The 72,089-nt window shown below is 45.0% G+C and overlaps 1 long non-coding RNA gene across 1 annotated transcript; it reads left to right on the top strand.

The window, feature by feature from the left end:
* The first annotated feature begins 28,107 nt into the window (after positions 1-28,107).
* On the top strand, positions 28,108-49,273 carry LOC139766821 (uncharacterized). The gene is made up of 3 exons (XR_011716954.1): positions 28,108-28,236; positions 28,387-28,516; positions 46,826-49,273. It is a non-coding gene; the product is annotated as an uncharacterized lncRNA (long non-coding RNA).
* The last annotated feature ends 22,816 nt before the right edge of the window (positions 49,274-72,089 follow it).

A 72,089-nucleotide genomic window follows, 5' to 3' on the forward strand; every position in this document is an offset into this window, starting at 1 on the left:
TATGGTGCTCTGTGGTAGATGGCTCCGGTTCTGGGATTGTGCTCTGTGGTAGGCCGCTGTGGCACCGGTATGGCGCTCTGTGGCAGGCCGCTGTGGTACCGGTATGGTGCTCTGTGGTAGATGGCTCCGGTTCTGGGATTGTGCTCTGTGGTAGGCCGCTGTGGTACCGGTATGGTGCTCTGTGGTAGATGGCTCCGGTTCTGGGATTGTGCTCTGTGGTAGGCCGCTGTGGTACTTGGATGCCTGACGTAATGCTGGACGTGGTGTGGTGGTGGAGCGTCACACCCAACCTTGCTGCGCCCTCCCGTTTACCTGTGGCGTCACCAGTAGCCTTGTGACTTGTCTAACAGTACCTGTGGCGTCACCAGCAGCCTTGTGATGTGTGTCTAACAGTACCTGTGGCGTCACCAGCAGCCTTGTGACGTGTGTCTAACAGTACCTGTGGCGTCACCAGCAGCCTTGTGACGTGTGTCTAACAGTACCTGTGGCGTCACCAGCAGCCTTGTGACGTGTGTCTAACAGTACCTGTGGCGTCACCAGCAGCCTTGTGACGTGTGTCTAACAGTACCTGTGGCGTCACCAGCAGCCTTGTGACGTGTGTCTAACAGTACCTGTAGCGTCACCAGCAGCCTTGTGACTTGTCTACCAGTACCTGTGGCGTCACCAGCAGCCTTGTGACGTGTGTCTAACAGTACCTGTGGCGTCACCAGCAGCCTTGTGACGTGTGTCTAACAGTACCTGTGGCGTCACCAGCAGCCTTGTGACGTGTGTCTAACAGTACCTGTGGCGTCACCAGCAGCCTTGTGACGTGTGTCTAACAGTATCTGTAACGTCACCAGCAGCCTTGTGACGTGTTTAACAGTACCTGTGGCGTCACCAGCAGCCTTGTGACGTGTGTCTAACAGTACCTGTGGCGTCACCAGCAGCCTTGTGACGTGTGTCTAACTACCTGTGGCGTCACCAGCAGCCTTGTGACGTGTGTCTAACAGTACCTGTGGCGTCACCAGCAGCCATGTGACGTGTGTCTAACAGTACCTGTGGCGTCACCAGCAGCCTTGTGACGTGTGTCTAACAGTACCTGTGGCGTCACCAGCAGCCTTGTGACGTGTGTCTAACAGTACCTGTGGCGTCACCAGCAGCCTTGTGACTTGTCTACCAGTACCTGTGGCGTCACCAGCAGCCTTGTGACGTGTGTCTAACAGTACCTGTGGCGTCACCAGCAGCCTTGTGACGTGTGTCTAACAGTACCTGTGGCGTCACCAGCAGCCTTGTGACGTGTGTCTAACAGTACCTGTGGCGTCACCAGCAGCCTTGTGACGTGTGTCTAACAGTATCTGTAACATCACCAGCAGCATTGTGACGTGTCTAACAGTACCTGTGGCGTCACCAGCAGCCTTGTGACGTGTCTAACAGTACCTGTGGCGTCACCAGCAGCCTTGTGACGTGTGTCTAACAGTACCTGTGGCGTCACCAGCAGCCTTGTGACGTGTGTCTAACAGTACCTGTGGCGTCACCAGCAGCCTTGTGACGTGTGTCTAACAGTACCTGTAGCGTCACCAGCAGCCTTGTGACTTGTCTACCAGTACCTGTGGCGTCACCAGCAGCCTTGTGACGTGTGTCTAACAGTACCTGTGGCGTCACCAGCAGCCTTGTGACGTGTGTCTAACAGTACCTGTGGCGTCACCAGCAGCCTTGTGACGTGTGTCTAACAGTACCTGTGGCGTCACCAGCAGCCTTGTGACGTGTGTCTAACAGTACCTGTGGCGTCACCAGCAGCCTTGTGACGTGTCTAACAGTACCTGTGGCGTCACCAGCAGCCTTGTGACGTGTGTCTAACAGTACCTGTGGCGTCACCAGCAGCCTTGTGACGTGTGTCTAACAGTACCTGTAGCGTCACCAGCAGCCTTGTGACGTGTTTAACAGTACCTGTGGCGTCACCAGCAGCCTTGTGACGTGTTTAACAGTACCTGTGGCGTCACCAGCAGCCTTGTGACGTGTGTCTAACAGTACCTGTGGCGTCACCAGCAGCCTTGTGACGTGTGTCTAACAGTACCTGTAGCGTCACCAGCAGCCTTGTGACGTGTGTCTAACAGTACCTGTGGCGTCACCAGCAGCCTTGTGACGTGTCTAACAGTACCTGTGACGTACCATGCAAGTTCCTCCGTCCCTCGTCTTGCACCGTCACACTGATCGCTCCGTGGTCAGCAGCTCGACACGTGTTGTCAGGGGCACGACGAGTGTTGTCAGGGGCATGATGGGTGTTGTCAGGGGCACGACGAGTGTTGTCAGGGTCATGATGGGTGTTGTCAGGGGCACGACGAGTGTTGTCAGGGGCACGACGGGTGTTGTCAGGGGCACGACGAGTGTTGTCAGGGTCATGATGGGTGTTGTCAGTGGCACGACGAGTATTTTCAGGGACACGACGGGTGTTGTCAGGGGCACGACGAGTGTTGTCAGGGGCATGACGAGTGTTGTCAGGGGCATGATGGGTGTTGTCAGGGGCACGACGAGTGTTGTCAGGGGCACGATGAGTGTTGTCAGGGTCATGATGGGTGTTGTCAGGGGCACGACGAGTGTTGTCAGGGACACGACGAGTGTTGTCAGGGGCATGATGAGTGTTGTCAGGGGCACGACGAGTGTTGTCAGGGGCACGATGGGTGTTGTCAGTGGCACGACGAGTGTTGTCAGGGGCACGACGAGTGTTGTCAGGGGCACGATGAGTGTTGTCAGGGTCATGATGGGTGTTGTCAGGGGCACGACGAGTGTTGTCAGGGGCACGATGGGTGTTGTCAGGGGCACGACGAGTGTTGTCAGGGGCACGATGAGTGTTGTCAGGGGCACGACGAGTGTTGTCAGGGTCATGATGGGTGTTGTCAGGGGCACGACGAGTATTTTCAGGGACACGACGGGTGTTGTCAGGGGCACGACGAGTGTTGTCAGGGGCATGATGGGTGTTGGGCACGACGAGTGTTGTCAGGGGCATGATGGGTGTTGTCAGGGGCACGACGAGTGTTGTCAGGGGCATGATGGGTGTTGTCAGGGGCACGACGAGTGTTGTCAGGGTCATGATGGGTGTTGTCAGGGGCACGACGAGTGTTGTCAGAGTCATGATGGGTGTTGTCAGTGGCACGACGAGTATTTTCAGGGACACGACGGGTGTTGTCAGGGGCACGACGAGTGTTGTCAGGGGCATGACGAGTGTTGTCAGGGGCACGATGGGTGTTGTCAGGGGCACGACGAGTGTTGTCAGGGTCATGATGGGTGTTGTCAGGGGCACGACGAGTATTTTCAGGGACACGACGGGTGTTGTCAGGGGCACGACGAGTGTTGTCAGGGGCACGATGAGTGTTGTCAGGGGCACGATGAGTGTTGTCAGGGTCATGATGGGTGTTGTCATGGCACGACGAGTGTTGTCAGGGGCTTACTACAGACGTTTCATATGCCCTGGTTCAATCCATTGACAGAACGTCGACCCCGATATACCACATCGTTCCAGTTCACTCTATTCCTTGCACGCCTTTCACCCTCCTGTATGTTCAGTTCCCGACCGCTCAGAATCTTTTTCAATTCATCCTTCCACCTCCAATTTGGTCTCCCGCTTCTCCTCGTTCCCTCCACCTCTGACACATATATCCTCTTTGTCAATCTTTCCTCACTCATTCTCTCCATGCGACCAAACCATTTCAACACACCCACTTCTGCTCTCTTACCACACTCTTTTTATTACCACACATCTCTCTTACCTTTTCATTATTTACTCCATCAAACCACCTCACATCACATATTGTCCTCAAACATCTCATTTCCAACACATCCATCCACCTCCGCACAACTCTTATCTATAGACCATGCCTTGCAACCATATAACATTGTTGGAACCACTATTCCTTCAAACATACCCATTTTTGCTTTCCGAGACAACGTTCTCTCCTTCCACACATTCTGCAACGCTCCCTGATCCTTCGCCCCCTCCCCCACCATGTGACTCACTTCCGCTTCCATGGTTCCATCCGCTGCCAAATCCGCTCCCGGATATCTAAAACACTTCACTTCCTCCAGTTTTTCTCCATTCAAACTTACCTCCCAATTAACTTCTCCCTCAACCCTACTAAACCTGATAACCTTGCTCTTACTCACATTTACTCAGCTTAATTCTTTCACACACTTTACCAAACTCAGTCACCAACTTCTGCAGTTTCTCACCCGAATAGCCACCAGAGCTGTATCATCGGCGAATAACAACTGGCTCACTTTCTAAGCCCTCTCATTTACAACCGACTGCATACTTGCCCCTCTCCAAAACTCTTGCATTTACCTCCCTAACAACCCCATCCATAAACAAATTAAACAACTATGATAACATCACGCACCCCTGCCGCAGACCGAAATTTACTTAGAACCAATTACTCTCCTCTCTTCCTACTCGTACACATGCTTTACATTCTTGGTAAAAACTTTTCACTTCTTCTAGCAACTTGCCTCCCACACCATATATTCTTAATACCTTCCACACAGCATCTCTATCAACTCTATCATATGCCTTCTCCAGATCCATAAATGCTACATACAAATCCATTTGCTTTTCTAAGTATTTCTCACATACATTCTTCAAAGCAAACACCTGATCCACACATCCTCTACCACTTCTGAAACCACACTGCTCTTCCCCAATCTGATACTCTGTACATGCCTTCACCCTCTCAATCAATACCCTCCCATATAATTTACCAGGAATACTCAACAAACTTATACCTCTGTAATTTGAGCACTCACTCTTATCCCCTTTGCCTTTGTACAATGGCACTATGCATGCATTCCGCCAGTCCTCAGGCACTTCACCATGAGTCAAACATACAATGAATATCCTTAATAGCCAATCAACAAAACAGTCACCCCCTTCTTTTATGAATTTCACTCCAATACCATCCAAAACCGCCGCCTTGTCAGCTTTCATCTTTCGCAAAGCTTTCACTACCTCTTCTCTGTTTATCAAACCATTCTCCCTGACCCTCTCACTTCGCACATCACCTCGACCAAAACGCCCTATATCTGCCACTCAATCATCAAACACATACAACAAACCTTCAAAATACTCACTCCATCTCCTTCTCACTTCATCACTAATTGCTATTATCTCCTCATTAGCCCCCTTCACCGATGTTCCCATTTGTTCTCTTGTCTTACGCACTTTATTTACCTCCTTCCAAAACATCTTTTTATTCTCCCTAAAATTTAATGATACTCTCTCACCCCAACTCTCATTTGCCCTCTTTTTCACCTCTTGCACCTTTCTCTTGGCCTCCTACCTCTTTCTTTTATACATCTCCCAGCCATTTGCACTATTTGCCTGCAAACATTATCCATACGCCTTTCTCTTCTCTTTCACTAACCATCTTACTTCTTCATCCCACCACTCACTACCCTTTCTAATCTGCCCACCTCCCACCTTCCTCACGTCACAAGCGTCTTTTGCGCAAGCCATCACTGCTTTCATAAATATATCCCATTCCTCCCCCACTCCCCTTACGTCATTTGCTCTCACCTTTTTCATTCTGCACTCAGTCTCTCCTGGTACTTCCTCACACAAGTCTACTTCCCAAGCTCACTTACTCTCACCACTCTCTTCACTCCATCACTGTCTTCTTTTCTGAAAACCTCTACAAATCTTCACCTTCACAAGATAGTGATCAGACATCCCTCCAGCTGCCCTTCTCAGCACATTAACATCCAAAAGTCTCTCTTTCGCACGCCTATCAATTAACACGTAATCCAATAACGCTCTCTGGCCATCTCTCCTACTTACATACGTATACTTATGTATATCTCCCTTTTTAAACCAGGTATTCCCAACCACCAGTCCTTTTTCAGCACACAAATGTACAAGCTCTTCACCATTTCTATTTACAACACTGAACACCCCATGTACACCAATTATACCCTCAACTGCCACATTACTCACCTTTGCATTCAAATCACCCATCACTATAACCCGGTCTCGTGCATCAAAACTACTAACACACTCACTCAGCTGCTCAAACAACTCTTGCCTCTCATTATCTTTCTTCTCATGACCAGGTGTATAAGCACCAATAATCATCCATCTCTCTCCATCCACTTTCAGTTTCATCCTTGGTTATATGCGAGTATATATGAGTGTTTCTAGTAACTGATAATCACTGATTATATGTGAGGTTATATGAGTGTGTGTACCAGCTGATAATCCTTTGTTATATGTGATGATGAGTGTATGTACCAACTGATAATCTTTGGTTTTATGTGTTGATATATGAGTGTTTGTAGTAACCGATAATCCTTGGTTATATGTGAGTATATATGAGTGTTTATAGTAAGTGATAATAATCCTTGGTGTATGGTGGAAGAGGACCTGTGATATTATTGTGGGGGTGTCTGAAGGTGGGGTGTGTACGGCTTCAGTAGATGAAACATCACAGTACATTCTGTACACCCTAAACCCTGGCTGGCCTCCCTCCCTGTGTACTGCAGAAACCCTCTCCCTACACCCCCTAGGGCGAACATTCTCAACACATCCGTTGTGTCCTTACAAAAAATAAATATATACATATAAATATAGTGCCCCTCTCACCATGCCAGCGGCGCGTGCGTTCAAGCCAGGATCTGAGTGTCGTGTCTACCTTCCCTATTGTCTGGGGTTTTTGTGATGGGGAGGGAGTGGTGTTGGGGAGGGGGCCAGCACGAAAGGGAATGAATTTCAAAAAGATTAAATTTTAGGCTTAGCGCATGTCAGGTTTGCATCTGTAATGACCCGGTGTTGGGGGGGCGTTCTGGACCCCCAGCTGACACAGGGGGGTGAACACAACCACATTGTGCAAACTCCACACTTCTGCCACGGAGAGGAGACAACACCACACTGTGTGGAGTTGGGTGTCCACCATCACGGGTTGGAAGACAACACCACACTGTGTGGAGTTGGGTGTCCACCATCACGGGTTGGAAGACAACACCACACTGTGTGGAGTTGGGTGTCCACCATCAAGGGTTGGAAGACAACACCACACTGTGTGGAGTTGGGTGTCCACCATCACGGGTTGGAAGACAACACCACACTGTGTGGAAGCCACCCATCCTGCTGGCACAATACAGTAAACTTAAGAGAAAGTTTAAGTGTCAATTTGTCAACATGAAATATACATACCAGAGTAGTACACGCTCTTACACCACACTAAGGTGCTAAAGTCTTAATGACTGAGATTAGTCCTGTATTTACATCCAACAGGGACTCATACGTGAACAGTGAGGTGGAGATGGCCGGGTACAGAACGGTTTGCTGAATTTAAGGCAGCCATTTGGCTGAAACTACATAAACCTCACTCTACATCAAGAGTAAGAAGTCGCACAATACACACGTGACTCAGACGAAAACTGTTGTAATAGACAGCGAGCGTAGCAGACCTTGACATAGATATAGAAGGAGAGGACCAACGGAATGGACTTTGAAAGCGGAGTTAGGCAACTTCAATCACAGACACAAGCACAGACGAAGACTCGGGCGCTGATTTAGGTATAGAAGGAGAGGTGGAAGGTGGAAGCCAGTTAAACAGCAATAACAGACGAAATCAGTGAAAGAGGCAAGGAGGGACAAAGACCTGGGTATGGAAGGAGGTAGAAAGTGTAGACCAACAAGCCCTCTCTGGCCTGGCCACAGAGAGAGCAAGATACGATGTAGAAAATAAACAGCTCGGGGGCTGGACAAAGCGAGTAGAAGCATCGCAAAGAAAAAGGTGCATGTACGGCAAGACTGGCATATCGTACTGGAGAAAATGTAAATGTAAACACCCTATAAAATGTTTGAACTAGCTGAAGAATAAGATAGGTGGATGTGCGGAAGGGTGACGATTCTACCGTGCACAATTGTGCACACAATCACGGGATATTAAGCGTTACTTGAACGAGTACTGTGAGAACCAGCACATATCAGGGACAGTGACACATCTCTTGTGCTCATCAAAATACAAATCCTATTTTAGTGAGAGAGAGACAGAGCCAAAAACAGGCAAGGAAGAACTACCACAGGAGGAAATGACACTGGATTCCCTCTTCAAAACGGTGAGGGAACTGAAAGCACTCCACCAAATTCAAAAGAACAGGGCATATTGACCCCAGAACAATACAAAGCCGAGCCATGTAACGTCCTTCATGTATACGAACATACAAGGACTGAAATCCATTTATAAGTGGCTCGCTAAACAAATGAAATGCACTCTTTGCGGCCTTCACTGATAGACACACCAAAGACCATATGAATATTGAAGTGTGGATCCCAAACTACGACCTAGACAGATGCGACAGAACTAGAGGATAATGTAGGGGAGTTGGACTGTATACAGTAGACGCACATAACAAGAGAATACCTGAACTTCTCTAATGATGATGTAGAAGAAGCTCTTGTTGTCAAGATTGACACCCCCCAAACCTGGTCATTTTAGTAATCTATAGATAATCGGAAGCAAATCCTGAAGATTTTACAGAACAAATGAGAAAGAGAAGCATTTCTTGACCTCCTCGGAAACCTAGTGTTCCATATACTTGACTTAGGAAACTCCAACCTGCCACACATCAACTGGAGACACAGGCAGGAAACACATCGTAGCTGAAACTTTTGAGGCTGGCAGCAGCTCGGGCGAACAGCTGCCAAAAAGTTACCTAGACTATGTGAAAAGTTCTTCCTTAGCCAACAAATAACTAGACAAACCAAAGGAAATCCCATTCAGACCTAATCTTTACAAGCAACGTTGACCACCTAACATCACGTGACCCCACCACCATCTCAAACACCTGGTCAACACTGTGACCACAACCTGACCAGAGGAGAACATCATCTGGTCAGGATAAGATGAAGTCAACAAATATCAGACATATACACTATGAGGATGAATGACCTTACGATGATGATGTGTAACCTTCACCACCAAATATCAGACATATACACTATGAGGATGAATGACCTTACGATGATGATGTGTAACCTTCACCACCAAATATCAGACATATACACTATGAGGATGAATGACCTTACGATGATGATGTGTAACCTTCACCACCAAATATCAGACATATACACTATGAGGATGAATGACCTTACGATGATGATGTGTAACCTTCACCACCAAATATCAGACATATACACTATGAGGATGAATGACCTTACGATGATGTGTAACCTTCACCACCAAATATCAGACATATACACTATGAGGATGAATGACCTTACGATAATGATGTGTAACCTTCACCACCAAATATCAGACATATACACTATGAGGATGAATGACCTTACGATGATGATGTGTAACCTTCACCACCAAATATCAAACATATACACTATGAGGATGAATGACCTTACGATAATGATGTGTAACCTTCACCACCAAATATCAGACATATACACTATGAGGATGAATGACCTTACAATAATGATGTGTAACCTTCACCACCAAATATCAGACATATACACTATGAGGATGAATGACCTTACGATAATGATGTGTAACCTTCACCACCAAATATCAGACATATACACTATGAGGATGAATGACCTTACGATAATGATGTGTAACCTTCACCACCAAATATCAGACATATACACTATGAGGATGAATGACCTTACGATAATGATGTGTAACAATACAATGTTTACCTTATGAACATGGCTGGATCCTGCGAACCCCCACGACAAAGATCATATTCAGGTGTAACCTTAACTTTACCTAACCTAACTTTTTACCTTACCTTACCTTACCACCTTAACCTAACCTTTTACCTTACCTTAACCTAACCTTACCTTACCACCTTAACCTAACCTTTTACCTTACCTTACCACCTTAACCTAACCTTTTACCTTACCTTACCACCTTAACCTAACCTTTTACCTTACCTTACCTTACCTTAACCTAACCTTACCTTACCACCTTAACCTAACCTTTTACCTTACCTTACCACCTTAACCTAATCTTTTACCTTACCTTACCTTAACCTAACCTTTTACCTTACCTTACCACTTTAACCTAACCTTACCTTACCTTACCACCTTAACCTAACCTTTTACCTTACCTTACCACTTTAACCTAACCTTACCTTACCACCTTAACCTAACCTGAACACGTAATGGTTGCGTTCTAACATCACTCTCTCTATAGGTGGACTCGTCCAGTTATCTCTCCTCGTTATCAATGACTGGTTTAGTTATCCATTATATCTCTCCTCGTTATCAATGACTGGTTTAGTTATCCATTATATCGTATTCAGTTTTCTTTAAGTAATGTTATGTTCAGTTTTCTAAGTTACATTATCCAGGGTATGTTATGTTGTTTTGAAGAATCTTATCATCGTATATGAAATTTTGTTTATATATGAATTAATGATGATTATTCTTACTATCATTACAAATTATGGAAGGACAAAACAGATGTAAGAGACAAAATTTAATAAGAGGAAATAATTGTATATTCAAGGATAGAAAAAGTGTTGACAATGTTTGCAAGCTGTAGATAAGATGCCTTCCTGTAATATGGTCACTTAGATACAACGTTGTTGGGTAAATCTATAATGTTAATCTATGTTATAACATTGACGCCAGTAGATTTGCCTCAGATTCGTATCATGTGAAGGATGGAGGCAGTGCATAACATGTAAGAGGTGGAGGCAGTGCGTAACATGTAAGGGATGGAAGCAGTTCGTAACATGTAAGGGGTGGAGGCAGTACGTAACATGTAAGGGATGGAAGCAGTGCATAACATGTAAGGGGTGGAGGCAGTACGTAACATGAAAGGGGTGGAGGCAGTACGTAACATGTAAGGGATGGAAGCAGTTCGTAACATGTAAGGGGTGGAGCCAGTACGTAACATGTAAGGGGTGGAGGCAGTACGTAACATGTAAGGGGTGGAGGCAGTACGTAACATGCAAGGGGTGGAGGCAGTACGTAACATGTAAGAGGTGGAGGCAGTGCGTAACATGTAAGGGATGGAAGCAGTTCGTAACATGTAAGGGGTGGAGGCAGTACGTAACATGTAAGGGGTGAAGGCAGTGCGTTGCATGTAAGGGGTAAAGGCAGTGCGTTGCATGTAAGGGGTGGAGGCAGTACGTAACATGTAAGAGGTGGAGGCAGTGCGTAACATGTAAGGGATGGAAGCAGTTCGTAAAATGTAAGGGGTGGAGGCAGTACGTAACATGTAAGAGGTGGAGGCAGTGCGTAACATGCAAGGGGTGGAGGCAGTACGTAACATGTATGGGATGGAGGCAGTACGTTGCATGTAAGGGGTGGAGGCAGTACGTAACATGCAAGGGGTGGAGGCAGTACGGAACATGTAAGGGGTGGAGGCAGTACGTAACATGCAAGGGGTGGAGGCAGTACGTAACATGCAAGGGGTGGAGGCAGTACGTAACAGGACGAAATTCCGGAATTAGAAAATGTTCAGAGATCTTTCATATCCCAAATCAATCAGGTAAAGGAATTGAATTGCTGAAATCTCTGAACTCATACTTAATGAAGCGCATTCAGGAGAGTTGTGTCATGTGTATGTACCTGGAAGGTAGTGTCACGTTAGCCAGGTAAGACTGTACAATACTATCAGGTTCCCCGATGTTGAGGGCCAGGTGTAGCATTGAGGACAGGTGTGGTATCTAGGGACAGGCGTGGTCCTGAGGACCAGGTGTGGTGTTAAGGGCCAGGTGTGGTGTTAAGGGCCAGGTGTAGTGTTGAGTACAGGTGTAGTGTTGAGGACAGGTGTGGTAATGAGGACCAGGTGTGGTGATGAGGGCCAGGTGTGGTGTTAAGGGCCAGGTGTAGTGTTGAGGACAGGTGTGGTGTTGGGGACCAGGTGTGGTGATGAGGGCCAGGTGTGGTGATGAGGGCCAGGTGTGGTGTTAAGGGCCAGGTGTAGTGTTGAGGACAGGTGTGGTGTTGAGGACCAGGTGTGGTGATGAGGGCCAGGTGTGGTGATGAGGGCCAGGTGTGGTATTGAGGGCCAGGGGTGGTGTTGAGGGCCAGGAGTGGTGTTGAGGGCCAGGGGTGGTGTTGAGGGCCAGGAGTGGTGTTGAGGACAGGTGTGGTGTTGAGGGCCAGGAGTGGTGTTGAGGGCCAGGAGTGGTGTTGAGGGCCAGGAGTGGTGTTGAGGGCCAGGGGTGGTGATGAGGGCCAGGAGTGGTGTTGAGGGCCAGGGGTGGTGTTGAGGGCCAGGAGTGGTGTTGAGGACAGGTGTGGTGTTGAGGGCCAGGAGTGGTGTTGAGGGCCAGGAGTGGTGTTGAGGGCCAGGAGTGGTGTTGAGGGCCAGGAGTGGTGTTGAGGGCCAGGGGTGGTGATGAGGGCCAGGAGTGGTGTTGAGGGCCAGGGGTGGTGTTGAGGGCCAGGGGTGGTGATGAGGGCCAGGAGTGGTGTTGAGGGCCAGGTGTGGTGTTGAGGGCCAGGAGTGGTGTTGAGGGCCAGGTGTGGTGTTGAGGGCCAGGAGTGGTGTTGAGGGCTAGGGGTGGTGTTGAGGGCCAGGGGTGGTGTTGAGGGCCAGGAGTGGTGTTGAGGGCCAGGTGTGGTGTTGAGGGCCAGGAGTGGTGTTGAGGGCCAGGTGTGGCGTTGAGGACAGGTGTGGTGTTGAGGGCCAGGTGTGGTGATGAGGGCCAGGAGTGGTGTTGAGGGCCAGGAGTGGTGTTGAGGACAGGTGTGGTGTTGAGGACCAGGTGTGGTGTTGAGGACAGGTGTGGTGTTGAGGGCCAGGTGTGGTGATGAGGGCCAGGAGTGGTCTTGAGGGCCAGGAGTGGTGTTGAGGGCCAGGAGTGGTGTTGAGGGCCAGGAGTGGTGTTGAGGGCCAGGAGTGGGGATGAGGGCCAGGTGTGGTGATGAGGGCCAGGAGTGGTGTTGAGGGCCAGGTGTGGTGATGAGGGCCAGGAGTGGTGTTGAGGGCCAGGAGTGGTGATGAGGGCCAGGAGTGGTGTTGAGGGCCAGGAGTGGTGTTGAGGGCCAGGAGTGGTGTTGAGGGCCAGGTGTGGTGATGAGGGCCAGGAGTGGTGTTGAGGGCCAGGAGTGGTGTTGAGGGCCAGGAGTGGTGATGAGGGCCAGGAGTGGTGTTGAGGGCCAGGTGTGGTGATGAGGGCCAGGAGTGGTGTTGAGGGCCAGGTGTGGTGATGAGGGCCAGGAGTGGTGTTGAGGGCCAGGTGTGGTGATGAGGGCCAGGAGTGGTGTTGAGGGCCAGGTGTGGTGATGAGGGCCAGGAGTGGTGTTGAGGGCCAGGAGTGGTGATGAGGGCCAGGAGTGGTGTTGAGGGCCAGGAGTGGTGTTGAGGGCCAGGAGTGGTGTTGAGGGCCAGGAGTGGTGTTGAGGGCCAGGAGTGGTGTTGAGGGCCAGGAGTGGTGTTGAGGGCCAGGTGTGGTGATGAGGGCCAGGAGTGGTGTTGAGGGCCAGGGGTGGTGTTGAGGGCCAGGAGTGGTGTTGAGGACAGGTGTGGTGATAAGGGACAGGTGTGGTATTGAGGGCTAGTTGTGGAGCTGAGGGGCAGGTCTGGGGCTCAGCTCAGGGCCAGCTTGCCTAAGGGCCATGAGGGCTTGAGGGGCCATAGTATTGATCGCCTGCAGTATCGTCTTACTCCCCACCATTGTCGTGTCACATCAATATTCCAGCAGGCAGGTCATCAAAGCGCCGCGCGCCTTAAAAAAAAGAAAAAAAAGAAAAAAAAAAACCTGGGAACAATTGCTAATTTAAAAAACAAATCTCACTGGCAGCAAACCCGTATGTAGGGTGAGGGAGGCTTAGGCTAGAGGGAGTGGGACACTCCCTCTCTAGGGTCATCTCCCCCACCTCACCTCACCTCACCCTCTTGACGAAGGGGAGCAGATGAGGGAGGGACCATCCCGTCATGGTGGAGGGGACCCGTGGAGGGCAAGACCTCCCTCCCTCCCTCACTATACCAACAGTATATCCCCAAAGTAGGATGAGTTGTTTACAACAGTTGTCACAGTTGTGGGGCCAGTTATGAGTTACGGTAATATGGGAAGTACTACAGTACCTACACCTGTTCATTTTTGATCCTACAGTTGTTCATCATGTGATCCTACACCTGTTCATTATTGATCCTACAGTTGTTCATCATGCGATCCTACACCTGTTCATTATGTGATCCTACAGTTGTTCATCATGTGATCCTACAGCTGCTCATTATGTGATCCGACAGTTGTTCATCATGTGATCTTACAGCTGTTCATTATGTGATCCGACAGTTGTTCATCATGTGATCCTGGAGATGTTCATGTGATCCTGGAGCTGTTTATCATGTGGTCCTGCAGCTGTTCAGCATGTGATCCTACAGCTGTTCATCATGTGATCCTACAGCTGTTTATCATGTGATCCTACAGCTGTTTATCATGTGATCCTACAGCTGTTTATCATGTGATCCTACAGCTGTTCATCATGTGATCCTACAGCTGTTCATCATGTGATCCTACAGCTTTTTATCATGTTATCCTACAGCTGTTCATCATGTTATCCTACAGCTGTTTATCATGTGATCCTACAGCTGTTCATCATGTGATCCTACAGCTGTTTATCATGTGATCCTACAGCTGTTCATCATGTGATCCTACAGCTGTTTATCATGTGATCCTACAGCTGTTCATCATGTGATCCTACAGCTGTTCATCATGTGATCCTACAGCTGTTTATCATGTGATCCTACAGCTGTTTATCATGTGATCCTACAGCTGTTTATCATGTGATCCTACAGCTGTTCATCATGTGATCCTACAGCTGTTCATCATGTGATCCTACAGCTGTTTATCATGTGATCCTACAGCTGTTCATCATGTGATCCTACAGCTGAAGGCCTGGCTTAGGGGGACCTTTCTGCAGAGGCCGACCCCAGGAAAACTTCTCTGGAGAGGCCTGGCTTTTGGGGGACTTCTCTGGTGAGGCGTGGTTTAGGGGGACCTCTCTGGAGACGCCGGGCTTATGGGGACCTCTCTGGGGAGGCCGAGCTTTGGTAGACTTCTCTGGAGAGGCCTGGCCTCGGGAGACCTCTCTGGAGAGGCCTGCCCTAAAGGGACATCTCAGTAGTGGGCTGGCTTAAGATGACCTCTAGAGAGGCCAGGCCTCGGGGGAGCTCTGTGGAGAGGCCGACCTTGGAGGGACCTCTCTGGGGAGGTATGATTCAAGTCGACAAGTCCAGCGTCGGGAGTCCAGTCTAGAGAGGCATGTGCCATCATGACTGGGCCTGGGTTGTGGTTGTGGTGTTCATGTAACGTGGGCCTGGGTTGTGGTTGTGGTGGTCATGTAACGTGGGCCTGGGTTGTGGTTGTGGTGTTCATGTAACGTGGGCCTGGGTTGTGGTTGTAGTGGTCATGTAACGTGGGCCTGGGTTGTGGTTGTGGTGTTCATGTAACGTGGGCCTGGGTTGTGGTTGTGGTGGTCATGTAACGTGGGCCTGGGTTGTGGTTGTGGTGTTCATGTAACGTGGGCCTAGGTTGTGGTTATGGTGGTCATGTAACGTGGGCCTGGGTTGTGGTTGTGGTGTCATGTAACGTGGGCCTGGGTTGTGGTTGTGGTGGTCATGTAACGTGGGCCTGGGTTGTGGTTGTGGTGTTCATGTAACGTGGGCCTGGGTTGTGGTTGTGGTGTTCATGTAACGTGGGCCTGGGTTGTGGTTGTGGTGTTCATGTAACGTGGGCCTGGGTTGTGGTTGTGGTGGTCATGTAACGTGGGCCTGGGTTGTGGTTGTGGTGTTCATGTAACGTGGGCCTGGGTTGTGGTTGTGGTGTTCATGTAACGTGGGCCTGGGTTGTGGTTGTGGTGTTCATGTAACGTGGGCCTGGGTTGTGGTTGTGGTGTTCATGTAACGTGGGCCTGGGTTGTGGTTATGGTGGTCATGTAACGTGGGCCTGGGTTGTGGTGGTCATGTAACGTGGGCCTGGTTGGTAGTGGTCATGTAACGTGGGCCTGGGTTGTGGTTGTGGTGGTCATGTAACGTGGGCCTGGGTTGTGGTTATGGTGGTCATGTAACGTGGGCCTGGGTTGTGGTTGTGGTGGTCATGTAACGTGGGCCTGGGTTGTGGTTGTGGTGGTCATGTAACGTGGGCCTGGGTTGTGGTTGTGGTGGTCATGTAACGTGGGCCTGGGTTGTGGTTGTGGTGGTCATGTAACGTGGGCCTGGGTTGTGGTTGTGGTGGTCATGTAACGTGGGCCTGGGTTGTGGTTGTGGTGGTCATGTAACGTGGGCCTGGGTTGTGGTTGTGGTGGTCAAGTAACGTGGGCCTGGGTTGTGGTTGTGGTGGTCATGTAACGTGGGCCTGGGTTGTGGTTGTGGTGGTCATGTAACGTGGGCCTGGGTTGTGGTTGTGGTGGTCATGTAACGTGGGCCTGGGTTGTGGTGGTCATGTACCGTGGGCCTGGGTTGTGGTGGTCATGTAACGTGGGCCTGGGTTGTGGTTGTGGTGGTCATGTAACGTGGGCCTGGGTTGTGGTTGTGGTGGTCATGTAACGTGGGCCTGGGTTGTGGTTGTGGTGGTCATGTAACGTGGGCCTGGGTTGTGGTTGTGGTGGTCATGTAACGTAGGCCTGGGTTGTGGTTGTGGTGGTCATGTAACGTGGGGCTGCGTTGTGGTTGTGGTGGTCATGTAAGTGGGCCTGGGTTGTGGTTGTGGTGGTCATGTAACGTGGGCCTGGGTTGTGGTTGTGGTGGTCATGTAACGTGGGCCTGGGTTGTGGTTGTGGTGGTCATGTAACGTGGGCCTGGGTTGTGGTTGTGGTGTTCATGTAACGTGGGCCAGGTTTGTGGTTGTGGTGTTCATGTAACGTGGGCCTGGGTTGTGGTTGTGGTGTCATGTAACGTGGGCCTGGGTTGTGGTTGTGGTGGTCATGTAACGTGGGCCTGGGTTGTGGTTGTGGTGGTCATGTAAACGTCGGGCCTGGGTTGTGGTTGTGGTGGTCATGTAACGTGGGCCTGGGTTGTGGTTGTGGTGGTCATGTAACGTGGGCCATGGTTTGTGGTTGTGGTGGTCATGTAACGTGGGCCTGGGTGTGGTTGTTGGTGGTCATGTAACGTGGGCCTGGTTGTGGTAGTGGTGGTCATGTAACGTGGGCCTGGGTTGTGGTTGTGGTGGTCATGTAACGTGGGCCTGGGTTGTGGTTGTGGTGGTCATGTAACGTGGGCCTGGGTTGTGGTTGTGGTGTTCATGTAACGTGGGCCTGGTTGTGGTTGTGGTGTTCATGTAACGTGGGCCTGGGTTGTGGTTGTGGTGGTCATGTAACGTGGGCCTGGGTTGTGGTGGTCATGTAACGTGGGCCTGGGTTGTGGTTGTGGTGGTCATGTAACGTGGGCCTGGGTTGTGGTTGTGGTGTTCATGTAACGTGGGCCTGGGTTGTGGTTGTGGTGTTCATGTAACGTGGGCCTGGGTTGTGGTTGTGGTGGTCATGTAAAGTGGGCCTGGGTTGTGGTTGTGGTGTTCATGTAACGTGGGCCTGGGTTGTGGTTGTGGTGGTCATGTAACGTGGGCCTGGGTTGTGGTGGTCATGTAACGTGGGCCTGGGTTGTGGTGGTCATGTAACGTGGGCCTGGGTTGATGTGGTTGTGGTGGTCATGTAACGTGGGCCTGGGTTGTGGTTGTGGTGGTCATGTACGTGGGCCTGGGTTGTGGTTGTGGTGGTCATGTAACGTGGGCCTGGGTTGTGGTTGTGGTGGTCATGTAACGTGGGCCAGGTTTGTGGTTGTGGTGGTCATGTAACGTGGGCCTGGGTTGTGGTTGTGGTGTTCATGTAACGTGGGCCTGGGTTGTGGTTGTGGTGGTCATGTAACGTGGGCCTGGTTGTGGTTGTGGTGGTCATGTAACGTGGGCCTGGGTTGTGTGGTGGTCATGTAACGTGGGCCTGGGTTGTGTGTGTGTTCATGTAACGTGGGCCTGGGTTTGTGGTTGTGGTGGTCATGTAACGTGGGCCTGGGTTGTGGTTGTGGTGTCATGTAACGTGGGCCTGGGTTGTGGTTGTGGTGGTCATGTAACGTGGGCCTGGGTTGTGGTTGTGGTGTTCATGTAACGTGGGCCTGGGTTGTGGTTGTGGTGGTCATGTAACGTGGGCCTGGGTTGTGGTTGTGGTGGTCATGTAACGTGGGCCTGGGTTGTGGTTGTGGTGGTCATGTAACGTGGGCCTGGGTTGTGTTGTGGTTCATGTAACGTGGGCCTGGGTTGTGGTTGTGGTGTTCATGTAACGTGGCCTGGGTTGTGGTTGTGGTGGTCATGTAACGTGGGCCTGGGTTGTGGTTGTGTGGTGGTCATGTAACGTGGGCCTGGGTTGTGGTTGTGGTGGTCATGTAACGTGGGCCTGGGTTGTGGTGTGGTGGTCATGTAAACGTGGGCATGGGTTGTGGTGGGGTCATGTAACGTGGGCCTGGGTTGTGGTTGTGGTGGTCATGTAACGTGGGCCAGGGTTGTGGTTGTGGTGGTCATGTAACGTGGGCCTGGGTTGTGGTTGTGGTGTTCATGTAACGTGGGCCTGGGTTGTGGTTGTGGTGGTCATGTAACGTGGGCCTGGGTTGTGGTTGTGGTGTTCATGTAACGTGGGCCTGGGTTGTGGTTGTGGTGTTCATGTAACGTGGGCCTGGGTTGTGGTTGTGGTGTCATGTAACGTGGGCCTGGGTTGTGGTTGTGGTGGTCATGTAACGTGGGCCTGGTTGTGGTTGTGGTGGTCATGTAACGTGGGCCTGGGTTGTGGTTGTGTTCATGTAACGTGGGCCTGGGTTGTGGTGTGGTGGTCATGTAACGTGGGCCTGGGTTGTGGTTGTGGTGGTCATGTAACGTGGGCCTGGGTTGTGGTTGTGGTGGTCATGTAACGTGGGCCTGGGTTGTGGTGGTCATGTAACGTGGGCCTGGGTTGTGGTGGTCATGTAACGTGGGCCTGGGTTGTGGTTGTGGTGTTCATGTAACGTGGGCCTGGGTTGTGGTTGTGGTGGTCATGTAACGTGGGCCTGGGTTGTGGTTGTGGTGGTCATGTAACGTGGGCCTGGGTTGTGTTGTGGTGTCATGTAACGTGGGCCTGGGTTGTGGTGTCATGTAACGTGGGCCTGGGTTGTGGTTGTGGTGGTCATGTAACGTGGGCCTGGGTTGTGGTGGTCATGTAACGTGGGCCTGGGTTGTGGTGGTCATGTAACGTGGGCCTGGGTTGTGGTGGTCATGTAACGTGGCCTGGTTGTGTTGTGGTGGTCATGTAACGTGGGCCTGGGTTGTGTGTGGTGGTCATGTAACGTGGGCCTGGTTGTGGTGTGGTTCATGTAACGTGGGCCTGGGTTGTGGTGGTCATGTAACGTGGGCCTGGTTGTGGTTGTGGTGTCATGTAACGTGGGCCTGGTTGTGGTTTGTGGTCATGTAACGTGGGCCTGGGTTGTGGTGGTCATGTAACGTGGGCCTGGTTGTGTTGGTCATGTAACGTGGGCCTGGGTTGTGTGGTGGTCATGTAACGTGGGCCTGGGTGTGTGGTCATAACGTGGGCTGGTGTGGTGGTCATGTAACGTGGGCCTGGGTTGTGGTGGTCATGTAACGTGGGCCTGGGTTGTGGTGGTCATGTAACGTGGGCCTGGGTTGTGGTTGTAGTGGTCATGTAACGTGGGCCTGATGATGATGATAATGGTGATAATGATGATGGTGATGATGATGGTAATGATGATAATGATAGTGATAAAGATAATGTTCATGATAATGATGATAATGATGGTGATAATAATTGTGATGATGGTGATGGTGATAATGATGATGATGGTAATGGTGGTGATAACGGTAATTTTTTGATGATGATAATAATGGTGATGATAATGGTGATGATAATTATGATGATGGTGATGGTGATGATGGTGATGTTAACGATTATGATGATGATGATGATGATGGTGATGATAATGATGGTGTTATTGATGGTGATGATGATGATAATGATGTTGATGGTGATGATAGTGATGGTGATGATGATGGCGATAATGATAATGATGGTGATAATGACGATGGTGATGGTAATAGTGATGGTGATAATGATGGTGACGATGATGATGGTGATGATAATGATGATGATGATGTTGATAATGATTGTGATGATAATGATGATGGTGACGATGATGAAAATAATAATAATGATGATAATGATGATGGTGAAGGTGGGAGTGAGTGTGGGGCCAGGCGAGGACCGAGCCTGGAGGGCGTGTGTTGTTGGCCCCCCTGGGCACACGCCATGTTCTACCCCCCCCCCTCCCCCCCCCCAGACAGGATATGCAAATGACTAATGGTGTCACTTGCAAGGGCGCCGCCCCTTAATTTGCATAGACCAATCAGGAGGCAGTAGGTTTGTCCTGAGGTGTGGGTTGTCATGTATCGAGTCAAGAAATGTGTTCAATGTGAGTTCCATGTTTGTGTATAGTAACGCTAACGTTGGCTAGTAACGGTGTAACATATAATGTGTTATTAAGTAACATGGTAACCTTCATAATACCTTCACAGAAAATGTGGAGAGAAAACGTTGGCTGGTCGGCCAGGCATAATGCGCGCTGGTGTGACGTCATGGGGGGGGCGGGGCGCGCCACCATTGGCCCACACCTGCCTCTTGTCCATTATCATATGGCGCGTGGACTGCCTCTCCCTCCCTCCCGCGCCCGCGCACACACACACCACACATACACACCACACACGCACATATACACACACTCACACACACACGCACACACAAGCAGTACCAAGTGGACCATATCATGATATAAGCGGTACACAACCTGGCCCGCCACAACACACAACCTGGCCCGCCACACCATACAACCTGGCCCGCCACAACACACAACCTGGCCCGCCACAACACACAACCTGGCCCGCCACAACACACAACCTGGCCCGCCACACCACACAACCTGGCCCGCCACACCACACAACCTGGCCCGCCACACCACACAACCTGGCCCGCCACACCATACAACCTGGCCCGCCACACCACACAACCTGGCCCGCCACACCACACAACCTGGCCCGCCACACCACACAACCTCAGTATTTCAGTTGTTGATCAAAATGGCGAAAACCAGAGGGAAAAATTGGAGATGATAACACTGTTACATACAGATGTGGGGGGGCTTAGCTGTGCCCCCCTCCCTCACTAGTCCCATTCACGAACAGACAAATGGATCAAGACCAGGGGGAGGGTGAGGGCTGGCTGTGGATTGGGCCAATCAGGTTAGGGTGTGGTTCGGGGTGAGTGAGGGCTGTGTTATGGGAAGGGATGGAGAGTGGGGTGAGGGCTGTGTTATGGGAAGGGATGGAGAGTGGAGTGAGGGCTGTGTTATGGGAAGGGATGGAGAGTGGGGTGAGGGCTGTGTTATGGGAAGGGATGGAGAGTGGAGTGAGGGCTGTGTTATGGGAAGGGATGGAGAGTGGGGTGAGGGCTGTGTTATGGGAAGGGGTGGAGTGAGGGCTGTGTAATGGGCAAACCTCCGTAATAGACTTTAAAAAGCTTCAGCCGTGAGATATACAGTAGAGTTGAACAATGATGGTAAGATTCCAATCTTGGTTGTAATGTTGGGCACCACAACAGGATCATTCATCACTGATGTTTACACAAACCCCACCAACCAAGGTAGTGTATAACTGGCCCACCAACCAAGGTAGTGTATGACTGGCCCACCAACCAAGGTAGTGTATGACTGGCCCACCAACAAAGGTAGTGTATGACTGACCCACCAACCAAGGTAGTGTATGACTGGCCCACCAACCAAGGTAGTGTATGACTGGCCCACCAACCAAGGTAGTGTATGACTGGCCCACCAACCAAGGTAGTGTATGACTGGCCCACCAACCAAGGTAGTGTATGACTGGCCCACCAACCAAGGTAGTGTATGACTGGCTCACCAACCAAGGTAGTGTATGACTGGCCCACCAACCAAGGTAGTGTATAACTGGCCCACCAACCAAGGTAGTGTATAACTGGCCCACCAACCAAGGTAGTGTATAACTGGACCACCAACCAAGGTAGTGTATGACTGACCCACCAACCAAGGTAGTGTATGACTGGCCCACCAACCAAGGTAGTGTATAACTGGCCCACCAACCAAGGTAGTGTATGACTGGCCCACCAACCAAGGTAGTGTATGACTGGCCCACCAACCAAGGTAGTGTATGACTGGCCCACCAACCAAGGTAGTGTATGACTGGCCCACCAACCAAGGTAGTGTATGACTGGCCCACCAACCAAGGTAGTGTATGACTGGCCCACCAACCAAGGTAGTGTATGACTGGCCCACCAACCAAGGTAGTGTATAACTGGCCCACCAACCAAGGTAGTGTATGACTGGCCCACCAACCAAGGTAGTGTATGACTGGCCCACCAACCAAGGTAGTGTATAACTGGCCCACCAACCAAGGTAGTGTATGACTGACCCACCAACCAAGGTAGTGTATGACTGGCCCACCAACCAAGGTAGTGTATGACTGGCCCACCAACCAAGGTAGTGTATGACTGGCCCACCAACCAAGGTAGTGTATGACTGGCCCACCAACCAAGGTAGTGTATGACTGGCCCACCAACCAAGGTAGTGTATGACTGCCCACCAACCAAGGTAGTGTATGACTGGCCCACCAACCAAGGTAGTGTAATGACTGGCCCACCAACCAAGGTAGTGTATGACTGGCCCACCAACCAAGGTAGTCGTATGACTGGACCACCAACCCAAGGTAGTGTATGACTGGCCCACCAACCAAGGTAGTGTAATGACTGGCCCACCAACCAAGGTAGTGTATGACTGGCCACCAACCAAGGTAGTGTATGACTGGCCCACCAACCAAGGTAGTGTATGACTGGCCACCACCAAGGTAGTGTATGACTGGCCCACCAACCAAGGTAGTGTATGACTGGCCCACCAACCAAGGTAGTGTATGACTGGCCCACCAACCAAGGTAGTGTATGACTGGCCCACCAACCAAGGTAGTGTATGACTGGCCCACCAACCAAGGTAGTGTATGACTGGCCCACCAACCAGGTAGTGTATGACTGGCCACCAACCAAGGTCGTGTATGAATGGCCCACCAACCAAAGTAGTGTATGACTGGCTCACCAACCAAGGTAGTGTATGACTGGCCCACCAACCAAGGTAGTGTATGACTGGCCCACCAACCAAGGTAGTGTATGAATGGCTCACCAACCAAGGTAGTGTATGACTGACCCACCAACCAAGGTAGTGTATGACTGGCCCACCAACCAAGGTAGTGTATGAATGGCTCACCAACCAAGGTAGTGTATGACTGACCCACCAACCAAGGTAGTGTATGACTGGCCCACCAACCAAGGTAGTGTATGAATGGCCCACCAACCAAGGTAGTGTATGACTGGCTCACCAGCCAAGGTAGTGTATGACTGGCCCACCAACCAAGGTAGTGTATGACTGGCTCACCAACCAAGGTTGTGTATGAATGGCCCACCAACCAAGGTAGTGTATGACTGGCTCACCAACCAAGGTAGTGTATGACTGGCTCACCAGCCAAGGTAGTGTATGACTGGCTCACCAACCAAGGTAGTGTATGACTGACCCACCAACCAAGGTAGTGTATGACTGGCCCACCAACCAAGGTAGTGTATGAATGGCCCACCAACCAAGGTAGTGTATGACTGGCCTACCAACCAAGGTAGTGTATGACTGGCCCACCAACCAAGGTAGTGTATGACTGACCCACCAACCAAGGTAGTGTATGACTGACCCACCAACCAAGGTAGTGTATGACTGACCCACCAACCAAGGTAGTGTATGACTGGCTCACCAACCAAGGTAGTGTATGACTGACCCACCAACCAACCGAGAACTTCGACGTGTCCGGCAAATGTTAATTAACAATGGCTATTTCAATACTGAATTTGATACCATTGTGAACACATGCTGGAGCAACATGTCGTGGCTAACATACAACCTCAACAACGTGACAGCTTTATACTTTACTACAGGAACACATTGACGATAACATATCGAAATGAAGACCTTCTGCAACATATTGTGGCCACAACCTGCAAAGTGATTAATACTCGCACATAATGACGTGTTTCTATACTCGCACATAATGAGGTGTTTCTATACTCGTACATAATGACGTGTTTCTGTACTCGTACATAATGACGTGTTTCTATACTCGTACATAATGACGTGTTTCTATACTCGCACATAATGACGTGTTTCTATACTCGCACATAATGACGTGTTTCTATACTCGTACATAGTGACGTGTTTCTATACTCGCACATAATGAGGTGTTTCAATACTCGTACATAATGACGTGTTTCTATACTCGTACATAATGACGTGTTTCTATACTCGCACATAATGACGTGTTTCTATACTCGTACATAGTGACGTGTTTCTATACTCGCACATAATGAGGTGTTTCAATACTCGTACATAATGACGTGTTTCTATACTCGTACATAATGACGTGTTTCTATACTCGTACATAATGACGTGTTTCTATACTCGTGCATAATGACGTGTTTCTATACTCGTACATAATGACGTGTTTCTATACTCGTACATAATGACGTGTTTTTATACTCGTACATAATGACGTGTTTCTATACTCGTACATAATGACGTGTTTCTATACTCGTACATAATGACGTGTTTCTATACTCGCACATAATGACGTGCTTCTATACCCGTACATAATGATGTGTTTCTATACTCGCACATAATGACGTGTTTCTATACTCGTACATAGTGACGTGTTTCTATACTCGCACATAATGACGTGTTTCTATACTCGTACATAATGACGTGTTTCTATACTCGTACATAATGACGTGTTTCTATACTCGTACATAATGACGTGTTTCTATACTCGTACATAATGACGTGTTTCTATACTCGTACATAATGAGGTGTTTCTATACTAGCACATAATGACGTGCTTCTATACCCGTACATAATGACGTGTTTCTATACTCGCACATAATGACGTGTTTCTATACTCGTACATAGTGACGTGTTTCTATACTCGCACATAATGAGGTGTTTCAATACTCGTACATAATGACGTGTTTCTATACTCGTACATAATGACGTGTTTCTATACTCGTACATAATGACGTGTTTCTATACTCGTACATAATGACGTGTTTCTATACTCGTACATAATGACGTGTTTCTATACTCGTACATAATGACGTGTTTCTATACTCGTACATAATGACGTGTTTCTATACTCGTGCATAATGACGTGTTTCTATACTCGTGCATAATGACGTGTTTCTATACTCGCACATAATGAGGTGTTTCTATACTCGTACATAATGACGTGTTTCTATACTCGCACATAATGACGTGTTTCTATACTCGTACATAATGACGTGTTTCTATACTCGTACATAATGACGTGTTTCTATACTCGTACATAATGACGTGTTTCTATACTCGTACATAATGAGGTGTTTCTATACTCGCACATAATGACGTGCTTCTATACCCGTACATAATGACGTGTTTCTATACTCGCACATAATGACGTGTTTCTATACTCGTACATAGTGACGTGTTTCTATACTCGCACATAATGACGTGTTTCCGTGCACCCACACACACACGTGGGGGGGGGGGGGGGGAGCTTGGGGGGGTTGGTGGGGGGTGGGGGGGGGGGGGGGGGGGGGGGGGGGGGGGGGGGGGGGGGGGGGGGGGGGGGGGGGGGGGGGGGGGGGGGGGGGGGGGGGGGGGGGGGGGGGGGGGGGGGGGGGGGGGGGGGGGGGGGGGGGGGGGGGGGGGGGGGGGGGGGGGGGGGGGGGGGGGGGGGGGGGGGGGGGGGGGGGGGGGGGGGGGGGGGGGGGGGGGGGGGGGGGGGGGGGGGGGGGGGGGGGGGGGGGGGGGGGGGGGGGGGGGGGGGGGGGGGGGGGGGGGGGGGGGGGGGGGGGGGGGGGGGGGGGGGGGGGGGGGGGGGGGGGGGGGGGGGGGGGGGGGGGGGGGGGGGGGGGGGGGGGGGGGGGGGGGGGGGGGGGGGGGGGGGGGGGGGGGGGGGGGGGGGGGGGGGGGGGGGGGGGGGGGGGGGGGGGGGGGGGGGGGGGGGGGGGGGGGGGGGGGGGGGGGGGGGGGGGGGGGGGGGGGGGGGGGGGGGGGGGGGGGGGGGGGGGGGGGGGGGGGGGGGGGGGGGGGGGGGGGGGGGGGGGGGGGGGGGGGGGGGGGGGGGGGGGGGGGGGGGGGGGGGGGGGGGGGGGGGGGGGGGGGGGGGGGGGGGGGGGGGGGGGGGGGGGGGGGGGGGGGGGGGGGGGGGGGGGGGGGGGGGGGGGGGGGGGGGGGGGGGGGGGGGGGGGGGGGGGGGGGGGGGGGGGGGGGGGGGGGGGGGGGGGGGGGGGGGGGGGGGGGGGGGGGGGGGGGGGGGGGGGGGGGGGGGGGGGGGGGGGGGGGGGGGGGGGGGGGGGGGGGGGGGGGGGGGGGGGGGGGGGGGGGGGGGGGGGGGGGGGGGGGGGGGGGGGGGGGGGGGGGGGGGGGGGGGGGGGGGGGGGGGGGGGGGGGGGGGGGGGGGGGGGGGGGGGGGGGGGGGGGGGGGGGGGGGGGGGGGGGGGGGGGGGGGGGGGGGGGGGGGGGGGGGGGGGGGGGGGGGGGGGGGGGGGGGGGGGGGGGGGGGGGGGGGGGGGGGGGGGGGGGGGGGGGGGGGGGGGGGGGGGGGGGGGGGGGGGGGGGGGGGGGGGGGGGGGGGGGGGGGGGGGGGGGGGGGGGGGGGGGGGGGGGGGGGGGGGGGGGGGGGGGGGGGGGGGGGGGGGGGGGGGGGGGGGGGGGGGGGGGGGGGGGGGGGGGGGGGGGGGGGGGGGGGGGGGGGGGGGGGGGGGGGGGGGGGGGGGGGGGGGGGGGGGGGGGGGGGAGCAAAAGACGGAGTTCTATTGATAAGGAAGGTCAGCAAGAGACGGTATTATACAGATAAGGAAGGTCAGCAAGAGACGGTATTATACAGATAAGGAAGGTCAGCAAGAGACGGTATTATACAGATAAGGAAGGTCAGCAAGAGACGGTATTATACAGATAAGTTGTGGACCTCCACCCTCTATCCTCCATGAATTGTGACTATCTACTTTCTAACCTGCATAGGTTGTGACCTCCCTCCGCGCTTTATCCTCCACAAGTTGTGGACCTCCAGTCTCTATTCTCCATAGGTTGTGACCCTCCACTCTCTATCCTCCATAAGTTGTGACTCCAATTTCTATCCTCCATGAGATGTGACCCTTCACTCTCTATATTCCCTAAGTTGTGGACCTCCACTCTCTATCCTCCATAGGTTGTGACCCTCCACTCTGTCCTCCATAAGTTGTGACTCTCCACTCTCTATCCTCCATACGTTGTGACCCTCCACTCTCTAACCTTCATAAGTTGTGACCCTCCACTCTATCCTCCATAGGTTGTGGACCTCCACTCTCTATCCTCCATAAGTTGTGACTCTCCACTCTATCCTCTATAAGTTGTGACCCTCCACTCTCTATCCTCCATACGTTGTAGACTTCCACTCTCTATCCTCCATAAGTTGTGACTCTCCACTCTCTATCCTCTATAAGTTGTGACCCTCCACTATTTATCCTCCATAAATTGTAGACCTCCACTCTATCCTCTATAAGTTGTGACTCTCCACTCTCTATCCTCCATAAGCTGTGGACATCCGCTCTATCCTCCATAAGTTGTGACTCTCCACTCTATCCTCTATGAGTTGTGACCCTCCACTCTATCCTCCATAAGTTGTGGACATTCGCTCTATCCTCCATAAGTTGTGATCCTCCCCTTTCTAGCTTCCTTAAGTTGTGACCCACCCACTCTCTGTCCTCCATAAGTTATGACCCTCCACTCCCTATCCTCCATAAGTTGTGGACCTCCACTCTCTATCCTCCATAAGTTGTGTCCCTCCTCTCTCTACCCTTCATAAATTTTGGACCTCCACTCTCTATCCTCCATATAATTGTTACTCTCCACTTTCTAACCTACATAAGTTGTGACCTCCCCCCCCCACTCTCTGTCCTCCATTACTTATGACCATTCACTCTCTAACCCCCATACGTTGTGACCCTCCACTTTCTAACCTCCATATGTTGTGGACCTCCACTCTCTACCCTCCATAAGTTGTGACCCCTCACTCTCTATCCCCCATAAGATATGACCCTCCACTCTTTATCCTCCATAAGTTGTGACCCTCCACTCTCTATCCTACATAAGTTGTGACCCTCCCCTTTCAAGCCTCCAGTAGTTGTGACCCTTCAGTCTCTAAGTGGGAAACATTTAATGCTACACCAAATAGTTTATCTAATCATTGATATATTTTCTTAACTAATTTCTTTGTGTCTTGGAGCAGCAAGCAATAATGAGCTGTTATCATGGAAGCTTCCATATTTATCAGGAATATCTGCTATCTTCTCAGGTGCTACAATTGTGGCGAGTTTGCCAACCACATTGCAGCCAAGTGCACAATGGGTCCTCAGCCTAAACGTTGTCATTATTGTAAGAGTCAAGACCATCTTATAGCCGAGTGTCATCATCGTACAGACAAGGTGGGTTCACTCATCTCATAAATGATATATGAAAATAACCAATGTCAATTGGTAAACAAACCTATATCAAAAGTTAACAATCAAACTGTGTTTTGAAGAACATCTTGGGAAAATGTGAATCTTCTGAAAAGTGTATATGAATATGTTATAACTTTGTGCTGTTCACCTCCATATTTGTGTAACTTTGTGCACTTTAGTTTAGACTCCTAATATGTCCCTCCACATCTTTACCAAATAATCTCTCACTTATCAATGAAACACAGAAGGTCAAATTAATAGGAGCTGCTGATAAGTCAGATTATTTTAAGAGACATTGTATGAAAACCAGATAACAACATATATGTTCTTTACACCCAGGGCAGAGGAGATGAGCCGGATGCTGAGCTGGGAGAGACAAGAGTGTAGCCAGATGACAGTCAGGCTCAGTCATGGTCACACATAGGAAATGTACAACATGATTTAGGAAGGCATTAATTACTGAATGTACAACATGATATAAACATGATTTAGGAAGGCATTAATTGCCGAAGTCTTTGCACAAATGACAATGGCTATTTAAAATCTTGTTGAAGCAAAAATTTGTATAATGCTAAATGTGACTTGCCTCACAGAGTGATAGATAGCCTCACAGGCGATAGACAGACTTTAATGTATTCCTTCTCTGCTTAACACAAGACACTGACCAATCAATCAGTAGGCAATAAGACTCATCATTACTCAGTCACTGAAAATTCAGTATAATGTTACTTTTGCCTTTATAAAAAAGGAGATTATCTGGTATACAAATTAACATCTTAGTTTTAGTGTCAAACTGAAGGGACATTTCTACTTCCAAAATATGAACTTCCTAGATATGTCATACACACGTTTTCTGCTTTCAGAATATTGTGTAGTACAATTTATAACCATTACAGAATGTTATATTTTTGTATCTTTAGTTACAGAAATATGGAAGAGAAGTTAAAAAAGGGGTGAAAGTTCATGTTTGACATATAAATCGACGCTAGATATCAAATGTCATAGTGACCCTTCTACTTAGACCGTCAGATACATACCTAGAAATATATATACTATGTGATGGCTGGCTGACCAGGTTACCCCATGCTACCAGAAACCTTTCATCAGTCACCTTGAAACAGTTGTCACCTAAACTGTCATGCTGCTGAAGGTTTGCTACACCAGGTGACACAGAACACACACACACACACACACACACACACCAGCTGTGGCTTTCTTTCCATATTCAGAATTGATTCTACCACTTTATAGATGATTTACATATGTAGGGTACATAGTGAGTGGTGACAGACAAAATGAAGTTGCTCGGGGAAAAACAAAACAAAGATCTCAGGACTGAACTTACAGGGAAGTAATGTGAGTTATTGAGAGAAAGTGGCAGGTTAGGTCAAGAGGAAGGTGCCAGGGATGGAACAAGACAGCAAGTGAGAGTTGGGGTGAGCGAGTATCAGTAAACTTCAGAAAGAATGGGATGTCTTAGAAGAAGGTTAATAGTGTGAGAAAAACAGGTGAACAAAAGGGAACATCAGTGAAGGGAGCAAGGGGGAAGTGATAACAGGTGGTGATGAAGTGAGGAGGAGTGGAGTGAGTATTCTGAAGGTATGCTGAATGTGTTTGATAATAGAGTGGCAGATGTAGGGTGTTTTGGTCGAGGTGGAGTACGAAATGAGAGGGTCAGGGAGAATGATTTGGTGAAGAGAGAAGAGGTGGTGAAAGCCTCGCGGAAGATAGAATTCAGCAAGGCAGCCGGATTAGTTGGTATTACAGTTGAATTCATTAACAAAAAAGGGGTGACTGTGTTGTTGATTGGTTAGTAAGGATATTCATTGTTTGTATGGACCATGGTGAAGTGCCTGAGGATTGGCCAAATGCATGCATAGTGTCATTGTACAAAGTTAAAGGGGATAAAGGTGAGAGTTCAAACTACAGATGCATAAGTTTGTTAAATATACCTGGTAAGTTGTATGGGAGGGTTTTAATTGGGAGGGTGGAAGGCATGTACAGAGCACCAGACTGGGGAAGAGCTGTGTGGTTTCAGAAGTGGTAGAGGATGTGTGGATCAGGAGTTTGCTTTGAAGAATGTATGTGAGAAATACTTAGAAAAACAGGTGGCTTTAATTGTGGCATTAATGGGTCTGGAAAAGGTATATGTTAGTTTTTTTGTGGAAGGTGCTATGAATATACAGTGTGGGATGAAAGTTACTAAAAGTAGTGATTTTTATCGAGAGAGTAATGAGTGTGTAGGAGTAGATCATGATAAGGGTGAGTGCTTCCAAGTGAAAGTGGGTGTGCGGTCTATGTGACGTCACTATAGCTTTTTAATTCTTTATGATGGGGTGGTGAGAGGGGCGAGTCTGTTAGGGGAATCAAGTCAGTTGTTGTTCCCCAATGATACAATTCTGGTGGCTGATTCGAGTGAGAAACTGCAGAAGTTGATGGCCAAATTTGGAAAAGTGTGCGAAAGGAAAAAGTTGACAGTAGATGTGAATAAGAGCAAGGATATTAGGATCAGCAGGATTGAGGGACAAGTTAATTGGGATGTAAGTTTGAATGGAGAAAAATTGGAGGAAATGAAGTGTTTTAGATATCTGGGAGTGGATGTAACAGCGAATGGAACCATGGAAGTGGAAGCGAGTCACAAGATGGGGGAGGGGGCAAAGGTTCTGGAAACATTGAGGAATGTGTGGAAACAGAACATCATCTGGGAAGGAGATAATTGGTATGTTTGAAGATATAGTAGTTCCAGCAATGCTGCAAAAAATGCTAGGAATTGGCTCTTATACTTATGAATTTGAGAAATCTAAAATCTGGGATTCTGTACCAGATATACAAAGACGTATTATCTAGGATTCTTTACCCGATATACAAAGATGTATTATCTAGGATTCTATACTAGATATACAAAGAGGTATTATCTAGGATTCTATATCAGATATACAAAGACGTATTATCTAGGATTCTATATCAGACATACAAAGACATATTATCTTGGATTCTATAGCAGATATACAAAGAGGTATTATCTAGGATTCTGTAACAGATATACAAAGAGGTATTATCTAGGATTCTATATCAGATATTCAGAGACATATTATCTAGGATTCTGTACCAGGTGTACAAAGACGTATTATCTAGGATTCTGTACCAGATATACAAAGACGCAATGTTCAGGCCCTGATTGCTCAAAATCTCACTCCATCCTTCCACCTCCAATTTGGTCTACCGCTTCTCCTTGTTCCCTCCTCTGACACATATATTCTTTTTGTCAATCTTCCCTCACTCATGCTCTCCATGTGTCCAAACTATTTCAACACACCCTCTACTGCTCTCTCAACAACAATTTTTATTACCACACCTCTCTCTTACCCTTCCATTACTTACTCGATCAAATCACCTCACATTACATATTGTCCTCAAACAATTCATTTCCAACACATCCACCCTCCTTCGCACAACCCTATCTATAGCCCATGCCTCACAACCATACAACATTGTTGGAACCACTATTCCTTCAAACATACCCATTTTTGCCCTCCAAGATAACGTTCTCGACTTCCACACATTATTCAGTGCTCCCACCCAACCCTGTGACTCGCTTCCACTTGCATGGTTCAATCTGCTGCTAAATCCACTCCCAGGTATCTGAAACACTTCACTTCCTCTATTTTTTTCTCCATTCAAACATACCTCCCAATCAGCTTGTCTCTCATCCATACTGAACCAAATAGCCTTGCTCTTATTCACATTTACTCTCAACTTTCTTCTTTCACACACTTTACCAAACTCAGTCACCAACTTCTGCAGTTTCTCCTGAACCAGCCACCAGCGATGTATCATCAGCGAACACCTACTGACTCACTTCCCAAGCCCTCTCATCCCCAACAGATGGCATACTTGCCGCACTCTCCAAAACTCTTGCATTCACTGCCCTAACTACACCATCCATAAACAAATTGAACAACTATGGAGACATCACGCACCCCTACCACAAAACGACATTCACTGAGAACCAATCACTTTTCTCTCTTCCTACTTGTATACATGCCTTGCATCCTTGGTAAAAACTTTGCACTACTTCTAGCAACTTACCTCCCACACCATATACTCTTACAACTTTTCACAAAGCATCTCTATCCACTCTATCATATGCCTTCCCTAGATCCATAAATGCCACATACAAATCCATCTGTTTTTTTTAAGTACTTCTCACATAAATTCATGAAAGCAAACACCTGATCCACACTTCCTCTACCACTTCTGAAACCACACTGCTCTTCCCCAGTCTGGTGCTATGTGCATGCCTCCACCCTCTCAATCAATACCCTATCATATAATTTCCCAGAAATGCTCGACAAACTTATGCCTCTATAATGTACTGAGAGGGGCAGCTGGAGGGATGTTTGATCACTATCTTGTGGTGGGGAAGGTGAAGATTTGTAGAGGTTTTCAAAAAAGATGAGAGAATGTTAGTGAGAAGAGAGTGGTGAGAGTAAGTGAGCTTGGAGAGGAGACTTGTGTGAGGAAGTACCAGGAGAGACTGAGTGCAGAATCGCAAAAGTGAGAGCAAATGATGTAAGGGACGTGGGGGGGGAGGGCATGGGATGTATTTACGGAAGCAGTGATGGCTTGCACAAAACATGCATATGGCATGAGAAAAGTGGGAGATTGGCAGATTAGAAAGGGTGGTGAATGGTGGGATGAAGAAGTAAAGTTGTTAGTGAAAGAGAAGAGAGAGGCATTTGGACGATTTTTGCAGGGAAGGAGTGCAAATGAATGGGAAATGTATAAAAGAAAGCGGCAGGAGGTCAAGAGAAAGGTGCAAGAGGTGAAAAAGAGGGCAAATGAGAGCTGGGGTGAAAGAGTATTGTTAAATTTTAGGGAGAATAAAAAGATGTTTTGAAAGGAGTTAAACAAAGTGCGCAATAAAAGAGAACAAATGGGAACATCAGTGAAGGGGGCTAATGGGGAGGTAATAGCAAGTAGTGATGAAGTGAGAAGGAGATGAAGTGAGTATTTTGAAGGTTTGTTGAATGTATTTGATGATAGAGTGGCAGATATAGGATGTTTTGGCTGAGATAGTGTGCGAAGTGAGAGGGTCAGGGAGAATGGTTTAGTAAACAGAGAAGAGGAAGTGAAAGCTTTGTGGAAGATGAAAGCTGGCACAGTGGAGGGTTTGGATGGTATTGCAGTGGAATTTATAAAAAAGGGGTGACTGTGTGATTTGAACACTCACCTTTATCCCCTTTGCCTTTGTACAATAGCACTATGCATGCATTCCGCCAATTCTCAGGCACTCCACCATGAGCCATACATGCATTGAATATCCTCATCAACCACTCAAGTCACCCCCTTTTTTAATAAATTCCACTCCAATACCATCCAAACCTGCCGCCTTGCTGGCTTTCATCTTCCACAAAGCTTTCACTACCTCTTCTCTGTTTAACAAATCATTCTTCCTGACCCTCACTTCTCACATCACCTCAACCAAAACACCCCATATCTGTCACTCTATCATCTAATACATTCAAAGAACCTTCAAAATACTCACTTCATCTCCTTCTCACATCACCACTACTTGTTATTACCTCCCCATTAGCCCTCTTCACCAATGTTCCCATTTGTTCTCTTGTCTTACGCACTTTATTTACCTCCTTCCAAAACGCCTTTTTATTCTCCATAAAATCTAATGATACTCTCTCACCCCAACTCTCATTTGCCCTCTTTTTCACCTCTTGTACCTTTCTCTTGACCTTCTGCCTCTCTCTTTTACACATCTCCCAGTCATTTGCACTATTTCCCTGCAAAACTTATCCAAATGCCTCGCTCTTCTCTTTCACCAATAATCTTACCTCTTCATCCCACCACTCACTACCCTTTCTAATCTGCCCACCTCCCACGCTTCTCATGCCACAAGCATCTTTTGTACAAGCCATCACTGCTTCCCTAAATACATCCCATTCCTCCCCCACTCCCCTTATGTCCTTTGCTTTCACCTTTTTCCATTCTGCACTTTGCCTCTCCTGGTACTTCCTCACACAAGTCTCCTTCCCACGCTCACTTACTCTCATCACTCTCTTCACCCCAACATTCTGTCTTCTTTTCTGAAAACCTTTACAAATCTTCACTTTTGCCTCCACAAGATAATGATCAGACATCCCTCCAGTTACACCTCTCAGCACATTAACATCCAAAAGTCTCTCTTTCGTGCGCCTATCAATTAACATAATCCAATAACGCTCTCTGGCCATCTCTCGTACTATTTTAAACCAGGTATTCCCAATCACCAATCCTTTTTCAGCACACAAATCTACAAGCTCTTCACCATTTCCATTTACACCACTGAACACCCCATGTACACCAATTTTTCCCTCAACTGCCACATTACTCACCTTTGCATTCAAATCACCCATCACTATAACCCAGTCTCGTGCATCAAAACTATGAACACACTCACTCAGCAGCTCACAAAACACTTACCTCTCATGATCTTTCTTTTCATGCCCAGGTGCATAGGCACCAATAATCACCCATCTCTCTCCATCCACTTTCACTTTTACCCATATCAATCTAGAGTTTAATTTCTTATACTCTATCACATACTTCCACCACTCCTGTTTCAGGAGTAGTGCTGATCCTTCCCTTGCTCTTGTCCTCTCACCAACCCCTGGCTTTACTCCCAAAACATTCCCAAACCACTCTTCCCCTTTACCCTTAAGCTTCATTTCACTCAGAGCCAAAACATCCAGGTTCCTTTTCTCAAACATACTACCTATCTCTCCTTTTTCTCATCTTGGTTACATCCACACACATTTAGACACCCCAATCGGAACCTTCAAGGAAGATCAGCACTCCTCGCGTGACTCCTGTTTCCCTATCTAGAAAGTTAAAATACAAGGAGGGGAGGGTTTCTAGCCCCCCCACTCCCGTCCCCTTCAGTCACCTTCTACGACACGTGGGGAATGCATGGAAAGTATTCTTTCTCCCCTATCCCCAGGGATATATATTTCTTTATTTATTTATTATAATTTGTCGCTGTCTCCCGCGTTAGAGGTAGCACAAGGAAACAGATGAAAGAATGGCCCAACCCAACCACATACACATGTATATACATACACGTCCACGCACTCGCATATACATACCTATACATCTCAACATATATATATATATATAAATATATATATATATATATATATATATATATATATATATATATGCACACAGATATACACATATATACACATATACATAATTCATACTGTCTGCCCTTATTCGTTCCCATCGCCGCCCTGCCACACATTTTATAACAACTCCCTCACCTGCGTGTGTGCGAGGTAGCACTAGGAAAAGACAACAAAGGCCATATTCATTCACACTCAGTCTCTACCTGTCATGTATAATGCACCGAAACCACAGCTCCCTTTCCACATCCAGGCCCCACAGAACTTTCCATGGTTTACCCCAGATGCTTCACATGCCCTGGTTCAATCCATTGACAACGTGTCGACCCCGGTATATCACATCGTTCCAATTCACTCTATTCTTTGCACGCCTTCCACCCTCCTGCGTGTTCAGGCCCCAATCACTCAAAATCTTTTTCACTTCATCTTTCCACCTACAATTTGGTCTCCCACTTCTCCTCGTGCCCTCCATCTCTGACACATATATCCTCTTGGTCAATCTTTCCTCACTCATTCTCTCCATGTGACCAAACCATTTCAAAACACCCTCTTCTGCTCTCTCAACCACGCTCTTTTTATTACCACACATCTCTCCTACCCTTTCATTACTTACTTGATCAAACCACCTCACACCACATATTGTCCTCAAACATCTCATTTCCAGCACATCCACCCTCCCGTGCATAACTCTATCCATAGCCCACGCCTCGCACCCATACAACATTGTTGGAACCACTATTCCTTCAAACATACCCATTTTTGCTTTCCAAGATAATGTTCTCGACTTCCATACATTCTTCAACGCTCCCAGAACTTTCGCCCCCTACCCCACCCTATAATTCACTTCCGCTTCCATGGTTCCATCTGCTGCCAAATCCACTCCCAGATATCTAAATCATTTCACTTCCTCCAGTTTTTCTCCATTCAAACTTACCTCCCAATTGACTTGTCCCTTAACCCTACTGTACCTAATAACCTTGCTCTTATTCACATTTACTCTCAGCTTTCTTCTTTCACACACTTTACCTAACTCAGTCACCAGCTTCTGCAGTTTCTCATACGAATCAGCCACCAGTGCTGTATCATCAGCGAACAACAATTGACTCACTTCCCAAGCTTTCTCATCTACAATGGCCTGCATACTTGCTCCTCTTTCCAAAACTCTTGCATTCACTGAGAACAAAGCACTTTCCTCTCTTCCTACACGTACACATGCCTTACATCCTTGATAAAAACTTTTCACTGCTTCTAACAACTTACCTCCCACACCATATATTCTTAATTCCTTCCACATAGCATCTCTATCAACTACATCATATGCTTTCTCCAGATCCATAAATGCTACATACAAATCCATTTGCTATATATATATATATATATATATATATATATTTTTTTTTTTCTTTTATACTAATCGCCATTTCCCGCATTAGTGAGGTAGCGTTAAGAACAGAGGATGAGGACTGGGCCTTTGAGGGAATATCTTCACCTGGCCCCCTTCACTGTTTCTTCTTTTGGAAAAAAAAAAGAGAGGGGAGGATTTCCAGCCTCCCGCTCCCTCCCCTTTTAGTCACCTTCTACGACACGCAGGGAATACGTGGGAAGTATTCTATCTCCCCTATCCCCAGGGATATATATATATATATATATATACATATATAGTGCCATTGTACAAAGGCAAAGGGGATAAGAGTGAGTGCTCAAATTACAGAGGTATAAGTTTGTTGAGTATTCCTGGTAAATTATATGGGAGGGTATTGATTGAGAGGGTGAAGGCATGTACAGAGCATCAGATTGGGGAAGAGCAGTGTGGTTTCAGAAGTGGTAGAGGATGTGTGGATCAGGTGTTTGCTTTGAAGAATGTATGTGAGAAATACTTAGAAAAGCAAATGGATTTGTATGTAGCATTTATGGATCTGGAGAAGGCATATGATAGAGTTGATAGAGATGCTCTGTGGAAGGTATTAAGAATATATGGTGTGGGAGGCAAGTTGTTAGAAGCAGTGAAAAGTTTTTATCGAGGATGTAAGGCATGTGTACGTGTAGGAAGAGAGGAAAGTGATTGGTTCTCAGTGAATGTAGGTTTGCGGCAGGGGTGTGTGATGTCTCCATGGTTGTTTAATTTGTTTATGGATGGGGTTGTTAGGGAGGTAAATGCAAGAGTCTTGGAAAGAGGGGCAAGTATGAAGTCTGTTGGGGATGAGAGAGCTTGGGAAGTGAGTCAGTTGTTGTTCGCTGATGATACAGCGCTGGTGGCGGATTCATGTGAGAAACTGCAGAAGCTGGTGACGGAGTTTGGTAAAGTGTGTGGAAGAAGAAAGTTAAGAGTAAATGTGAATAAGAGCAAGGTTATTAGGTACAGTAGGGTTGAGGGTCAAGTCAATTGGGAGGTGAGTTTGAATGGAGAAAAACTGGAGGAAGTGAAGTGTTTTAGATATCTGGGAGTGGATCTGTCAGCGGATGGAACCATGGAAGCGGAAGTGGATCATAGGGTGGGGGAGGGGGCAAAAATTTTGGGAGCCTTGAAAAATGTGTGGAAGTCGAGAACATTATCCCGGAAAGCAAAAATGGGTATGTTTGAAGGAATAGTGGTTCCAACAATGTTGTATGGTTGCGAGGCGTGGGCTATGGATAGAGTTGTGCGCAGGAGGATGGATGTGCTGGAAATGAGATGTTTGAGGACAATGTGTGGTGTGAGGTGGTTTGATCGAGTAAGTAACGTAAGGGTAAGAGAGATGTGTGGAAATAAAAAGAGCGTGGTTGAGAGAGCAGAAGAGGGTGTTTTGAAGTGGTTTGGGCACATGGAGAGAATGAGTGAGGAAAGATTGACCAAGAGGATATATGTGTCGGAGGTGGAGGGAACGAGGAGAAGAGGGAGACCAAATTGGAGGTGGAAAGATGGAGTGAAAAGGATTTTGTGTGATCGGGGCCTGAACATGCAGGAGGGTGAAAGGAGGGCAAGGAATAGAGTGAATTGGAGCGATGTGGTATACAGGGGTTGACGTGCTGTCAGTGGATTGAATCAAGGCATGTGAAGCGTCCGGGGTAAACCATGGAAAGCTGTGTAGGTATGTATGTTTGCGTGTGTGGACGTATGTATGTACATGTGTATGGGGGGGGGTTGGGCCATTTCTTTCGTCTGTTTCCTTGCGCTACCTCGCAAACGCGGGAGACAGCGACGAGGTATAAAAAAAAAAAAAAAAAAAAAAAATATATATATATATATATATATATATATATATATATATATATATATATATATATATATACACACGTATACACGTACATATACATACACATACATATATATATATATATATATATATATATATATATATATATATATATATATATATATATATAGATAGCGGTTCCAACAATGTTGCATGGTTGCGAGGCGCGGACTATGGACAGAGTTGTGCGCAGGAGGATGGACGCTCCGGAAATGAGATGCTTGAGGACAACGCGCGGTGTGAGGCGGTTTGATCGAGTAAGCAACGCAAGGGCAAGAGAGATGTGTGGAAACAAAAAAGAGCGTGGTTGAGAGAGCAGAAGAGGGCGCCCTGAAATGGTTTGGTCACATGGAGAGAATGAGTGAGGAAAGACTGACCAAGAGGACACATGTGTCGGAGGTGGAGGGAACGAGGAGAAGAGGGAGACCAAATTGGAGGTGGAAAGATGGAGTGAAAAAGATTTTGTGTGATCGGGGCCCGAACATGCAGGAGGGTGAAAGGAGGGCAAGGAACAGAGTGAATTGGAGCGATGTGGCATACCGGGGTCGATGCGCTGTCAGTGGACTGAATCAGGGCACGCGAAGCGTCTGGGGCAAACCATGGAAAGCTGTGTAGGCACGCACATTTGCGTGTGTGGACGCATGCATACACATGTGTATGGGGGTGGGCTGGGCCACTTCCTTTGTCTGCTTCCCCGCGCCACCTCGCAAACGCGGGAGACAGCGACAAAGCAAAAAAAAAAAAAAAAAAAAAAAAAAAAAAAAAATGAGAGGGGAGGATTTCCAGCCACCCTCTCCCTCCCCTTTTAGTCACCTTCTACGACACGCAAGGAATACGTGGGAAGTATTCTTTCTCCCCTATCCCCAGGGATATATATATATATATATATATATATGTTGTGGATGAGAGAGCTTGGGAAGTGAGTCAGTTGTTGTTCGCTGATGATACAGCGCTGGTGGCTGATTCATGTGAGAAACTGCAGAAGCTGGTGACTGAGTTTGGTAAAGTGTGTGAAAGAAGAAAGTTAAGAGTAAATGTGAATAAGAGCAAGGTTATTAGGTACAGTAGGGTTGAGGGTCAAGTCAATTGGGAGGTAAGTTTGAATGGAGAAAAACTGGAGGAAGTAAAGTGTTTTAGATATCTGGGAGTGGATCTGGCAGGGGATGGAACCATGGAAGCGGAAGTGGATCATAGGGTGGGGGAGGGGGCGAAAATCCTGGGAGCCTTGAAGAATGTGTGGAAGTCGAGAACATTATCTCGGAAAGCAAAAATGGGTATGTTTGAAGGAATAGTGGTTCCAACAATGTTGTATGGTTGCGAGGCGTGGGCTATGGATAGAGTTGTGCGCAGGAGGGTGGATGTGCTGGAAATGAGATGTTTGAGGACAATGTGTGGTGTGAGGTGGTTTGATCGAGTAAGTAACGTAAGGGTAAGAGAGATGTGTGGAAATAAAAAGAGCGTGGTTGAGAGAGCAGAAGAGGGTGTTTTGAAATGGTTCGGGCACATGGAGAGAATGAGTGAGGAAAGATTGACCAAGAGAATATATGTGTCGGAGGTGGAGGGAACGAGGAGAAGAGGGAGACCAAATTGGAGGTGGAAAGATGGAGTGAAAAAGATTTTGTGTGATCGGGGCCTGAACATGCAGGAGGGTGAAAGGAGGACAAGGAATAGAGTGAATTGGAGCGATGTGGTATACCGGGGTTGACGTGCTGTCAGTGGATTGAATCAAGGCATGTGAGGCGTCTGGGGTAAACCATGGAAAACTGTGTAGGTATGTATATTTGCGTGTGTGGACGTATGTATATACATGTGTATGGGGGTGGGTTGGGCCATTTCTTTCATCTGTTTCCTTGCGCTACCTCGCAAACGCGGGAGACAGCGACAAAGCAAAAAAAAAAAAAAAAAAAAAAAGCTCTCTCATCCCCAACAGACTCATACTTGCCCCTCTTTCCAAAACTCTTGCATTTACCTCCCTAACAACCCCATCCATAAACAAATTAAACAACCATGGAGACATCACACACCCCTGCCGCAAACCTACATTCACTGAGAACCAATCACTTTCCTCTCTTCCTACACGTACACATGCCTTACATCCTCGATAAAAACTTTTCACTGCTTCCAACAACTTGCCTCCCACACCATATATTCTTAATACCTTCCACAGAGCATCTCTATCAACTCTATCATATGCCTTCTCCAGATCCATAAATGCTACATACAAATCTATTTGCTTTTCTAAGTATTTCTCACATACATTCTTCAAAGCAAACACCTGATCCACACATCCTCTACCACTTCTGAAACCACACTGCTCTTCCCCAATCTGATGCTCTGTACATGCCTTCACCCTCTCAATCAATACCCTCCCATATAATTTACCAGGAATACTCAACAAACTTATACCTCTGTAATTTGAGCACTCACTCTTATCCCCTTTTCCTTTGTGCAATGGCACTATGCACGCATTCCGCCAATCCTCAGGCACCTCACCATGAGTCATACATACATTAAATAACCTTACCAACCAGTCAATAATACAGTCACCCCCTTTTTTAATAAATTCCACTGCAATACCATCCAAACCTGCTGCCTTGCCGGCTTTCATCTTCCGCAAAGCTTTTACTACCTCTTCTCTGTTTACCAAATCATTTTCCCTAACCCAGCGACAAAGCAGTTGAGGGAATAATTGGTATACATGGGGTGTTCAGTGTTGTAAATGGAAATGGTGAAGAGCTTGTAGATTTATGTGCTGAAAAAGGACTGATGATTGGGAATACCTGGTTTAAAAAGCGAGATATACATAAGTATACTTATGTAAGTAGGAGAGATGGCCAGAGAGCGTTATTGGATTACGTGTTAATTGACAGGCGTGCGAAAGAGAGACTTTTGGATGTTAATGTGCTGAGAGGTGCAACTGGAGGGATGTCTGATCATTATCTTGTGGAGGCTAAGGTGAAGATTTGTATGGGTTTTCAGAAAAGAAGAGTGAATGTTGGGGTGAAGAGGGTGGTGAGAGTAAGTGAGCTTGAGAAGGAGACCTGTGTGAGGAAGTACCAGGAGAGACTGAGTACAGAATGGAAAAAGGTAAGAACAATGGAAGTAAGGGGAGTGGGGGAGGAATGGGATGTATTTAGGGAATCAGTGATGGATTGCGCAAAAGATGCTTGTGGCATGAGAAGAGTGGGAGGTGGGTTGATTAGAAAGGGTAGTGAGTGGTGGGATGAAGAAGTAAGAGTATTAGTGAAAGAGAAGAGAGAGGCATTTGGACGATTTTTGCAGGGAAAAAATGCAATTGAGTGGGAGATGTATAAAAGAAAGAGACAGGAGGTCAAGAGAAAGGTGCAAATGAGAGTTGGGGTGAGAGAGTATCATTAAATTTTAGGGAGAATAAAAAGATGTTCTGGAAGGAGGTAAATAAAGTGCGTAAGACAAGGGAGCAAATGGGAACTTCAGTGAAGGGCGCAAATGGGGAGGTGATAACAAGTAGTGGTGATGTGAGAAGGAGATGGAGTGAGTATTTTGAAGGTTTGTTGAATGTGTTTGATGATAGAGTGGCAGATATAGGGTGTTTTGGTCGAGGTGGTGTGCAAAGTGAGAGGGTTAGGGAAAATGATTTGGTAAACAGAGAAGAGGTAGTGAAAGCTTTGCGGAAGATGAAAGCCAGCAAGGCAGCGGGTTTGGATGGTATTGCAGTGGAATTTATTAAAAAAGGGGGTGACTGTATTGTTGACTGGTTGGTAAGGTTATTTAATGTATGTATGACTCATGGTGAGGTGCCTGAGGATTGGCGGAATGCGTGCATAGTGCCATTGTACAAAGGCAAAGGGGATAAGAGTGAGTGCTCAAATTACAGAGGTATAAGTTTGTTGAGTATTCCTGGTAAATTATATGGGAGGGTATTGATTGAGAGGGTGAAGGCATGTACAGAGCATCAGATTGGGGAAGAGCAGTGTGGTTTCAGAAGTGGTAGAGGATGTGTGGATCAGGTGTTTGCTTTGAAGAATGTATGTGAGAAATACTTAGAAAAGCAAATGGATTTGTATGTAGCATTTATGGATCTGGAGAAGGCATATGATAGAGTTGATAGAGATGCTCTGTGGAAGGTATTAAGAATATATGGTGTGGGAGGCAAGTTGTTAGAAGCAGTGAAAAGTTTTTATCGAGGATGTAAGGCATGTGTACGTGTAGGAAGAGAGGAAAGTGATTGGTTCTCAGTGAATGTAGGTTTGCGGCAGGGGTGTGTGATGTCTCCATGGTTGTTTAATTTGTTTATGGATGGGGTTGTTAGGGAGGTAAATGCAAGAGTTTTCGAAAGCGGGGCAAGTATGAAGTCTGTTGGGGATGAGAGAGCTTGGGAAGTGAGTCAGTTGTTGTTCGCTGATGATACAGCGCTGGTGGCTGATTCATGTGAGAAACTGCAGAAGCTGGTGACTGAGTTTGGAAAAGTGTGTGGAAGAAGAAAGTTAAGAGTAAATGTGAATAAGAGCAAGGTTATTAGGTACAGTAGGGTTGAGGGTCAAGTCAATTGGGAGGTGAGTTTGAATGGAGAAAAACTGGAGGAAGTGAAGTGTTTTAGATATCTGGGAGTGGATCTGGCAGCGGATGGAACCATGGAAGCGGAGGTGGATCATAGGGTGGGGGAGGGGGCGAAAATCCTGGGGGCCTTGAAGAATGTGTGGAAGTCGAGAACATTATCTCGGAAAGCAAAAATGGGTATGTTTGAAGGAATAGTGGTTCCAACAATGTTGTATGGTTGTGAGGCGTGGGCTATGGATAGAGTTGTGCGCAGGAGGATGGATGTGCTGGAAATGAGATGTTTGAGGACAATGTGTGGTGTGAGGTGGTTTGATCGAGTGAGCAACGTAAGGGTAAGAGAGATGTGTGGAAATAAAAAGAGCGTGGTTGAGAGAGCAGAAGAAGGTGTTTTGAAGTGGTTTGGGCATATGGAGAGGATGAGTGAGGAAAGATTGACCAAGAGGATATATGTGTCGGAGGTGGAGGGAACAAGGAGAAGAGGGAGACCAAACTGGAGGTGGAAAGATGGAGTGAAAAAGATTTTGTGTGATCGGGGCCTGAACATGCAGGAGGGTGAAAGGAGGGCAAGGAATAGAGTGAATTGGAGCGATGTGGTATACCGGGGTTGACGTGCTGTCAGTGGATTGAATCAAGGCATGTGAAGCGTCTGGGGTAAACCATGGAAAGCTGTGTAGGTATGTATATTTGCGTGTGTGGGCGTATGTATATACATGTGTATGGGGGGGTTGGGCCATTTCTTTCATCTGTTTCCTTGCGCTACCTCGCAAACGCGGGAGACAGCGACAAAGTATAATAAATAATATTAATAAATAATAATAATAATATTTTTTTTTTTTCATACTATTTGCCATTTCCCGCGTTAGCGAGGTAGCGTTAAGAACAGAGAACTGGGCCTTAGAGGGAATATCCTCACCTGACCCCCTTCTCTGTTCCTTCTTTTGGAAAATTAAAAAAAAAAACAAGAAAGGGGAGGATTTCCAGCCACCCGCTCCCTCCCCTTTTAGTCGCCTTCTACGACACGCAGGGAATACGTGGGAAGTATTCTTTCTCCTCTATCCCCAGGGATAATAATATATATATATATATATATATATATATATATATATATATATATATATATATATATCCCTGGGGATAGGGGAGAAAGAATACTTCCCACGTATTCCCTGCGTGTCGTAGAAGGCGACTAAAAGGGAAGGGAGCGGGGGGCTGGAAATCCTCCCCTCTCAATTTTTTTTTTTAATTTTCCAAAAGAAGGAACAGAGAAGGGGGCCAGGTGAGGATATTCCCTCAATGGCCCAGTTCTCTGTTCTTAATGCTACCTCGCTAACGCGGGAAATGGCGAATAGTTTGAAAAAAAAAAAAAAAAAAAAATATATATATATATATATATATATATATATATATATATATATATATATATATATATATATTTATATGTGTGTGTGTATGTATGTATGTATATATATATATGGGGTTGTTAGGGAGGTGAATGCAAGAGTTTTGGAAAGAGGGGCAAGTATGCAGGCTGTTGTGGATGAGAGAGCTTGGGAAATGAGTCAGCTGCTGTTCGCTGATGATACAGTGCTGGTGGCTGATTCGTAAGAGAAACTGCAGAAGCTGGTGACTGAGTTTGGTAAAGTGTGTGTAAGAAGAAAGCTGAGAGTAAATGTGAGTAAAAGCAAGGTTATTAGGTACAGTAGGGTTGAGGGACAAGTCAGTTGGGAGGTAAGTTTGAATGGAGAAAAACTGGAGGAAGTGAAGTGTTTTAGATATCTGGGAGTGGATTTGGCAGTGGATGGAACCATGGAAGCGGAAGTCAATCATAAGGTGGGGGAGGGGGCGAAAGTTCTGTGAGCGTTGAAGAATGTGTGGGAGTCAAGAACATTATCTTGGAAAGCAAAAATGGGTATGCTTGAAGGAATAGTGCTTCCAACAATGTTATATGGTTGCGAGGCGTTGCCTATACATAGAGTTGTGCAGAGGAGGGTGGATGTGCTGGAAATGAGACGTTTGAGGACTATATGTGGTGTGAGGTGGTTTGATCGAGTAAGTAATAATAGGGCAAGAGAGATGTGTGGTAATAAAAAGTGTGTGGTTGAGAGAGCAGAAGAGGGTGTTTTGAAATGGTTTGGTCACATGGAGAGAATGAGTGAGGAGAGATTGACCAAGAGGATATACGTGTCAGAGGTGGAGGAAACGAGAAGTGGGAGACCAAATTGGAGGTAGAAAGATGGATTGAAAAAGATTTTGAGTGATCGGGGCCTGAACATGAAGGAGGGTGAAAGGCATGCAGGGAATAGAGTGAATTGGAACGATGTGGTATACCAGTGTCGACGTGCTGTCAATGGATTGAACCAGGGCATGTGAAGTGTCTGGGGTAAACCATGGAAAGTTCTGTGGGGCCTGGATGTGGAAAGGGAGCTGTGGTTTCGGTGCATTATTACATGACAGCTAGAGACTGAGTGTGAACAAATGTGGCCTTTGTTGTCTTTTCCTAGCGCTACCTCACGCACATGAGGGGGGAGGGGGTTGTTATTTCATGTGTGGCGGGGTGGCGATGGGAATGAATAAAGGCAGACAGTATGAATTATGTACATGTGTATATATGTATATGTCTGTGTGTGTATTTATATGTATACGTTGAGATGTATAGGTATGTATATTTGCGTGTGTGGACATGTATGTATATACATGTGTATGTGGGTGGGTTGGGCCATTCTTTCATCTGTTTCCTTGCGCTACCTCGCTAACATGGGAGACAACGACAAAGCAAAAAAAAAATATCTATATATTATTATTTTTTTTGTTACACGTAATCACTGTTTCCCTATGTCAGTGAGTTAGTGCTAGGAAACAGACGAAGAATGGCCTATCCATTTATGTGCATATATATGTACATAAACATCCACATATGCACGTATATATATGCACATATCAACATATACATACATATACGTATAAATACACAGACATTGCATACATACACATGTACATATTCAGCTTTGCTTGCCTTCATCCTTTCCTTTCACAACCCCGCCCCACAGGAAAACAGCATTGTTATCCCTGCTTCAGTGAGGTATTGCCAGGAATACAGACAAAAAGGCCCCATTCGTTCACACTCAGTCTCTACGTATGTATGTATGTATGTATGTATGTATGTATGTCATGTAACTGAATCTTTGTGATTTTTTTTTCCTTTGTTAATAAGCCTATATAATTACAGCATATAATCTAGTATTTAGTTATATGCTTTGACGTATGTTTCAGCAAAAAATCTATCATTTTTGAGACATCAAAGGACATATTAATTCTGTATCTTTCTCTTTCTTCCTAACTAGTCATATGGAGGACTGTTCAAAAGGCTGGTGATTTGTTGAAGATCAGTGAAATGTAACAGAGCCATCAGAAACTAAAGTGTTGTATTTGAAGAAGGTAAAGCCTAACAAGCATTGAATGTAGTCCATCTGAAATAAGAATGGCTATATGCTATCAGGACTTTCTAAACAGACAAGAGAGATCAAAACATTAATGCCATGTCTAAGGTAAGGAAGGACAAACTTCATATAGCAATGGTTAGTAAAGCAAAATGATTAATGAAATGCAGCAGACAGAGTACTTCAGCTCATGTGCAATGGCTGTACAGCACTGAATTAGCTATGATCATTAGAAAGGTTCTTTTGATACATTAAATATGAGCATCATATACATGAGCAGTAACTGTTTTGTTAAAGAGTATGGTGCTATTTTGCATAGAGGACTTTCAATTGTACCAAGATTCATAGAAATCGAATTGTCTGCATCTGTTCTCCCCTTGTCTGAATCTACCTTTGCAAAGCATTTGGGCATTAGATTCTTTTAGATTTATTTCAGGCACTATGTGTTCTGGATTAATAAAATGTATTAAGAAAAATTTTAATGAAGTAAGTAAATTTTTAAAAATGGTGAAAAAGGATAAAGTAAAATTGTTTGCTTTTTTATATATTTCTATATCTCGTGTACATCTAAAAAATCATGTAGATCATAACCTCTGACTTAAAAGTTAGAAACCCACTTTTTTTTTCTTCAAGGGTCACATGTATAGTGAGATTGTATGTGGTCTTAACACCTGAAAATGATGTTAGTCTTTTTGATTGGTGGATGTAGCTTAACATTGATGGACTAAGTTACCCTGGTCTTTGATACGTCTAAAGGCCAAACATCCACTTTTACTAAACTTTTCTGAGAAGTTGATTAGATCCATATCAAGTAACTCAGATCCACCCCAAGCAACTATGATTAGATCCACCCAAAGTAACCCTGATTAGATCCACCCCAAGCAGCTATGATTAGACCCACCCCAAGCAACTCTGATTAGAACTACCCCAAGCAACTATGATTACATCCACCCCAAACTACTCTGATTAGAACTACCCCAAGCAACTATGATTAGATCCACCTCGAGCAACTATCATTAGATCCATCCCAAGCTACTATGATTCTACTTGATTTTTTTCATTATAGTGTTCACTGCCATATTTCTCAGTATTTTCATGTTTCATTTTCCAATGTTTGGTCACATAACTATGGTATTATCTCAGTGCAGTCCCAGTAATTATAAATACCAAAGTGCTTCTTTTATAGATATAAGCAACAGGATATTTGAACTCAGGTTTAACCATGCTCTGTATGATTTGCAAACTCTTTTGTACATATTCAGGTATAGAATTGTCATAACACTAGTTATAGAGGTAGTTAAACAAACTATGATTCACTGAACAGCCATTGTCAGATTTTATATATACAGACAGAGATAAGACAGTCAAAAAGATAATACAACTTTAACTGTTTGAATGAACAGGTTTCTTTAAAAGGCAAAAGAAAGTTCCTGTTCAGAGATTTAAAAATGATAGCAAGCCTAGAATAAATGCCATATGTAAACTTTGAATTATTAAGATTTACATTTGTTATTGTATTTAACCATCTTTTTATATGATTTTAGAATTTGCTTTTGAAATATTCCTAAAAGTATATTGTACAGTTTATTCTTAGCCACTCCATAATCTTATTTCTTGCTATCTAATGGTGCATTGTGTCAAAGGATAGATAAATGAGCAATTGTGTTAGCAGTGAAATACAGTCTATGTAAAATATATGTAATAATTGCAAAAGCATGCCAACAAAGAATCAGGTAGAACTTTTCAGAAATTTCCTGCGTTAAGTTTGGAATAATTAGAATAAGTTTTACAGGATACTTTCTGTTCAGTTCTGCTTAGATTTTGCTAAAATCTTAAGATTACTCTGCATGTGTCTGAAGCACTGAATGATGAAAAGTCATACATGACTTACTCCATTTAAGCAGAACAATGAGTACAATTTCAGAAAGCTGGCATGATTTTCAATTGAGATTTCAGGGAGAAAGATCAACAGTTCCTATGTTATCAGGTCCATTTCACCTTATACACAGGTACAGGACTTCATCATCTGGTTTGCTGGTGGTATCTGCAATATCATACACATATTTTAAAGGTTTAGGAAAAGTAATAGTGTTCTTTATCTACAGTAATTTCCTACAAAGTTAAAAGAATGTCTGAATTAAGATTTCTTTGTGATGATTGGTAACTAATTGCAGAAGACTCATGCCAGCCAGTAAGATGGTAAACACAAGTCAGGCAAGTCTGAACTAGAATTTATACCTATCAATGCCTTGATTATCCATGATTTGGTAATACATAATCCTGTGTGAATCATTCAGGGTAACTAATTACAGCATTTTTCACATGAAAATGGAGTAAAAGATGAGGATTAGACATCTTTACACTGCTTTTGATTCTATATACACATTATACCATAGATTTCATCATTGGTTACATGTCATGCATAACAAATCCCCTGCATTTCAAAGATATAATGAGAACAAACCCTAACATATGAGATAGAGGGATGGATTGAAGTTACTTAAACCTCCACTCAGATGTCAACACTCCCCTATGACAGGTTTTTCAAGAACTTGGAGTTATAGGCAAACAGGACTACATCAGTGGATCAAAAATTACTTAAGTGAGAGACAGCAAAGGATGCAAGTCAGAGGTGCTTACTCTTACAGAATAGGAGTAAACTTGGGGGAAGCACAGGGCTAAGTCTTACACTCACTAACTACCACAGTAATCCTATTTTTATGTAAATGACTTTCCTGGAATGGAATGATACCTGAATATGTTTGCAGATAATGCCAAATTTTAAGGGAAGTTAAGGAGGGGGTTGTTATTTCATGTGTGGCGGAGTGGCGATGGGAATGAATAAAGGCAGACAGTATGAATTATGTACATGTGTATATATGTATATGTATGTGTGTGTGTATATATGTATACATTGAGATGTATAGGTATGTATATCTGCGTGTGTAAACGTGTATGTATATACATGTGTATGTGGGTGGGTTGGGCCATTTTTTCATCTGTTTCCTTGCGCTACCTCACTAACGCAGGAGACAGCGACCAAGCAAAATAAAGTAAATAAATAAGAGTCTTCAGGACCGTGAAAACTTCATACAGACCAGGATGGGTTCCAGCTATGGTTAGATACATGTTTGATCAAGTTTTATCCCACACATCTATTTTTGTTGAAAAAAAAAAAAAAGCTGAGGATACATGGGATACATTAAGATGGGGAATTTTTAGATTCAGTGGATTTGGCAGCAGATGGATCCATGGAAGCGGAAGTGAATTACAGGGTGAGGGTGGGGGCAAAAGTTCTGGGAGCCTTGAAGAATGTGTGGAAGTCGAGAACGTTATCTTGGAAAGCAAAAATGGGTATGTTTGAAGGAATAGTGGTTCCAAGAATGTTATATGGTTGTGAGGCATGGGCTATAGATAGAGTTGTGTGGAGGAGGGTGGATGTGCTGGAAATGAGATGTTTCAGGACAATGTGTGGTGTGAGGTGGTTTGATCGAGTAAGTAACGTAAGGGTAAGAGAGATGTGTGGAAATAAAAAGAGCGTGGTTGAGAGAGCAGAAGAGGGTGTTTTGAAATGGTTTGGGCACATGGAGAGAATGAGAGAGGAAAGATTGACCAAGAGGATATATGTGTCAGAGGTGGAGGGAACGAGGAGAAGTGGGAGACCAAATTGGAGGTGGAAAGATGGAGTGAAAAAGATTTTGAGTGATCGGGGCCTGAACATGCAGGAGGGTGAAAGGAGGGCAAGGAATAGAGTGAATTGGATCGATGTGGTATACTGGGGTTGACGTGCTGTCAATGGATTGAATCAGGGCATGTGAAGCGTCTGGGGTAAACCATGGAAAGCTGTGTAGGTATGTATATTTGCGTGTGTGGACGTATGTATATACATGTGTATGGGGGTGGGTTGGGCCATTTCTTTCATCTGTTTCCTTGCACTACCTCGCAAACGCGGGAGACAGCGACAAAGCAAAAATATATATATATATATATATATATATATATATATATATATATATATATATATATATATTTTTAAACTATTCGCCATTTCCCGAGTCAGCGAGGTAGCATTAAGAACAGAGGACTGGGCTTTGAGGGAATATCTTCACCTGGCCCCCTCATCTGTTCCTTCTTTTGGAAAAAAAAAAAAAGAGAGGGAAGGATTTCCAGCCACCCGCTCACTCCCCTTTTAGTCGCCTTCTACGACACGCAGGGAATACATGGGAAGTATTCTTTCTCCCCTATCCCCAGGGATAATATATATATATATATTATTTATTTTGCTTTGTCACTGTCTCCCGCGTTTGCAAGGTAGCTCAAGGAAACAGACGAAAGAAATGGCCCAACCCACCCCCATACACATGTATATAAATACAAGTCCACACACGCAAATACACATACCTATACATCTCAATGTACACATATATATAAAGACACATACATATATACCCATGCACACAATTCACACTGTCTACCTTTATTCATTCCCATCGCCACCTCGCCACACATGGAATACCATCCCCCTCCCCCCTCATGTGTGCGAGGTAGCGCTAGGAAAAGACAACAAAGGCCCCATTCGTTCACACTCAGTCTCTAGCTGTCATGCAATAATGCCCAAAACCACAGCTCCCTCTCAACATCCAGGCCCCACACAACTTTCCATGGTTTAGCCCAGACGCTTCACATGCCCTGATTCAATCCACTGACAGCACGTCAACCCCGGTATACCACATCGATCCAATTCACTCTATTCCTTGCCCTCCTTTCACCCTCCTGCATGTTCAGGCCCCGATCACTCAAAATCTTTTTCACTCCATCTTTCCACCTCCAATTTGGTCTCCCACTTCTCCTCGTTCCCTCCACCTCCGACACATATATCCTCTTGGTCAATCTTTCCTCACTCATTCTCTCCATGTGCCCAAACCATTTCAAAACACCCTCTTCTGCTCTCTCAACCACGCTCTTTTTATTTCCACACATCTCTCTTACCCTTACATTACTTGCTCGATCAAACCACCTCACACCACACATTGTCCTTAAACATCTCATTTCCAGCACATCCACCCTCCTGCGCACAACTCTATCCATAGCCCACACCTCGCAACTATACAACATTGTTGGAACCACTATTCCTTCAAACATACCCATTTTTGCTTTCTGAGATAATGTTCTCGACTTCCACACATTCTTCAAGGCTCCCAGGATTTTCGCCCCCTCCCCCACCCTATGATTCACTTCCGCTTCCATGGTTCCATCCGCTGCCAGATCCACTCCCAGATATCTAAAACACTTTACTTCCTCCAGTTTTTCTCCATTCAAACTTACCTCCCAATTGACTTGACCCTCAACCCTACTGTACCTAATAACCTTGCTCTTACTCACATTTACTCTTAAATTATATATATATATATATATATATATATATATATATATATATATATATATATATATATATATATATATATATATATATATTTTTTTTTTTTGCCGGTCTCCCACGTTTGCGAGGTAGCGCAAGGAAACAGACGAAAGAAATGGCCCAACCCACCCCCATACACATGTATATACATACGTCCACACACGCAAATATACATACCTACACAGCTTTCCATGGTTTACCCCAGACGCTTCACATGCCCCGATTCAATCCACTGACAGCACGTCAACCCCGGTATACCACATCGCTCCAATTCACTCTATTCCTTGCCCTCCTTTCACCCTCCTGCATGTTCAGGCCCCGATCACACAAAATCTTTTTCACTCCATCTTTCCACCTCCAATTTGGTCTCCCTCTTCTCCTCGTTCCCTCCACCTCCGACACATATATCCTCTTGGTCAATCTTTCCTCACTCATTCTCTCCATGTGCCCAAAAACCACTTCAAAACACCCTCTTCTGCTCTCTCAACCACGCTCTTTTTATTTCCACACATCTCTCTTACCCTTACGTTACTCACTCGATCAAACCACCTCACACCACACATTGTCCTCAAACATCTCATTCTCATTTCCAGCACATCCATCCTCCTGCGCACAACTCTATCCATAGCCCACGCCTCGCAACCATACAACATTGTTGGAACCACTATTCCTTCAAACATACCCATTTTTGCTTTCCGAGATAATGTTCTCGACTTCCACACATTCTTCAAAGCTCCCAGAATTTTCGCCCCCTCCCCCACCCTATGATCCACTTCCGCTTCCATGGTTCCATCCACTGCCAGATCCACTCCAAGATATCTAAAACACTTCACTTCCTCCAGTTTTTCTTCATTCAAACTCACCTCCCAATTGACTTGACCCTCAACCCTATATATATATATATAATTTTTTGATATGCTTAGTCGCTGTCTCCCACGTTAGCAAGGTAGCACAAGGAAACAGATGAGAGAATTACCCAACCCACCCACATACACATGTATATCCATAAACACCCACACACGCACATATACATACCTTTACATTTCACCGTATACATACATATACATAGACAGACATTACATATATACACATTTACGTATTCATACTTGCTGCCTTCAACCATTCCCATCGCCACCCTGCCATAAATGAAAAACTGCACCCCCCCCCCTGCACATGAAGTAGCTCTGGGAAAAGACAACACAGGTCACATTCATTCACACTCAGTCTCAGGCTGTTATGAGTAATAATCCTCAGTTCCCTTTCCACATCCAGGCCCCACAGAACTTTCCACGTTTTACCCCAGATGCTTGACATACCCCGGTTCAATCCATTGACAGCACATCGACCCTGGTATACCACATTGTTCCAATTCACTCTGTTCTTTGCACACCTTTCACCCTCCTGTACGTTCAGGCCACAATCGCTTAAAATCTTTTTCACTCCATCCTTCCACCTTCAATTTGGTCTCCCACTTCTCCTCGTTCCCTCCATGTCTGACACATATATCCTCTTTGTCAATCTTCCCTAACTCATTCTCTCCATGTAACCAAAACCATTTCAATACACCCTCTTATGCTCTCTCAACCATCTCTTTATTACCACACATCTTTCTTACCCTTTCATTACTTAATCAAACCACCTCACACCACATATTGCCCTTAAACATTTCGTTTCCAACACATCCACCCTCCTCTGGACAACCGTATCTATAGCAAATGCCTCACAACCATATAACATTGTTGGAACCACTATTCCTTCAAACATACCCATTTGTGCTCTCCAAGATAATGCTAACGCCTTCCACACATTCTTTAACGCTCCCAGAACCTTCTCCCCCTTCCCCACCCTGTGACTCACTTCCACTTCCATGGTTCCATCTGCTTCTTAATCCACTTCCAGATATCTAAAACACTTCACTCTAGTTTTTCTCCATTCAAACTTACCTCCCAATTAACTTGTTCCTCAACCCTACTGAAGCTAATTACCTTGCTCTTATTCACATTTACTCTCAGCTTTCTTCTTTCACACACTTTACCAAACTCAGTCAACAACTTCTGCAGTTTCTCACCTGAATCAGCTCCCAGTGCTGTATCATCAGCGAACAACTGACTCACTTCCCAAGCCCTCACATCCACAGCAGACTGCATACTTGCCCTTCTCTCCAAAACTCTTGCATTTACCTCCCTAACATCCCCATCCATAAACAAATTGAACAATATTAAAACAAATTAAACAAATATATGTATATTTTTTATTTATTATACTTAGTTGCTGTCTCCTGCATTAGCGAGGTAGCACAAGGAAACTGACGAAAGAATGGCCCAACCTACCCACATACACATGTACATACACAAACGCCCACACCCGCGCATATACATACCTATACATTTCAACGTATACCTACATATACATACACAGACATGTCCAAATATACACATGTACATATTCATACTTGCTGCCTTTATCCATTTCCATCGCCACCCCGCCACACATGAAATGGCACCCCCCCTCCCCTCTTGTGCGCACAAAGTAGCACTAGGAAAAAACATCAAAGGCCTCATTCGTTCACACACAGTCTATAGCTGTCAAGTGTAGTGCACCGAAACCAAAGCTCCCTTTCCACATCCAGGCCCCACAAAACTTTCCATGGTTTACCCCAGATGCTTCACATGCCCTGGTCCAATCCATTGACAGCATGTCAGCCCCAGTATACCACAACGTCCCAATTCACCCTGTTCCTTGCACGCCCTTCACCCTCTTGTACGTTCAGGCCCCGATCACTCAAAATCTTTTTCACTCCATCCTTCCACCTCCAATTTGGTATCCTTCTCCTTCTTCCCTCCACCCCTTTATCAATCTTTCCTCACTTATTTTCCCTATATGTCCAAACCATTTCATCACACCCTCTTCTGCTCTCTCAACCACACTTTTTAGTACCACACATCTCTCATACCTTTCATTACTTTCTTGATCAATCCACCTCATACCACATATTGTCCTCAAACATTTCATTTCCAACACATCCACCCTCCTCCGTACACCCCTATCTATAGCCCATGTTTCCCAACTATATAACACTGTTGGAACTACTATTTCTACAAACATACCCATTTTTGCTCTCCTGTGCATTATCAATTGATGATTATAGTGGTTTAAGAATTAAGTCCCCTTATTAATTGAGACTGTTATGGTCAATCCCTACTTTGTATTTGGTTGGGCAACAGTACATCTGACCAACTCTGATGTTAGTTTAAGTCCCCTTGTAAAGTAGTATAATCCTGGTCATTTCTTACTTTTCTCATAACTTTGGCATCATCAGCAAACTTATCAAAGTATGACTCCCATCCTTTTAGTGAATCATTTATATGAATCAATAACAGTAGTGGTTCTAAGACCAAACCCTGTAACATACTACTGGTTACCCAACCAGTCTTAGAAAAATTATCTCTGACATGCATCTTTTGTTCACTTGCACTCTGATGATTCCCAACCCACTAAAGGAGTTTCCAATTTATGCCTGCCTGAAAATCAGCTTCTTTACCAACCTCTTGCATGGGATGATGTTAAATGGCTTCTGACAGTTAAAGTGCATATCTTAACAATTCATCTCTCTAACCTTTTTATTCTTACACACAGCCTCATACTCTTAGGACCAAAGCATTAACCACCACATACATGCTTATGTTTTATGCCTCACTTTGAATCTCCTGGAGCAGCCATGAGCCATGTGTCACCAGCAGTTATGATACACCCTGATATTTCACAGCTGTCGCTTACCCTACAAACAACATGGTTGAAGGACTCTTTATTGGAGAGTATATCTGGGAACAAGGAGAGTGATACCTGTGCATCTATCTGTCACAAACACATGCATATACCACCATGGGTAGAAATACAATACATTTTTTATAAAGATTAGTGGTTTAAAGGAATATGATGATGATTACTATGATAATCTATTTGTTCCCTGTGATGATAGTTACATTATTAGGTCAATATATATTTTTTCAATCCTTTATTTTTCTCAAAAAAATCATAAACTGGAGGAATTGTACGAACAGACCAAAGTTAGGACTGAAAGAGTCAATCTTGAACAAGACTCATTCTATAATAGAAATTCAAAAGATTTATTATGCATGACCTCTCTCTGATCCCATGATGCTTCTTAGATAGTTTCTCCTTTACAAGTAGTTACCAGATTGCTTTCTGATTGTCTTTACTATAGTTTTAAAGACAACACTCATTTAAGTTCTTGGTTTGAATCTTAATGCATTATCCTAGATTGCTTGCTGAAAACAGGAATAAAATTGCTCTCTACCCCCCAAAGCAGCAAAACTTTTTCTTATTTTTTTTTTAAATTTTGGGCATCCTTTCAGGTGTTTCTGTATACTTCTTGAGTACATAGAGAGGAACTTCCTCAGGTCTACGTGCCTTATATGGATCGATACCCTGTAATAGCTTGCTTATGTCTTATTTAACAGTCATTGCTCTCCATAGTCTTATATCCATTCTCATAGTGCTGGAGTTTTAGTGTCCCTTGTGAAGACATTGGAAATTATCATTCAGTCCCTCACATATAACTTGTCTCCACCAACCCTACCCACTGATTCCCTCAACTTGATACAGCACTCTTTAACTGATGGTTTATGCCTGATAAGCTTGTGGGAGTTTTGGATTTTTACCTACCTTGTCTTATTTTTCCCCATATCTTGTTATGATACTTTCTTTCCATCTTATTCCTTGTTGGTTGTTATGCCAATGCATTCTCACTAGTATGATTCTGTGCTCTTTAGCTATATGGCTTCATTAAACCATATCTCCTACTTTCTATCCTATCTCTATTTGCTGCTGATGATATCCATGTAATATATCCACTCACTGTAGGTTTCACAAGATCTTCTGTAACAGTGATCTTTCTTCTTGTTGTAGAATTCCATATCTCCATTAGCTTTATATTGTTACCACAGTTATGTCTCTTTGACTTTAGTTTTCTTTCATCTCTTTATCTCAATACAAATATGAAGTCAGATTTGAGCAGTAAATGGTAAATTTCTCAAAATTTGGCATCATATTTGATATCTTCTACTTCTGAGAGAAAAGATAAGATCCACCAATGAAGATGTGTCAGATATTCTGAATCTAGGATGCTGTCACATGCTGATACAGGAAACTTCCGTGTACAAATTCCAAGAATCCATATCTCCACATTCTCTCACCCCATGAGAATATACATATTCCAGATTGATTCATTCCTTGTGAATATTCTCCATTATTAGATATCATTCATCACTAAAAAATAATTTTTCTCTACTTCCTACACCTCCCGAATGTGCTTTCATTATTTTCGTGAAATAATTTTTCTGATTCATGCATTCCCATTACATGCTGTTTAAATGCACCATCCACTTGCATTTTCTGAAACTTTAAGATGTCCTTTACTAAGAGAACCAATCCCCTTCACCTTTGTCTTCTTTTTCCATCCTTGTTACTGTATTAATTATTCCTCTAGAATTGCATTTTCTGAAGCATTAAGATGTCCTTTACTAAGAGAACCAGTCCCCTTCACCTTTGTCTTCTCTTTCCATCCTTGTTACTGTATCAATTATTCCTCTAGAAATCATTCATTTGATATCAACTCTTTGATAAGTTATATCTCAACACTTCCAATTATATCTAGATTGGTTTTCCCTTTTCTATCTTTAAACTCCAGCTCTTTTCCTTTTACTAATATGCCTATTCACACACATCAATTACAACCAATTTCTACCACTTTTTGGTAAATATATTATCTGTGTGTCAGTGTTAGAAATTATTTGCTCCTCAGCCTCTTTTGATCTTTTCCATATTTTGCTTCATGGACTTTTTTTTTCCTTTGCTACCTTTGATCAGTCTCTTTTAATGATGGCCCCATAGAATTCTCCATATTGCACTAGCTTCTTTGCCTACCTTTATAACACTGACTACGTCACACCATTTTGAATGTAATCTTTATATGCTTTTCACTTTCATCTCATCTATATTTCCCCTTTTTTCATCTAATCTCCAAAAGAGCATCTGCTATATCTGTTGCTTATAGTAGTAATTCCTGTGTGCTGATTCTCTTCTACTATCTTTTCTTCTTTTAAAGAGATACTCATTCCATCCAGTTTAGAAATAGTCTTCAGTCTTTTTCACTCTATCTTCCATTTCACTAACTCTCTTGTGAGTATGGTCGAGCCCTTTTGTTGGCTCATCTTGTAATAATTCATCTACTTCCATGTCTCCAGTTCTTTTTAAATCTGTATTTTCACCCTCTTCCTCTCAATTTGAAAACTTTACCTTACTTAACCTGCCATCATACACTCTATATATTTCCCTAACAATATTGTCCTTCACTAAGTGTGTGTTGTGTGTACATGCAAAAGTTTTATAAACACTTTTAATGTTAGATATGGATGATTAAGATTTCACTTATCCAAGTCTTGGATAATCAAATTGCTAGAGTAGCTCTAAACTTATAAGCTATATATATTACATAAGCTATATATATTACAATTTTTGGAATATGTACTCCAAAATTTATGTACTTTGGTCAAAACATCAACAGGAATATGTCTAATTTATATAAGCATCACTCTGATGATGTTGAAATCATAGGTATACCAAAGTAGGCATTCCTCATTAATTGTTCTAGAAACTGATTTGAATACTGAAAAGTAGAAATTTATGGTTATATAACATGCATTTTATTATATGAGCTACATGCAGTATATTTTTTGTGTGGTTTAGATTTTTCTTGAGTATGTGTAATTGCTTTCAGAACATGTGTTACTGAGTGTGCTTACCATTTTGATACACACAAGCTTCCATAATGAAGATAGAGTGCCAATGACCAAGTTCAAGAGGCTACAGAATTTGAAATTTCTTAAGTGGGTTTGTTTTAATGCATCAAATTTGTATTCTTGACATATTCTGTTGTTATTCTTTACATATATTTCTAGGACTTAACATTGAAAGTACGTATGATGTACTTCATCACCAAATATGAAATCACCTATAGAAAAATATTGTGAACATTTTATTGTAAATAATATGAATCTAATGTCACCATTATATTGAAGATAAGGATGTCTCTAAAATTGGGATTACTAATGACAGATTTTAGAATACTACATTTTCAGTCTGTATACAGTTTTACGTAAGTACACAATAACGATAAGAGAACTGCATATTTTGCATTGCTATGCATTACCACAATTATCAAGGTGGACTAAGATTCTTTGTCTTTACTTGTCACAATGAGTTTTGATTTTGATAAAATGGAAGTTGTGATAAATGACATTCTTTCGTTTCAGTAAAAAAAGAAGGAAAAAAATTACTCTTACATTACTGCTCAAATGGTCTCTCCATTAACCATAACATGACCTTTTACAATATCTTTGACCTTTTTTCATTTATTCATTCATCTACAAATATTCATTCATTTATTTTACTTTGCCGCTGCCTCCCGCGTTAGCGAGGTAGCGCAAAGAAACAGACGAAAGAATGGCCCAGCCCACCCACATACACATGTATATATATATATACACATCCACACACGCAAATATACATACCTATACATCTCAACGTATACATATATATACACACACAAACTTCTTCTTCTTCATACTATTCGCCATTCCCCGCGTTAGCGAGGTAGCGTTAAGAACAGAGGACTGGGCCTTAGTGGGAATATCCTCACCTGGCCCCCTTCTCTGTTCCTTCTTTTGGAAAATTGAAAAAAAACGAGAGAGGAGGATTTCCAGCCACCCGCTCCCTCCCCTTTTAGTCGCCTTCTACGACACGCAGGGAATACGTGGGAAGTATTCTTTCTCCCCTATCCCCGGGGATGGCACACCCAAACATATATATATATATATATATATATATATATATATATATATGGATTTGTATGTAGCATTTATGGATCTGGAGAAGGCATATGATTGAGTTGATAGAGATGCTCTGTGGAAGGTATTAAGAATATATGGTGTGGGAGGCAAGTTGTTAGAAGCAGTGAAAAGTTTTTATCGAGGATGTAAGGCATGTGTACGTGTAGGAAGAGAGGAAAGTGATTGGTTCTCAGTGAATGTAGGTTTGCGGCAGGGGTGTGTGATGTCTCCATGGTTGTTTAATTTGTTTATGGATGGGGTTGTTAGGGAGGTAAATGCAAGAGTCCTCGAAAGAGGGGCAAGTATGAAGTCTGTTGGGGATGAGAGAGCTTGGGAAGTGAGTCAGTTGTTGTTCGCTGATGATACAGCGCTGGTGGCTGATTCATGTGAGAAACTGCAGAAGCTGGTGACTGAGTTTGGTAAAGTGTGTGGAAGAAGAAAGTTAAGAGTAAATGTGAATAAGAGCAAGGTTATTAGGTACAGTAGGGGTGAGGGTCAAGTCAATTGGGAGGTGAGTTTGAATGGAGAAAAACTGGAGGAAGTGAAGTGTTTTAGATATCTGGGAGTGGATCTGTCAGCGGATGGAACCATGGAAGCAGAAGTGATCATAGGGTGGGGGAGGGGGCGAAAATTTTGGGAGCCTTGAAAAATGTGTGGAAGTCGAGAACATTATCTCGGAAAGCAAAAATGGGTATGTTTGAAGGAATAGTGGTTCCAACAATGTTGTATGGTTGCGAGGCGTGGGCTATGGATAGAGATGTGCGCAGGAGGATGGATGTGCTGGAAATGAGATGTTTGAGGAAAATGTGTGGTGTGAGGTGGTTTGATCGAGTAAGTAACGTAAGGGTAAGAGAGATGTGTGGAAATAAAAAGAGCGTGGTTGAGAGAGCAGAAGAGGGTGTTTTGAAATGGTTTGGGCACATGGAGAGAATGAGTGAGGAAAGATTGACCAAGAGGATATATGTGTCGGAGGTGGAGGGAACGAGGAGAAGAGGGAGACCAAATTGGAGGTGGAAAGATGGAGTGAAAAAGATTTTGTGTGATCGGGGCCTGAACATGCAGGAGGGTGAAAGGAGGGCAAGGAATAGAGTGAATTGGAGCGATGTGGTATACAGGGGTTGACGTGCTGTCAGTGGATTGAATCAAGGCATGTGAAGCGTCTGGGGTAAACCATGGAAAGCTGTATATTTGCATGTGTGGACGTGTGTATGTACATGTGTATGGGGGGGGGGGTTGGGCCATTTCTTTCGTCTGTTTCCTTGCGCTACCTCGCAAACGCGGGAGACAGCGACAAAGTATAAAAAAAAAAAAAAAAAAAAAAAAAATATATATATATACATGGACATAATTCATACTGTCTGCCTTTATTCATTCCCAGCACCACCCTGCCACACATGAAATAAGGCATGTACAGAGCATTAGATTGGGGAAGAGCAGTGTGGTTTCAGAAGTGGTAGGGGATGTGTGGATCAGGTGTTTGCTTTGAAGAATGTATGTGAGAAATACTTAGAAAAGCAAATGGATTTGTATGTAGCATTTATGGATCTGGAGAAGGCATATGATAGACTTGATAGAGAAGCTCTGCGGAAGGTATTAAGAATATATGGTGTGGGAGGCAAGTTGTTAGAGGCAGTGAAAAGTTTTTATCGAAGATGTAAGGCATGTGTATGTGTAGGAAGAGAGGAAAATGATTGGTTTTCAATGAACATAGGTTTGCAGCAGGGGTGTGTGATGTCTCCATGGTTGTTTAATTTGTTTATGGATGCGGTTGTTAAGGAGGTGAATGCAAGAGTTTTGGAAAGAGGGGCAAGTATGCAGTCTGTTGTGGATGAGAGAGCTTGACAAGCGAGTCAGTTGTTGTTCACTGATGATACAGCGCTGGTGGCTGATTCATGTGAGAAACTGCACAAGCTGGTGACTGAGTTTGGTAAAGTGTGTGAAAGAAGAAAGTTGAGAGTAAATGTGAATAAGAGCAGGTTATTAGGTACAGTAGGGTTGAGGGTCAAGTCAATTGGGAGGTAAGTTTAAATGGAGAAAAACTGGAGGAAGTAAAGTGTTTTAGATTTCTGGGTGTGGATCTGGCAGCGGATGGAACCATGGAAGCAGAAGTGAATCATAGGGTGGGGAGGGGGTGAAAATTCTGGGAGCCTTGAAGAATAATTGGAAGTCGAGAACATTATCTCGGAAAGCAAAAATGGGTATGTTTGAAGGAATAGTGGTTCCAACAATTTGTATGGTTGCGAGGCGTGGTCTATGGATAGAGTTGTGCGCAGGAGGGTGGATGTGCTGGAAATGAGATGTTTGAGGACAATATGTGGTGTGAGGTGGTTTGATCGAGTAAGTAACGTAAGGGTAGGAGAGATGTGTGGAAATAAAAAGAGCGCAGTTGAGAGAGCAGAAGAGGGTGTTTTGAAATGGTTTGGTCACATGGAGAGAATGAGTGAGGAAAGATTGACCAAGAGGATATATGTGTCGGAGGTGGAGGGAAGGAGGAGAAGAGGGAGACCAAATTGGAGGTGGAAAGATGGAGTGAAAAAGATTTTGTGTGATCGGGGCCTGAACATGCAGGAGGGTGAAAGGAGGGCAAAGAATAGAGTGAATTGGAGCGATGTGGTATACCGGGGTTGACCTGCTGTCAGTGGATTGAATCAAGGCATGTGTATGGGGGTGGGTTGGGCCATTTCTTTCGTCTGTTTCCTTGCGCTACCTCGCAAACGCGGGAGACAGCGACAAAGCAAAAAAAAAAAAAAATATATATATATATATATATATATATATATATATATATAAAGCAGTCATCATAACTTCCAGTAAAGATTAATATATGCAGCAAACATGTGTTACGTGAACAAATATTCACGAGGGCAAAGTTCAAATCAGGAAGTAGGAAAGGTCAGAAAAAGAAAAGGAGAGCAGTGTGTGATATACTGCAGTTTTTTATGTATTGTGGGGTATGAAATATATGGAAGACTGCCAGTCTTTGTTGTGATATAAATGTAAAAAAAAATGGACTTAGCAGTGAAATAGAAAAATTTTTTGCTTATCCCACAATACTGTTTCCAATAGCAATTGAGTCCAGGTAATTTACAGTGCCATGTCATATTCCTCCTATTTGGAAGAATGAATTGAAAATGATTTTGACTGATCAGGATATTGTAATAGAATGAACCAAGGCATGTTAAGTATCTGGAAAAAGGTATGGAAGGGGCCATGGGGGCCTGGTTGTAGATTGAGGGCTGTGATCTCAATGCATTGCACATGACATCTAGAGAATGGATGTGAGTGAATGTGGCTTTCCTTTGCCTGTTCCTAGTACTACCTCTAACAAAGGAATTGGCAGTCAAGTATGAAAAAGATATACTCCTTATTGAAAATGACAACTTCAGTCTTAATTTTCATTGCTATGACTTTAGAAAGCATCTATCCCTCACTAAATTCCTTACAGTAATATTTACAGAAACAATTATGTTTACAATTTGTTAGCATCAAGTTTAGACTAAGAACTGTAGCCCACAATACTTCCTTAGGTCTTAATGAGTAGTTGAGGCCAATAGTTTGTTACTTTACATATTTTTTTATGCTAAATCAGGCAGGAAGGGAATCCTTCACTGTTATTCAAATGAAAGGTTGATATTTCAATGAGTTTGGAGTTAACAAGAAGGGATTAATCGGCAAAAAGCTTAGTACTGTATTTAGATTAGAAAAGAATTATAAGAATTGCATCAGTTATCGACAAAAAATACTGGAATGACGTACTTAAAGTGACATTATTTTCAGAAAATATTTTTTATTTGATTGACTATGAAAGTACACCCAACTCTGCCTGAGAGTGCTAAGGTTGAAGGCACAAACTTCACATATCAGTGTTAAGGCATTAAGCATTATCATGGAGAGGGCGAAATCAGCTGTGGAAGGAGTAGAACCATACCATAATGTTGTACCTGATGTACAGTCAAAATTGTATAGGATATATGCACAGTTTGTTGTTGTAGCCCTCAGTCTATTTATTCTAGGTAAGTTAGGGCATGAATAAGCCAAGATGCCTCCAGCTCTCCCAAGCATTCTTCATTCAATTGCATGAAACGATAAATGAAGACAGATCTCACACACTCAGACTCAATAAAAAATCTGTGATTAAGGTGGTGGCATACAAGCATCATAACCAGTGCCATAGGAGGGTTGGCTGATGTTTATTACTAGTACCTAAGATAGTAGCTATTAAGGGTTGTGGTACACATATAATCAGGATGGAGGTACTTTTCCCAGAGTTCCTGTAGGAGATTTGAGAGGTTGAAACACAAATGAGAGAAGGTTGCAGCTACAACTCTTACAATATAAGAGCTTGTGATGCTCATGTGCACTAGTTTCAGGTATTGCTCCCATGCTTGTTGAAATGTTTGCTGTGAGAAATTGTGGCACAGAAGTGAATGATATGCAGGTATCATTCACACTGATGAATACATGTAGACAAAATGTGTCAAAAAGAAGTATACAAATGAAATTTTCCTCAAGCACTTATTATACTGTCTTAAAAATGTTCAAACTTTCAATGTGTACAAATTTCATTTCTGTGAATTATTAGTAAAATTAGTATAAGACTAACAACTAAATGAGAGGAAACTCTGAACAAGGGTTTTGTTTGTAAGTAATAATAATGTACATAAATCAAAAGTGCAATGCTACTTACATGTCGGTCTTTATAGAGTTTAAGTTGAGAATGTATTTACATTTTCTAACCAGATTTACAAATACAGATATCTCTTTGGTATTGAGTGTTTGAGCCCAACCCTTTTAAGGATGGGAGTCAGCTGGTTCATGATGGCCAAGTGATGTCCCTCATCCCACACTGTGCTCTTAACTGGGTGCATGTACAGCTTGTTTGAACATTTAGATAACAAACTTCAAAGAATATTGTTTTATTATCCTTGGAACTGTGTCAAAATTTGCTTCATGAAAATTAAATTTACTGATATACAGTAAACCACTGTGTTCAGACTTTAGAACAATTTCGAGGTGCATTCTCATGATTTGCAGTAGGCAGATTTGTAGTTCCATGAGGAATATCTATAAATCAGTTTTGTCTTTTATCACGAAGCTTGAACAAATGAGTTATAAATCAAAAGAACAAAAATCACATAGATGTACTGCCAAACCTCACTTCTTTGATATCATGAAAGGGCAGGACCTATTGAATTTGTACATTTTCATCAGATTAATATGAAGTAAAAACCCTATGATATGGCAACAATAATTTTCTTACTTTAGAAACATGCATTACAAACTGGTAAAATTTATACACAAAACTTTAAGTGCATATTTGTTAGTATGAAGAAATGGTAAATGCTGACACTATGGATAATCTGATTTGATCCTACGGATATTGTCAAAAATCACATCAATCTGTTTGTCACATCTTGTAGAATTACATGCGAAGTTGACCTCAAGATAAAGATGAAAACTAATCAAGCCAAAAGAAAGTTGACATTGCATTGATGACATAGGAAAATGCGAGGACAAACGATAAATAAAGGAAAAACTTTTTAAAATCAAGAGGAACTACAAAAGCCTTAAGGCCTGTCTACACGAGCGGGCCTGATCGGCGGGTTTGCCTGTTAATGGGCAAATTCTGGCGGGCGGGCCTGCCCGTGAATGTTGTCCACACGACCCAAGTGATGAACAGCTGGGCCTGCCCGTGAATGTTGTCCACACGACCCAAGTGATGAACAGCCGGGCCTGCCCGTGAATGTTGTCCACACGACCCAAGTGATGTACAGCTGGGCCTGCCCGTGAATGTTGTCCACACGACCCAAGTGATGAACAGCTGGGCCTGCCCGTGAATGTTGTCCACACGACCCAAGTGATGAACAGCCGGGCCTGCCCGTGAATGTTGTCCACACGACCCAAGTGATGAACAGCTGGGCCTGCCCGTGAATGTTGTCCACATGACCCAAGTGATGAACAGCCGGGCCTGCCCGTGAATGTTGTCCACACGACCCAAGTGATGAACAGCCGGGCCTGCCCGTGAATGTTGTCCACACGACCCAAGTGATGTACAGCTGGGCCTGCCCGTGAATGTTGTCCACACGACCCAAGTGATGAACAGCTGGGCCTGCCCGTGAATGTTGTCCACACGACCCAAGTGATGAACAGCCGGGCCTGCCCGTGAATGTTGTCCACACGACCCAAGTGATGAACAGCTGGGCCTGCCCGTGAATGTTGTCCACACGACCCAAGTGATGAACAGCCGGGCCTGCCCGTGAATGATGCCCACACGACCCAAGTGACGAACAGCCGGGCCTGCACATGAATGTTGTCCACACGACCCAAGTGATGAACAGCCGGGCCTGCCCGTGAATGTTGTCCACATGACCCAAGTGATGAACAGCCAGGCCTGCCCGTGAATGTTGTCCACACAACCCAAGTGATGAACAGCCGGGCCTGCCCGTGAAAGTTGTCCACACGACCCAAGTGATGAACAGCCGGGCCTGCCCGACGATGTTGCCAGTGGAGTGCGGTACGAGAACCATGGTGCCTAGCATTGTCAAGAGAAAGATTTTGTGCTCTATGATAATAGCTTTGTGTCTCAAGAAGAAGAAAAGGATATGGTGTAATGATTGGTGAAAGAAAAGAAGTATGTTTGGAAGCACTGCAACAATACTTCATGAACTACAAAGTAGTCTTACCTCATCATGAGATGTTTCTCTGGAAGACGTATCCTCACCATTCCCAGTGTTTAGTGTCCAAGTTTGACAATAAAGGTCTTGGATTATCACTGTCAGGGAGGAGGTCATAGAAGCACGCACATAGATATCCTCACTCCCAGCTCCTGTGAATGCTTTACTTTCTTGCATTCACGACGAAATGGGTTACGCAGTGTGTCTATTTTCTTGTTTATGTCATCTCGGCAGCAATAGCCTTCACTGGTGTTATACGTTTGTCTCTGTTCTTATAGCATTTCAGCTTCACATTCCATAAACATGGATTCTTACGATAAAAGGTCAATCAAAGTACTAGTAAGTGCTTTAGACCAAAAAATTGTTGGTGGCTCACTAGAGTTATAGATCCTGGGCTGCCATCGTTAAATGTTCACTGTGCTACTATACCGTGGCATGAAGGCCCGCTCTGGGTTCACGATATTATCTTGCGTCTGGCAGGGCACCACCTCAGTGAGCTTTCGGGCAATTTGATCGTTTGCCCGTCAAATATGCCCGTTAACAGGCAAGCCCGCCCATCAGGCCCGCTCGTGTAGACAGGCCTTAAGTTTCCTAAGCAGTTGAGAGCTACCTTTACTACCTATGTTATTTCAGAAATATATCATCGCACTGGGCTCTATCCTTGTCCACTTACTGTGACCTTGTGTTCAAATCTTCATTCATAGGAGGAGAGTTTTGATCATTCTCATTTGAAATTCATGAATACTTTTTCATTACAATAATACCTTTTATATCCAAAGTTTTCACAAAACATATCATTTATCACAATTGCCACAATTCAGACACAGATATAAAGATGAAGATGTGGAAAATGTTACATTGGAAAGTTTGTGCATATAAAGGGAAGGATATGATAAGAGTATGACACTGAAAGAACAAGCAGATCACTCAAAATCCAAAGTCTGCAGATATTACTCGAAGACAATTGGCACATCTGAAAAGATAGACATCATATTGGTGGAAAGGCAAATTCTGACACCATATAATGTCTAAACTTGCTTAATCCCTTCATTGTACACATGCCTCTATCATGGTATTACTTAGTTTAATGCAATGTGTCACCATTATGTGTGTAAGCATTTGCATTTTCATTCAAATTTCCAGCCGATTGCTGATTCCAGAATTGTTCCTAGGAACCTAACAACTGACTGGAACAAATATTACAATCATAGTCAATCCAAAATTGTTAAAGAAAATGTTTTTGTATCAGTGTTTCAGAAAATACATTATATAAAGTAACTATTGTGAAAAATGCAGAAGATAAAACTTTCCTATGTATCAGTATTTACATTTTTGATGAAAATTATTTTCTATTTCTGTTTATATTTATTTTGCTTTGTCGCTGTCTCCCGCGTTAGCAAGGTAGTGCAAGGAAACAGACGAAAGAATGGCCCAACCCACCCACATACACATGTATATACATACACGTCCACACACGCAAATACACATACCTATACATCTCAACGTATATATATATATATATATATATATATATATATATATATATATATATATATATATATATATATATATGATACAGCGCTGGTGGCTGATTCATGTGAGAAACTGCAGAAGCTGGTGACTGAGTTTGGTAAAGTGTGTGGAAGAAGAAAGTGAAGAGTAAATGTGAATAAGAGCAAGGTTATTAGGTACAGTAGGGGTGAGGGTCAAGTCAATTGGGAGGTGAGTTTGAATGGAGAAAAACTGGAGGAAGTGAAGTGTTTTAGATATCTGGGAGTGGATCTGGCAGCGGATGGAACCATGGAAGCGGAAGTGGATCATAGGGTGGGGGCGGGGGCGAAAATTCTGGGGGCCTTGAAGAATGTGTGGAAGTCGAGAACATTATCTCGGAAAGCAAAAATGGGTATGTTTGAAGGAATAGTGGTTCCAACAATGTTGTATGGTTGCGAGGCGTGGGCTATGGATAGAGTTGTGCGCAGGAGGATGGATGTGCTGGAAATGAGATGTTTGAGGACAATGTGTGGTGTGAGGTGGTTTGATCGAGTGAGTAACGTAAGGGTAAGAGAGATGTGTGGAAATAAAAAGAGCGTGGTTGAGAGAGCAGAAGAGGGTGTTTTGAAGTGGTTTGGGCACATGGAGAGAATGAGTGAGGAAAGATTGACCAAGAGGATATATGTGTCGGAGGTGGAGGGAACGAGGAGAAGAGGGAGACCAAATTGGAGGTGGAAAGATGGAGTGAAAAAGATTTTGTGTGATCGGGGCCTGAACATGCAGGAGGGTGAAAGGAGGGCAAGGAATAGAGTGAATTGGAGCGATGTGGTATACCGGGGTTGACGTGCTGTCAGTGGATTGAATCAAGGCATGTGAAGCGTCTGGGGTAAACCATGGAAAGCTGTGTAGGTATGTATATTTGCGTGTGTGGATGTATGTATATACATGTGTATGGGGGGGGGGGGTTGGGCCATTTCTTTCGTCTGTTTCCTTGCACTACCTCGCAAACGCGGGAGACAGCGACAAAGTATAAAAAAAATATATATATATATATATATATATATATATATATATATATATATATATATATATATATATATATATATATATATATATATATATATACACACAGACATATATACAGATGTACATAATTCATACTGTCTGCCTTTATTCATTCCCATTGCCACCTCGACACACATGAAATAACAACCCCCTCCCCCCTCATGTATGCGAGGTAGCGCTAGGAAAACACAACAAAGGCCCCATTCGTTCACACTCAGTCTCTAGCTGTCATGTAATGATGCACCGAAACCACAGCTCCCTTTCCACATCCAGGCCCAACAGAACTTTCCATGGTTTACCCCAGACGCTTCACATGCCCTGGTTCAATCCATTGACAGCAGATCGACCCCGGTATACCCCGTCGTTCTAATTCACTCTGTTCCTTGCACGCCTTTCACCCTCCTACATGTTCAGGCCCCGATCACTCAAAATCTTTTTCACTCCATCTTTCCACCTCTAATTAGGTCTCCCACTTCTCGTTCCCTCCACCTCTGACACATATATGCTCTTGGTCAATCTATCCTCACTCATTCTCTCCATGTGACCAAACCATTTCAAAACACCCTCTTCTGCTCTCTCAACCACACTCTTTTTATTACCACACATCTCTCTTACCCAATTATTACTTACTCGATCAAACCACCTCACACCACATATTGTCCTCAAACATCTCATTTCCAGCACATCCACCCTCCCGCGCATAACTTTATCCATAGCCCACGCCTCGCAACCATATAACATTGTTGGAACCACTATTCCTTCAAACATACCCATTTTTGCTTTCCGAGATAATGTTCTCGACTTCCACACATTCTTCAAGGCTCCCAGAATTTTCGCCCCCTCCCCCACCCTATGATTCACTTCCGCTTCCATGGTTCCATCCGCTGCCAAATCCACTCCCAGATATCTAAAACACTTTACTTCCTCCAGTTTTTCTCCATTCAAACTTACCTCCCAATTGACTTGACCCTCAACCCTACTGTACCTTATAACCTTGCTCTTATTCACATTATTTTTATTCCAATATATTCATGCTCATCCTCCTCAATGGCTCAAGGCTTAAATGTATGAATGTCTGTAGATGTAATAAGGATAAGAAGAAGAGAGGCATGGGTAGTTTCTTTGAGAAAAAGAAACCTGGATGTTCTAACTCAGTAAAGCAAAGCTAAGGGGACAGGGGAAGATTGTTTTAGTGATATCTTAGAGGTAAAGGGAGGGGTTAGTGTGGAGGTGAGAGTTAATAGGGTAGCACAGCCGCTAAAGGAGGGGTTGTGGGAATGTGTGGAAGACTGTAAGGAAGTGAGCTTCAGACGGATAGTAGTAAAAATGAAAGTGGATAATGAGAGGCCTAAGAAAGAGAGGTGAGTGTTTTGGCAGGAGGTCAGTGAGTCAGTAGTTCTGATGCAAAGAATTAAGTGTTATTGATGGCTGATTCGAATGGAAAAGTTTGTAATGTCGCAGTATAAGGTAAAGGGACCCCAGAGTTATGAATGAAAATGGTAAATAGCATATGGAGTTGTGTGCTGAAAAAGGACCATTGACTGAGGACACCTGGTTTGAATGGGACATATTTAGGTATATATGGGTGAGTAGGGATGATGGAAAGCGGGTATTATTGTATTATGTGTACAATGAGGGTTTATGGATCATCTAACAGAGACAGCAGCAGCTTCTAAAAAGTGAGGGGCTCACTGTAGTACAAGTCAGTGATCTGAAGATGATGATGCAGCAGCATACTGCCATTTTATACAAATCTAAATAAAATGATAGCAGTGGATATCAGCAGGTTCAGCAATTATCAAAATGTAATAGAACAACGGTTGGCAAAATATTACCATCATATTTTATTGAATACTTAAGAGCTTATCTAAGATATAGTAACTTCAGTTTGATCAATAATGAGGATAATGACATGTCTGAAACGTTATTTACTCATTAGTTATAATTACCCTAGGACCAATTTCTTTGAACAAGCATTGATGTTATTCCTAACCTTTCTAACGGCTCCTACAGCCCAAGGCTGTCAACTTCCAGTTGTAGGAAAGTGTAACCTCCTCTCTAGAGTGAGAAATTCTATGACAAAACTGTACATCTAATGACACTGCCTCGTCAAAAGTGACTTCGTTCTTGGTGTAACCTTGAGCAGGCGAATTCCAGTAGGACCATGTTAGGTATACGCAGATACTGTTATTTTTCTAAGAATCGAGTTCTGACAGTTTTCCAATACATAATTCATGTCACTGTATTGGGAGTGATAATGGTTGGTGTAATAGAGAACTGTGCTTCAAGTTAACCGCTTAATATGCATTCACTGGTTTCCTCCTTCCTAAACAAATTCAGATTGGATTATCTTCCTCTTCTTTTCACATTTGTTTTCCTCCCAAGTTGCAGCAGCTGTTTTTCAGGACAGAGGAGGGATACAGGTATGCTCCGGGACGATCAAGGGTGTGGGGTGTACAGGTGTGCTCTGAGACGAGGGAGGAGAGGTGCAGGTGTGCTCCGGATAGGTAGAGAGAGTGTGGAGGTGTGCTCCAGGATAGGTGGGGATGGGGTGCAAGTGTGCTCCAGGATGTGCAGGGAGGGGGTGAGGTGTGCTCCAGGATAGGTGG

Source organism: Panulirus ornatus, chromosome 58, assembly GCF_036320965.1.
Source record: "Panulirus ornatus isolate Po-2019 chromosome 58, ASM3632096v1, whole genome shotgun sequence".
Taxonomy (NCBI): Eukaryota; Metazoa; Arthropoda; class Malacostraca; order Decapoda; family Palinuridae; genus Panulirus; species Panulirus ornatus.